The 71,135-nt window shown below is 36.7% G+C and overlaps 1 protein-coding gene and 1 pseudogene across 1 annotated transcript; one reads left to right on the forward strand and one right to left on the reverse strand.

Annotated features, from left to right (window-relative positions):
- Window positions 1-9,821: 9,821 nt before the first annotated feature.
- LOC105085672 (mitochondrial adenyl nucleotide antiporter SLC25A24) lies at window positions 9,822-58,685 on the reverse strand. The gene is made up of 10 exons (XM_010975936.3): window positions 58,468-58,685; window positions 50,287-50,413; window positions 41,451-41,538; window positions 38,016-38,127; window positions 26,678-26,836; window positions 21,564-21,716; window positions 17,098-17,205; window positions 15,371-15,538; window positions 11,306-11,456; window positions 9,822-10,000 (listed from the first exon to the last, which is right to left on the reverse strand). The coding sequence occupies exons 1-10, from the start codon at window positions 58,648-58,650 to the stop codon at window positions 9,822-9,824; spliced, it is 1,428 nt and encodes a 475-aa protein (XP_010974238.3). The 5' UTR covers window positions 58,651-58,685.
- On the forward strand, window positions 25,214-26,039 carry LOC105085669 (small ribosomal subunit protein eS6-like; annotated as a pseudogene).
- Window positions 58,686-71,135: the final 12,450 nt, after the last annotated feature.

The raw sequence follows: 71,135 nt of genomic DNA on the forward strand, positions 1-71,135 counted from the left end.
TCTCCTTCCAAGAGTGCATGTGTGGGGGTTTTGGAGTGTTGCTTGATTTGGCTGTGTGAACACTTCTTTACTTTCTGGCACTACAAGGTGCTTTAGGCTCATCATAGATATTTACTTCCCCAGTCCTAGAATCAGTTATTTCCCCAAGGAGTCCTGCTTCCTTTACTGGAGAACAGTATTAGAAACCAAGATCTGGGCATTAGGTATGCTCCTTGCTAACTACAAATGTTCCTCATTTGTAAATATCTGTATCTATATTAAGATAAACATGCGTTCTTACTGATGCCTCCAACACTAATCCTTACCACATAGAACTTTCTAGCCTCCTGCCCTTGTTTATCTATAAACTCCCACTCCAACAGTGATAAATGTGGCCCCCCACCATCTGCCATCATTTGCTTAACTGTTACATTTCACTATTTACATACAGTGGTTTCAGAATTGTTAACCAGTGCCCCTGTGGGAAGCAACTTTTATTAACCAGAGTACAGTGAGTACAGTGCTCATGTGCAGTCCCTTTTCCCCCTAGTCTCACAGACTTGTGGGAGCACTTCTGATTGTCATAATGTTTGTAGGGGTGGCTCTGACATTTAGTGGGAAGCGCACAGGAATACTAAATGTCCTGAAATGTGATCCACAATTCTGCACAAAACATTGCATGAGGGCCTTTTAAATGTCCCACTGAACATTTATGCAAGTAAAAATCTGTTTACTATCTATTTTTGCACTGTTAAAATTTTCATCAAACATTTCAAGAATGTAGCTATCTTGTAAATCAAAGGGAAATTATACTTCTTTTGTTCAGAATGTTACCAAGAAATGTTTGCCATTTTGGAAAATAATGTCACTGATGGCAGCACTGCTTGTGGTATTTGAGCTGCCAAAGCAACATCTGTGTTACTCTGCACCTGTTGTTGTCACACGTGCAGTAATTCTATGTATATATACAAATATGCTCATTTATCCTTTATTTCAAGATGTTGACTACAAAGAAAAAGTGTCTGAATATTCCACTGAATCTATTTTGTCTTTCTTGGAGTTCTGGGTTCCATTGGAATGATGTAGGTGCTAAGTTCTGAAATGTCCTACTTCTCCTAGAAACATGAGGAAAAGGAAATAAAATCCTTCAAACTACATTTCAGTGAAAACAGGAGGCAGGGAAAATCTGAAACTCAAAATTGGGCATGAGTGCTGCCAAAAGTAGGGCCCACGAGAAGCTGGCATAGGAGTTGGTGAGGCATGTCCTAGGGAAGAACAGAGGACCAGAAGCAGGAGATCTCAGAAAGCGCAACAAAATGTTGTGTTTCCGGAAGAGGGCCCTACGCGGAGAAGAAACTACTGTGGGCAAGACCGAAGCTGGATAGGACAGCACGGGGAGAGGCCAGCAGAGAATGCTCAGAAAACACTGCTGGGTTGGGGCTCTGAAGGGGCAGACTTCACAAAGGTGTCACACACTAAAACTTCTGAAAGTCAGTGCAGCAGCCTGGAAGGTGATTACTTTGTTTCTTGCTGATGAAAATCTACAAAGAATGTGTGGGAGCCCAGGAGTCCTAAACTAGGCTGGGTTCTGAGAGCAAGAGGGGATATGACTGTGTGAAAGGCAGCTATTTTAAATTGTTCTCCTCAGCTATGAAGCTTGGAAAGCTATACTGGCTTCCCCTACCAACTCCACTGGGACTTCTAATTCCAACACAGAAATTTCCATCTCTTTCAACTATGATTAACAAAAATGAATATGCTCAGCATTTATACTAAGGTATTACAGCCACATCTTGAAGATATTGTAGGTTCAGATCCAGACCACCACAATAAAGTGAATATCGAAATAAAGCAAGTCTGCACCCCAGAGTTCATAGCAGCAATAACCAACACATGAAAGCAACTTAAATGTCCATCGACAGATAACTGGATAAAGAAGTTGTGGTATGTTTATACAATGCCATAAAAAAGAATAAAATAATACCACTTGCAGCAACATGGATGGACCTAGAGATCGTCATTCTAAGTGAAGTAAGCCAGAAAGAGAAAGAAAAATACCATATGATATTCATATGTGGAATCTAAAAAAAAAGAAAAAAGAGGACACTAATGAACTCATCTACAAAACAGAAACAGACTCACAGGCATAGTAAATAGTCATGATTACCAGGGGAAAGCAGGTGGGAAAGGATACATTTGAAAGTTTGAGATTTGCAAATGTTTGCCATATATATAAAAATAGATTTTAAAAAGATTAAAAAACAAATTTCTTCTGTATAGCACAAGGAACTATATTCAATATCTTATAATAACCTTTAATGAAAAAGAATATGAAAATGAATATACATATGTATATGCATGACTGAGACACTGTGCTGTACACCAGAAATTGACACATTGTAACTGACTGTACTTCAATTAAAAAAAAAAAAAAAAGAAAGAAAGAAAGCGAGAATAAAGTTTTTGGTTTTCCAGTGCACATAAAAGCTAATGTTTACACTATACTGTAGTTTATTAAATATGCAATAGCATTATGCCTTAAAAAAGTACAGAGCTTAATTTAAAATACTCCATTGCTAAAAAAATGCCGTCATCTGAACCCTCAGCAAGTCATAATCTCATTGCTGGTGAACGGTCTTACCTTGATGTTGATGGCTGCTGACTGATCACGATTGTGGTTGCTGAAGGTGGAGTGGATGTGGCAATTTCTTAAAATAAGACAGCAATGAAGTTTGCCACATCGTCTCTTCCTTTCACGAACTACTTCTCTGTAGCACACAAAGCTGTTTGATAGCATTTTACCCACACTAGAACTTCTTTCAAAATTGAGGTCAATCCTCTCAAACCTGTTGCTATTTTATCAAATGAGTTTATGTAGCATTCTAAATCCTTTGCTGTCATTTCAACAGTCTTCACAGCATCTTCACCAAGAGTAGAGTCCATCTCAAGAAACCATTCTTTGCTCATTCATAAGAAGCAATCCCTCAGCGGTTCAAGTTTTATCATGAAATTGCAGCAATTCAGTCACATGTGCAAGCTTCACTTATAATTCTAGTTCTCTTGCTTTCCACCATATCTGCAGTTCCTTCCTCCACGGAAGACTTGAACCCCCTAAAGTCATCCATTAGGGCTGAAATCAACTTCTTCCTAACTCCTAGTTAATGTTGATATTTTGACCTCTTCCCATGAATCACAAATGTTTTTAATGGCATCAAGAATAGTGAATCCCTCCAGAAGGTTTTCGATTTCCTTTGCCCAGAGCCATCAGAGGAATCACTATCTACGGCAGCTATAGCCTCACGAAATGTATTTTTTAAAGAATAAAACTTGAAAGTTGAAATTACTCCTAGATCCATGGGCTACATAATGGCTGTTGGGTAAGCAGTCATGAAAACAACATTAACATCCCCATCAGAGCTCTTGGGTGACCAGGTACATTGTCATTGAACAGTAATATATTGAAAGGAATCTTTTTTTTTTTTTTTCTGAACAGTACGTCTCAACAGTGGGCTTAAAATATTCAGTAAACCATACTGTAAACAGATGTGTTATCATCCAGATGTTGCTGTTTCACTGATAGAGCATTGTCAGAGTCAATTTAGCACAATTCTTAAGGGCCCTAGAATTTTTAGAATGGTAAGTGAGCATTGGCTTCAACTTCAGGACACCAGATGCATCAGCCCAGCCCCTAACAAGAGAGTCAGCCTGTCCTCTGAAGCTCTGAAGTCAGGCATTGGCTTCTGCTCTCTAGCTGCCAAAGTCCTGGATGGCATCTTCTTCCAATAAAAGGCTGTTTCATCTACACTGAAACTCTGTTGTTTAGTGTGGCCCCGTTCATAATTATCCTAGCTAGATCTTCTGGATGACTTGCTGCAGCTTCTCCATCAGCACTTGCTGCTTCACTTTGTACTTTCATGTTATGGAGATGGCATCTTTCCTTAAACTTCATGAACCAATTGCCACTTATTTCAAGGTAACATTCCTACATATATTTTTAAAAGAAAAAATATAATGGAGCAATTGAAGAAAGACTATAATAAACAGACAGGAAAAAATGGGAAACAGACGGCCAAACAATGAGAGGTTGTGACTAGATGACACGAAAATGTGAAGTGGGAACTGACATAACTCAAGAAAGGAACAAAAGAAAAAGACTAATTTGGGGTTTTAATTTGAAGGCAGTGGATATCAATGCTGCTGTCCTGAATTTGCCTGTCCTGGTTTCTCAACCTTTTTCCCCTACTCAAGGAGTTTAAGGACATTTTGAAGATCTGTGTGGCCTTCTCTGCCAATGCTGCCTGCTCTGTTCTGTTCTTACCTGTAGTAGTCAGCTCAGGCTGACACAACAAATAGCAGAGACTGGGTGGCTTAAACAACAGAAATTAATTTTCTCACAGTTCTGGAGGCTGGGAAGTCCAAGATGAAGCTTCTGGTTAGTTCAGTTCCTGGTGAGGACTCTTTTTCTGGCTTGCAGACATCTACCTTATTATTGTGCTCTCATATGGTAGAGAGCGAGTGAGAGCTCTTCCTTTTCTTATAAGGCCACAAATCTTATCAGATTAGGGCCCTATCTTGACCACCTAATTTAACCTTAATTACCTCCTAAAAGCCCCATCTCCAAATACAGTCACATTAGGGGTTAAGGCTTCAACATAGGAATGTTGGGGAGGGCACAATTCAGCCCATAGCATTACCCATCCTTGGAAACTCACTAGCCTTCAAAAACAACTTTTTCTAGACTTCCAGACTGGAATTTTTATAAACAAAAATTCTTGGATGAAGCAGAGCAAATGATAAGGTGCCCAGCTTCATTTCTGTCTCAATGTAGTATTGTTCTAAGAGTCTTAAACAATCCCCCAGGACTTACGTTAGATCATTGTACTACTGTATATAATAAGTATATAGAAAGAGCACTAGCGTTGTATCAACAGAACTGAATTTTAATTACTGTGTTACCTTGGATAAATTACTTATCTCTGAGTCTGTCTTATTTGTAATATTTATAAAATAGTGATGACCTATTTTATATACATTTTGAGAGAATTAAATGAGACAAAGTATGTTAAAAAAAAAAAACCTGGTGGGATTGCAATAAATTGCAGTTACCTTTTAGTTTATAAAGAAACAAAGATTAAAAAGAAACAGGTTCACTCTATGCAGAGTCAAAACTTAGTTATTAGTGGTAAGAGAGCTCTAACAGACTAAGTTAGACTAACAATTTATTTCCCTCTATCTTAGGAACATTTTAGGCCAATGTCCAAACTGACTGCTGTCTACCTAACATGAGAAGAAACAGGAAATAAACAGTGCCCCCAAGTCCATGACTTGGACGTCAGATGGAAAGAACCTTGCAGCTGAAAGACAAAAATGTCAGGTATAAATACTCTGCCTGCAGAGTAGTCAGTCATTGTGAAGCCAGGACCCTCAAAGTGATCCAGCTCCAGTACAGTTCTCCCCTGTGCCTGCCAAGTTAAGACCTGGCTCCTTCCCTGCCAATGGCTTACCAGGGGGCGACCACCTTGGTACATAAGTGTACATTACATAAATGATCTAGATCATAACCAGTATTACAGGTGCCTATTTTTGAAGTCTAAGTGTGTCTTACTAACTCCACATGTATTCTCGCCATACTGGATGGATTAATAAAATGAGACTTATATGGCTGTTCATATATTATGAAGCAGTTTCATATTCTTTATCTCATTTGGTTCTGAAAACAATTCTATCAATAAGGTTTATGAAAGGCAATATTACTGTCCTCACTTAAAAAATATGGAATATGAGACTCAAAGATTAACTGAATCTCCAAATAGCAAAGATAAAGAATGATAGAAACAGGACTGGAATTGAGGTCTTTCTGAATCAAAGTATCCTTACTTCCTACCTCAGCACAATACACTATTTCCCCTAAAAGTATAATATTCTTACATAAGGTTTGTAATTTTCAAAAGACTTCCATATTCCTTATCTCATTTGAGCCTCACAAGAGCAGGCATATGTCTACACAGAAAAGGAACATGAGACCTTGGGTCTGGATGAGGTGAAGGTTAGAACTGAGATCTGTGCATAAAGCTGTAAACCTCAAAGGGCTGTATCTGCAGATGAAGAGTCAGGTTCAATTTATAGCTATCTATCTGAGATGAAGTCAGAAATTTCGGAGGAGGAGAAAAGGCTCTCAAGTTCTCCAGTAACAGGGTAGGCGCCAGACAACTGGCTAAAGTACAGGGCAGGTCTCTTCCCAGGTGCCAGAGCAGAGGGGAGCCGGACAGACTGCTCCCCTGTGTCCCACCGTTCCCATGGTGGTGTATGGTGGACAGCTGTCAGTTTAGAGAACTATGAGGCTTCATGCTAAAGCTTCTACTGTTCTTTATACACCTGACTTGGCATAGCACCTGGCACGTATGTGTTGAACTATAAACCGACTGACCCCTGGTGGGAGACTAGTGGTGAGGATGTTCCCGCTGTTCTGCCAGTCTGGACTCCTTTTGTTCTGGGGCACAGCAAGGCTGCTTCCATAAGGCTGATAATCACTAAGAACATCTAAGAAGGGACTCGGACAAGGCAGAGACGGACACCCTCTGAACAGCTTCGAGGGCAATTCATTACTCCAGTTTCATCCATCAGTCTACCATGATCATCCCCAAGGAGATCCATCCCTTTATGAAAAATGGAAGTGGAGAATCATGCAGTGGACTGATTAACCCCCTGTAAAATTACAAAGAACTTGAAAAGTTCTTTATTCAAGATTTTTTCCACATACCTACAACAGATTCACTAATGTCTGAAACTGGATTATTGACAAAATTAGACCCTAATCTAGAAATGAGAGTAATAAAAATAGTCTGTTTCCTGAAATGTTACAGACTTTGAGAACCTTTGGGTGCTTTTGGGTTTTACAAGGGTTTATAACCACCTTTTCAGCATGTTATGATCAACATGCTATAATTTTCTCAACTTCTCTTTCCAAAGTGAATAGAATAATATACTGTCTTTTTAATATGCAGTCTGAGGAGAGTGAGAATACAAAGAAGTTTTGCCTTGCCTTCAGGAACACAGGCTTTGCACAAAGCTAGAGAAGTAGGTGCCCTGCTAGAGGACTCTGGAGCTCTTAAGGCTTACTGCTCTCCTGCGGACTGCGAATAAATTCCTGAACGGCCTCTGTGATTATCTGGGGAGTCCTTTACCTTTCTGTGTGAAGTCCAAGGATTTCTTGGAGTTAAAAATTTCAAAGGACACTTAATCCCAAGCATCTCCAGATCATCATTTCTGCTATGGTCCTTCTATCTTTAATTCATATTACTAAGTCTTTTGTGTAACCACTCCTTAACCTATCCAGTAATCTTAGTTATATCCTATAACATGCTCTTAACCCTCCAGAGACCATGAAACAGAATTTCACTCATCTGCATCACAGCACTGCAAGGTAACCCACGAAGGGGCAGATCTTTAAGCTCTAATGGTATCTGAAAAACTGCAGAAGGGTGCCTCAGTGTTAAATTCAACTTCTGACACCACAGATCCTATAATATTGTCCAGGTATTTTCTTCTGTGTGGCAATCAGGCAAGATCTCTGGTGTTTCTTCAAGATTCACTCCAACTCCCAAGTTTCATTGTTCAAGGTACACTATGATAACAATTTTTACATAACGGTTACCCCTCAAGCATCCTCAGTATCTAAGAGCAGGCCTAGACTCAACCTCAGAGAACTGAGAGGCTGTACCCTAAGGACAATGGGCTAAATCATCACTTCATCACTTCAAGAGATTTTATAAAATATCTAGGCCATAGCTGAGGTCCTGGCTGACAGTAGGCCTTCATGTAAAAAAGAGGCTGGCTCTGAGGGTGTGGGATGAGCGCAATCCTTAAAGAGGGAGGAAATGTTAGGCTATCTGTTCAAGGCACTTGCCTCTATAAACTTAGTTTCCTCATCTGGAAACTAGGATAATCATCTCAACGTTCTACTGTTAGAATTAAGCAAGAGGACCTGTAATAGTGCCTTGAAATAATACCTGGCACATAGTAGGTACTAAATAAAATGCATTTTAATTTTTTTATGTTAAAAAAGACAGCCTTTGACATTGACTTCTGATACAATAATTGGGTCTATTTAACCTAAAGAAAAGCCCTCAGAAGCCAGGATTTTATAACTAGGGCTATGGTAATAACATCCTCGTTGGCCTCACTGGCTCTACTATCCCCTCTTTCAATGGCCTTGTTCTGTTGTCAAAGTTATTTTCTTACACCAGATCACATCGTTATCACACACAATTCAAAGTTCAGGACTTGGCATCAACCTACAGCAGTAGCCTCACATCTCACTGTATCTTTCTATACACCGGATGTTCGAAAATGACCAGGCTTCTTGCAACTTCCCCAGTGCTCCATGAGCCTCCCCTTTCCACGTCACTGCTCAAGCTGTTTTGTCAATTTGGAATGCTTTTAAAAAGCCTATCTGCACAACCGCCACAATCACTCAGGTTCCTTACACACACGCTTCCAGGACTTCATGTGAGATTGGCCTCCCTCCTTTCTGGCAGTCTGTGGCTTGTCTTAACTAAAGTTCCACAATTCTCTCCTCTCCTACATCAGGTCTCAGCTCCTCTCCCTTGTATACATGGTTTCCGACTCTTCCCACCTAAAAAGTGGACTGGTCTGAGGAAAACATTCCTCAAAAACATCTTCCTCGCTAACTCCACATCAGTCTTCTCATTACTTATTTGGTTTTCAGGGTACCTTGATACCAGGAAAAGATGTGCCCGGAGGAGGAGTGAAAGTATTCTGGTTAATGGAAAGCATTAAGCTCCACTATAAATTAATAAGCTTGCATTGTGATATAAATCAAGACTCAGTCTTGTGAGTAATTTCAATTAACCTATCACCAAGAAACTGATCAGGTTGAGAAAATTAGTAAAGCCAGATTTTTGGATCAGCAAGGCTAAGGCTCAAAGCCTGGAATCTAGCCTGTTTAGCTAGGCAGTTCTTCATTTGAGGCCTACTCTGGCCAACCAGCCCATTGCCACACTCTTTTTCAATTTCAACAAAGAATGGGATTTTTTTTTTTTTTATAAAACTAAGGAGAGAGATTTAGAATTTCAGTTGACTCAATGAACTCCTAAGTTGAAGTAAAAATTATTTCAACAAGTATGAAATAATGGATTTAATTTTAAAAACTCTCTCAAATGTTTTCAACCAGAAGATAAAAGAAAATTCATCTAATGCTGATTTGTTCTCAGTGCTGACTTCCTGATAACATCTAAAAATATCAAGAATAAAAATGAACCAACAGTGTTGATATTTACAAATAAAAGTACCCAGAGAAGTAAGCAAAATGTTATCATTATTCCATCCACAATCTGATAGAAGGAATTATGAAATCCATGTTCCATTTTGCTTAAAAAAGGAAAACAGACTTTGATCATTCACTATAACATCATTTTAAATACACTGATTCTGCTTTTAGTGTATAAAACATTTTCAAACTCTGCTTTTAAAATAATTGTTTAAATACAGAAAGGTTAACACACTGCTACAACTGACCAAGTGTTTTATAGTGTTACTATGGTTAAGTTCAAACTCAACAAAAACAAATTTCAAGTTAATATTGAGGGAGAGAGGTGGGAAATGTAAATTGAATTCTGTAGATATGAAGGATTTTGAATTATTAAAGAACTTTACCAAAATGATTATTTACTTTATAAATTTTATAATACATAAAGAGAAAATATTTTAATAATTATCTGATACTTCTTTTCTTTCAGGAAAAGATAAATTTCTCTTTACAACCCAAGTATTATCTTGCAGTCAAGTGATTATAGTAATGACAACAGTTTGATATTTATCTTCTAAATTAATCCCAAATGTCCTTTCACTTTTTCATAAGTCACACAGCTGATGCCTACTGCAGGAAGCACCTTTATGATGTTTGGGGTGAGACCCCTGAAAAATCCCCTTTTTCCTTCTTTGTTATATATATCTTGAATGAGATGAATCATAGAAACTGTTGCTCCTTTTTCCTTCAGTGCTATAAATTGGAAAAAAATTAATATAATTCAATATTTAATCTTTATACATTTAGTCAAATGGTTAATAAGAATTTATAGAGGTTGAAATTATACCTCTCTCCCTACCTACAGAATAGTCCTGTGCAGTCCAAATGGTAGTCGCTAGACACATGTAGCTACATATTTAAACTAAGTTAATTAAAATTAAGTAAAACTAAAAAATCAGTTTCTCAGTTGCACTAGCAACAGTTTAAGTGCTTGACAGCCTGTGTGACTAGTGGCTACCATCCCGGACAGCACAAATACAAAATATTTCCATCACTGCAGGAAGTCCTATTGGACAGCACTTGAAATTCTTTCATAAGGGACCTTAAAGGAGTATCTGGAACTCGGTAATGACATTATAGTTTGATAGGGGGGTGGATGGATAGAGAGATTCTCCACCTGAATTGCAATATAAATAAATCAAAAAATCTTACTAAAAAGGGGAGAAAAAGAATGTAAAAGAATATCACTTACCATATGACCCCTTGCATAGTTTACTTGGGAAGATAAGAAGATTGTGTGGGGTTTTTTTTCTTATTGAAAAGTGACAGCGGGGGGAGGGTGAAGCTCAGTGGTAGAGCACGTGCTTAGCATGTACAAGACCCTGGGTTCAGTCCCCAGTACCTCCATTAAAAAAATAAAAACCCCTAATTCCTCCCTGTCCAAAAAAAAAAAAAAAGTGACAAAGGTGTTCTCTTAACATCTAAATTCCTAACATTTCAATTGAGAGGAACAAAACAGAAAGCCTCCTTTCTGCTTAGTATCTCCTTGCTAAGTAGACTGAATAAAAAAATACTGCATTCAATTCCACAAGTAGTGTATTAAGTTCCCAATGCAGAATATGACAAAAAGAGCAGAACTAGGGGCAAATTGTATGTTCATACTGAGTAAATGCTGATTCAATTTGAAGAAAGCAAAATCTTTTCTGTTGTTCTGCTCGGTACTTCCTAATCATAAATTCTATAGAGATCAATCATCAGTAACTGAAGGAAATGTGTAGAATTCCAAATAGAATTTTGGAGAAGAAATAAAATATAAAATTCACAAAAGACTCCACAATAAAACAATAAATTCAAGATTCATGCTTTAAAATTCAGAGAGCTAGCTTCCGATTTATTAATTTCACAGTTTTTGTTTTTGAAATCATTAATTTCTACTCATTTAAAACAACTTATTTTTAACTGTTTTTTAATTTAGTTTTTATTATCACTTCATTAAACTTACTGTAAATAATTTTTTAAACTTATTATTACTTCACTTAAAAAAAAAAAAAAACTCACCTTGAGCCTGCATGCGAGTTCTAATAAGGTTCAGAGGGAAGCTGGCCATTTGACCACAAGTGTGAGACAATGTACCACATCCCAGCAAAATCATTATCCCAGGGTCTAGAGAGCCTCTTGCATAATTTTCTAGCCAATAATTCTTCAAAAACTGGCAGAGAAGAGTAGTAAATATCCTTTAACTACTATGCAAGTCTAAGTAGAATGAAGTTAATTGCTCTCTCAATTCCAATAAACATTGAATAGCTACTTGATTCAAGAATTATAGAGACCATTTTCATATATGTTACAGAGATACTGTCTATGAAAATGCTCTAAATGTTATCTCCATTTTATAAATTTTATAAATGAGAAAACAAATTCAGAGAGACTAAGTTATCACATCACAAAGCTGATTACTGGCAGTCAAGCTTGGTCACTTGATTTTAATAACTGTTCTTTCCAAAATCTTTACAAAAGATTGTTCCTCTTCTTCCTTGTACAAAGGGGACAATCTCTGCTGCCCAATCAGGCACAGAGTGCACAGATGTTTTCAAATAAACATATTCAAACAATCTCAGTTTGAGTTCTCCTATGTTTGTTCTCTGTGCATGTTTTGTTTATTTTGTTTTGCTTGATTGTTTCAGTTTGTAATAATATTCAAAGACCAAAGCAAAATTCTGGGGATTCTCAGAGAGACTAATAGAACATTGTAGAAAAGACTGCATAATCCACTCTAGGTTAACAAAACCACATTTTCTCAAATTTTAAGAAATATTCATCTTTCCAAATTTGCTTTTCCTTGAATAAAAGTGGCTAGAAGAAATTATATAGAAATAATGGGTTTAAAATATCACTAGGTGCTTTTAGAATTACTCATTTATTAAAGGATACACTTATATACTGAGGAAATTACTAAGAAATGTATAATTTGATGCTTCTTAAAAAAATAAATTTAAAAATGTCCTTACTCAGCGTGCATTTACAACAGTCATGCAACAATAGAGAAATGTGTGATGGCACTCTGTTATGATAGCAAAAAGATATTTAACTGTAGAAATAAAAGAATGGAGGGAGCTCAACATAAACAGGATTGATGAATTTATTTTAATAAGATCACAGAAGCAAGAAAGCGAAAAAGAAAATAAATACATGCTATAATATTCAATACTTTAAAACTTCTACAAAAATGTAAGTATATTTCTTTAAATGCTAAATGAAATTAGCTATTCGCATAATTGTGGTACCACTTGCCAAAAATACCATTGGGCTTGTGCCTAAAGAGCTAGCCTTCCTGTATTGAGAATGAATTTAAGTTAATCTAGTCATACACTCTCACCTCATCCTTATGACCAAAAGATATATGGTTAAGATGGTCTACCTGAAACAGATATATGGCAATAAAAGTGAAATGAATGGCTGAATGGGGAGTAACCTACACTACACTAGGAGATCTGCTATCTCTATGCTGCCTCTCCTCTCACAGTCCCCAGTTACTCTTCTCAATTCTCATTTTCACAACTGTGCAGTAAGACCTCAGTTTTCTCAGTCTTAGCTGTACATCAGATTCTTCTATGGAGCTAAAAAACCTGAATCCCAGGCCTCTTCCAAGTTAAATCAGAATATCTTGGGATATAGTCCAAGAATCTTATTTTTTAAAAGATCCATGTGCAGGTGATTCTGATATGCATCCAGAGTTGAAAACCATTATTTTATCAGCATATAAGTCTTTAATTATTTCTTTCAGACCCCGCCCCCAGAACTATGGCTCCTATTCCTATAGCTTTTAATGTTACTTGTAATTCACAAACATAGATATTTCCTAATTCTTCTTCATGGGGGTGTTTCAAGTTTAAAGTCATTGATGGAGTAGAAAACTGCGAGACAAATTATAAAGAGAATAATATCCTAGGTGAAAAATGAAGTGACAAGTGCAGAGTGAAATGTTTAGTATTTGGGTAATTGCCACAAATAGCTCTGGAGTATGTTCAGCTCAGTTTGAGGGTTTCTTATTTTTCTTTTTTTTTAAATTGAATTATAGTACATTTACAATATTGTGTTAGTTTCAGGTGTATAGCAAAGTGATTTGTTATATATATTCTTTTTCAGGTTCTTTTCCATTATAGGTTATTATAAGATATTGATTACAGTTCCCTGTGCTATACAGTAAATCTTTGTTTTTATATATTTTATGTATAGTGGTGTGTATCTGTTAATTCCATGCTCTTAATTTATCGCTCCCACACCTTTCCCCTTTGGTAACCATAAGTTTGTTTTCTATGTCTGTGAGTCTGTTTCTGTTTTTTAAATAAGTTCATTTGTCTTTTTTTTTTATATATTCCACATATAAGTGATATCATATGGTATTTTTCTTTCTCTTTCTGGCTAACTTCACTTAGAAGGACATTCTCCAGGTCCATCCATGTTGCTGAAAATTGTATTATTTTATTATTTTTATAGCTGAGTAGTATTTCATTGTATAAATATATCACAGCTTCTTTACCCAGTCACCTGTCAATAGACATTTAGGTTGTTTCCTTGTCTTGGTATATTGAAGTATATGTGGCTGTCCAGCTTCCCCGACACTGCTTGCTGAAGAGGCTGTCTTTTCTCAATTGTATATTTTTGCCTCTTTTGTCAAAGATTAACTGTAGGTGTGTGGATTTATTTCTGGGCTCTCTGTTCTGTTCCATTGATCCATAGGTCAGTTTTTGTGCCAATACCACACTGTTTTGGTTACTGTAGCTTTGTAGCATTGTCTGAAGTCTTGGAGGTTTATCTAGCTTTGTTCTTTTTCCCCAACATTGCTTTGGCAATTCTGTTTTGTTTTGTTTTGTGGTTCCATGTAAATTTTATGATTATTTGTTCTAGTTCTGTGAAAAATCTCCTGGGTAGAGTAATAGAGATCACATTAAATCTGTAGATTACTTTGGGTAGTACAGACATTTTAACAATGTTAAGTCTTCCATTTCAAGAGCATAGGCTATCTTTCCATTTCTTTGAATCATCTTCAATTCCCTTTATCAACGTTTTACAGTTTTCAGCATGTAGGTCTTTCACCTCTTGGTTAAGTTTATTCCTAGATGGGGTTTTTTTGGACACAATTTTAAATGGGTTTTTTTTTTCTGTTTCTGATATTTAATTGTTAATTTAAAGAAATGTAACATATTACTGTGTATTAATCTTGTATCCTCCTACTTTGCTAAATTCATTTATTAGTTCTAATAGTTTTGTGTGGAGTCTTCAGGGTTTTCTATTAGAGTATTATGTGCATATAATAACAATTTTACCTCTTCCCTTCCAATTTGGATACCTTTTATTTCTTTTTCTTGCCTGACTGCTGTGGCTAGGACATCTAAGACTATGTTAAGTAGAAGTGTTAAGAGTGGGCATCCTTGTTTTGTTTCAGAATTTAGGGGAATGTATTTTAGCTTTTCACCACTTCAGCATAATACTGGCCATAGGTTTGTCATAAGTGGTTTTTATTATGTTGAGATATTTTCCCTTTATATCCACTTTGGTTAGAGTTTTTATCATGAATGGATGTTGAATTTTATCAAATGATTTTTATGCATCCACTGAAATGATCATGTGTTGCCTGTCTTTTCTTTTGTTGATGTGGTGTATCACACTGATTGATCTGCATATGTTGAACCATCCTTGTGACCCTGGGATGAATCCAACCTGATCATGCTTATGATCCTTTTTCTGTGTTGTTGAATTGTTTGCTAATATTTTGAGGATTTTGGCATCTATTTTCATCAAAGATACTGACCTATAATTTTCTCTTTTTTTTTCTGTAGTGTCTTTGGTTTTGGTATCAGGGTGATGCTGGTTCGTAGAAAGGTCTTTAATTATTATTACCAAAAACTAATTCACACACACAAAAAAACCACCAAACAAAAACTTATTATTAGAACATCAGACAACTAACATATAAAAAAGCCAAATAAAACAATTCAATTTACTTCTTGGTTAGAAGCTACTTCATGAAGTCATTTATAACCAGATTTTTTGAATAAAAACTAGTATTGAACCAAATTTTCAAATCTAACACATAATGTCATATTATGAGAATAAACTCACCTCATAAACAGCAAGATCTACACCTGCATAAGGTATAATGCCTAGAAAGTTAGGAATGTAACCTTTGCAAAAGGCTCTAACACCTTCTTGTTTCAGAAGCTTCTTGCCACAATCAATCATCCCTGAATACTGTCCAGTTTTACCTACAGCCAGTCTGGTTTTCAGAACCTAAATGTGAAATAATATAATAAAAACATATTGATCAGATTCACTCAACCCTTATAGCAGTCTAGTAAATTGCATTACATCACAACACTTACTAATTATCATAGAAATAAAAAAGAGAGCATCTTAAACATAATTTTAACTTTTCACTAAATGACTCAATTATGAACAACTGATACAGTACAGAGTTTTTAAAAAATTATTTAAATATGAAAATATATTTAATTATTGTGGCTTTGATTGATACACCTACTCAAACCCCTTTAATGTGGTGTAAGTCAGCATACTCTGAAACAAATCATTCGAGATAGCATTATAGCTTTAAAATAAAGCAACTATAGCCAAAATCCAAGTTTAAAACTATTTAGTCATCGTAAAATGAAGAACCAATATGGAAAACACATTCTATATATGCTTAAAATACATACTCTGGGAACTATTGTAACAGTGAGGCCTATAAGCTGTAATTTAATATAACTTGGGTTCATTTTGTGCTCATAAAGTAATAATATAACAAGGGTTATGAGGACAACATAGGTTCCAGTAGGCTGTTAGAGATGTAACTCAGACATAACTCTCCTAAACACTTGGCACAGAACCCAGACAGTGCTTTGCCATCTTCCATTCCCTTTCTCCTGTTTTCCACCTCTCAAGTTGTCAGGTCTCAAGGCAGCTCTAATGTGAGTCAATTTCTCCTCATCAATTATCATATTTCAAGCTCTTATTATTACTTCCCTGAATGATAGCAACATCTTGTATCTAACCGTCTCATTTCTCTAGCCTCTCTTGCTCTAAAAAACTTTACCAGGATTATACTTCAAGATCCAATGTCTTTAATACCTTCTCATTTTTTAAGAAATTAAAATTAAATTTCTTGAGTTGCATTCAAGAGTCTTTCTGATCTGGCCCCAACCCATTATTTATGGTATTGCCCTATCCAAACCTAAATACCTACTCTTTTATCTCCGCTCCTTTGCTCAAGTCATTATTTCCACTTAAAATGCATTTTTCCCCTGTCATGTCTGAATATCCAGATTCTAAGCCAAACTCACATACTCTCTTCATGTACTTCATGAAATCCCTAACTGAAATAATTTCCCCCTTCTGAATTTCCATAGCACCTCATATTGATCTTTCTTCTAGAATTTACATTTCATATTTGGATCACCATTATTAATGTACATGTTTTATCTCCCCTCTAAACTATAAACTCCGTGACCAAAGTGCCCAACTGACTCATCTCTGTATCTAGTTTAAGTACCTTAAACTTTGTGGGTACACAATACAAATTTAATTTGATTAATGAATAAGTGATTTTATCAATCAATTAAATAATCAGTCAATGAAATTATTTATCTTCTTGGCATATCTATAAAACTACCTTTATCCTAAAACAAGAAATTAAAAAATCCAAGTCCTACTGACACTTGATATGAGACGCAATCCTGTAGGTATAAAGCTGTTTATTGTACAAGATCCTGATCTGGGATTCATTTATTTTTTATAAATTATAATTCACATTAAAAGCATTACTTTAGTTAAAATTTTATAATAATACATACCTCCATGGGGTAAATACAGGTCTGGGCAGTTACACCAGCCAATGAACCAGCTATAAATCTTTCCATAATTCCTATTTTAGCATCATCAAAACTAAGCCATTTCTTATACTGTATAAATGAAAGTATTGAAATGTATAACATTACTGAGATGGAATATATATATTGTTTCTAAGTTTACAACATTAATGAATAGTAAAAATTATTTTTAAAAGTATTTCAGACACCAAACATTAGCATCTAGTAGAATACTTGATTTTAATTTTTATGCAATTAATTGTCTAAGATAATAAGTAATAAGACAAAAAGATAATAAGTAAGACCCCTCTATTTGGCCTCCTTTTCCGTTTTTTTTTTCCCCAGAATAAGTTAGCAATATTAAATCACTTAAGCCACTCATGAATGTAGTATTTCATAAAGGGCACGCAAGTAACACGAAGGTCAGGCTTCACAGGAACTAAACCAAGTCAAGCTTCTTGGAGACTGAAACTGGAAATTCATTTAGGATCCGAGATAGCTTAGCAAGCAGGTTGTCTTGTCACGTCCTGGGCAAAACGCTTTTCTGTTTGCCTCTTCTGGTGGTCTTCCATCAGTATGATTCAGCTGCTCTCTGTGAACTAACTCCCTGGTTCTCAGATCAGTAACTCCCCATCAGAAGGTGTGACTGGTTCAGTTAATATGTCAGAGACTGCCATCTGTTCCCAGTACCGATTACCTTTTTCTTCCTTTTGGTAACAGAGTTGACACCTACAAACCACATTTTCGTCTTCTCACTCGCAGCTAGGTTGTGTGGCTAAATGACTAACTTTGGCCAATGAGATGTGAGGGAAAGCTGGATATGCAAATCCTGAGACACTCCCTTAAAGATACGTGTCCTGAACTCCTCTTTCCTCCACCTGAGAAATGGCAAAGACGGGTGCAACCTTGGGACATGTGTATTGAAGATGGCAGAGCTGTACTGCTAGCCCTGGACCACTTGCCATTATCTTATTTAAGCTAGTGTATTTTGGACTGTCTTTGCTACAACAGCTTAGACTGAACCCTAACAAGTACAGAAATTGGTCACTAGGTGGAGGGTGATGCCATAACTAAAACCTAAAGTATGTGGCACTGGCTTTATTACTAGGACACAAATACTACAGTCTTAGAAGGTGATCTTCCCATTGCTTTGTGGAAATTCTTAATAAAACTGCCTCCTGTGATAACTGGGAAGGTAGACCATGTGCTTTTTGAGCCTGAAGTTCTAAGAAAACCGACTGTAAAACCTCAGAATGTTGGGCAGTGTTGCCTGCTCCTTGCTGCTTTTAGGAAGATCTGAGAAAGGAGCTAATGCATTTCTCCGCTTGTCTGCCTTGAGGTCTTCTCCAAAGCCAGTTTGCAAGCAGAGGTGGAAGGGAACAGAGCTCTCCAAAAGGAGTTTTCTTTGTCTGGCTTGGTAGTCAAGAAATGAAGAGCTTCCAAGTCAGAAAAGCCACCAGCTTTGGCGCCCCAAGGGAAGGAAACAAGATTGTCCTAAAGAGTCTGCCTATCTGCAAAATTCAGATTGAGGATGTTGTCATATGATATCAGCCTATGTTTTCAGTTGACATCAACGTAGCCTACTATAAAAATGAGAAAAAGAAGGAATGACTGAGCACAGAAGCTGGAAAATAAAATATCAGGAGAGATATTTTGGGATGTGACTACTTCATGTGGTATTGACTGGAAGCAAACAGACAAATATAAGAAGTTTTTGAAAGAAAACCCGTAAGCATAGCCTATACAACCCTGTATTTTATTGATCTCTACACCAACTCTCAGGCCCCTAAACCTAAGCAGGCAGACAGCTGGCCACAGCAGACATACCCAGAGCCCAGCATCACATCTGGACAGCTCTGTGCAGACTCACACTGGCAGAACCCCATCCAAAGCGAAGTCTCTCATCTCTCTACTTTTCTGCCTGAGGGCCTTCTCCAAAGCTATGGTAACCTGTCCAATCAAGAATTCTGGGAGAGTTTACGTCCTAAGAGTATTCCTCAAATAATTTGGGATAGAAACCGGTAGATAAATGTCTCAGCCCCTTCCTGAGACAGAAAATTCTGGATTAGGCCTCAGACAGCCCAATGAAGAAATACAGCCTATGTTCTTGGAATAAATAGCATTCTGGCCAAATTGCTGTAGGACCTGACTAATACGGACTGGAAGGAACCAGTCAAACATGTATAGGAAGTAGATTGTAAGAGTGTTGAGTAGTGGAGGTTTGGGGGTGGAATATATTGCTGGAAAGGTGAGATTTTATTCAGGCTCTAATGACACAAACCTGAAACCTGTCCTAATATGCTGCTGGGCTGGATCTTTAAAGCTTGGACATAATTATGCCTGACAGCAAATGAGGCAGAGATGCCAAAATCTTGGCAAAGTGCTGAAGAAGGGATCAGTAGACTCAGGAAGGTGGAAACATTAGAATGAATTTTTTTTCATTTTTGTTTTGTATTTTGGGGGGAGGAGGTAATTAGGTCTGTTTGTTTTTAATTTAATGGAAGTACTGGGGATCAAACCCATGACCTCGTGCATGCTAAACATGCACTCTACCACTGAGCTATACCTTCCCCACCTAGAAAGAATTTTATTATGAGGCTGGAGAACCTACCAGTCGACAGTGTTTCTAGGATGAAAGGAGAGTCCTTGTTGAGAAGCTCAATGATAGCTATTCTCAGGGTTGACAGCACAGAGGATGTTGCTATGGAACTAGGTTCATTAGTATCAATGAGGATGGTAAATTCCAGAACAGTAGAGGCCAAATGGTGGCACTTAATCATCAGGAGCAAGGTGAGTATAATCATCTTAAGAGATAAGCCCAGGGTTGTAACAAGGGCACCCTGACCCACAGGGATAATCTGGTGGCTAATTGCCCATGGACTTCCTAGGGGCCAGATAATGGGCTATACTCACACAGTACATAAACACAGACCAGAGTACTGTTGGACTTGTATAATCAGACAAAAAGAATTTCACCTGGACCCTTTGCTGCCAGCAATCTTATTTAATTTCCTCTAGCCATTTGCTTTTCCACTCTCCCAGAATACTATTTCATACCTTCTCCTCTTTCCTCACATTTCATCTCCAATGTATCTTTGCTTCCCATTTCACTGAAGAAACTAAAGCACTAGAAGAAAGCTTCCACAAACCTGCCTGCATCTGTGCCCACTTAGTAGAGTGTCTCTAACTACTGAGGAAGTGCCTAACCAAGGCCAGCCCTTCCAGGACAGCCAGTTCCCATCTTCCCTCACCTTCTCAGAGACTCAAGAATAATCTCCTTGCAGTACTCTCTCCTCTTTCCTGTCATCAGTGGTTCCCCCTCCACTGTACCATTCCCCTAAGCATACAAACATGCTGTTGCCTCTTCCATTTTTAGAAAAGTCTCTCTCAATTCCACATCCTCTTCCAGTCACCATTCCATTTCCCTTTTCTCTTCACAGAAAAACTTCTTGAAAGAGTTGTCAATTCTTAAACTATCTCCAATTTCAACCCTCTATTTTCTCCATAGCATTCATCAACATCTGGTGTACCATATACCTTATTTATTTATCGGTCTCCTCCAACCTATATGCTAACATAAATCCTACGAAGGTAGGTAGGCTTTTTCTCTTTTTTCTGTTTTGTTTGCTGCTATATCTCCAGCACCTAGAACAAGGTCTAGAACACATTAACTGCTCAAGAGACATTTGTTAATGCAAGAAATATTTGTTGAATGAGTAAGCAAATCCCTATTTCAGTAAGAGATGTATGTTTTTAAGATATGCATTGCAACTAAGTCTAGTATCTTATTCATCCATTCATTTCCTTTTCAATGATTTAGGTTGAGAAAGGATATTATTTGTATTTTACATTTTCTTAAAATTTTGAGGTCTTCTGACCTTTTTTGTGAACCAAGTTTCTACAAAAACAATCAATTTAATGATATATACTACAAGAATGTTTAAAGAAAAATAATTACTACAAGATTTACAGTGAAAATGGAAAACTTGAGATGCACAGAGAGCATTCAGACTCTTATGTGATGTCAATAACGTACATTGGTTGAAAATAAATACAGCTCATCTCAAAGTAAATTATTTAAGCAAAAGTAAAATCCTAAATCAGATTAACAAATTTTAAATCAAACATTCAAACTGCTCAAAGGAAAAGCAATACTGAAATGTTTTGCGAGGGCCTCTTACACTGTGACACTGAAATTCAAAGAACTATAATAGAAAATATGATAGATTATATTATACTTAGAAAGTAATCCATGGAACACCTCGTGTTAACAAAAATGAAAATGCATATGAAAGTAGCAAAAATGAACAAGAATAAACAAAATCACTTATATTCACATTGACATCTATTGCTTGCACACACCAATTTTCTCTTTCATAAAAACCTACATTTTAAAATTAAATTTAAAATTGGATCTTTATTATAAAATTCCACAGACAATAACATTTTACCTGTTCATAGGCCCCAACCTTGAGTGCTGTCTCAGGTACAATTTTTAAAACATTTATACCATTTCCTCTCCAAAGAGAACGAACTCCTCCTTCTTTTATCATCTGCTCAAACCCAGCTGACAATTTCATTTTCCTTGACTTTAAACTATGAACCTAGAAATAAACAGCAAAATTATCTATTTTTAAATTTATTTTGCTGGTATTATGGCATTGTCATTATTATTGCTATTAAATAATGATACATATGTGTATAAATTCATGATCTTCAATACCACTTTAATTTTCCTTTAGAGACATACAAAGTTGATACTTAATTTTTTGTTGTCCCCAAATATATATGTTAGTTAACCTCACATACCAAAGAAAAGAATAAAGAAAACTGGAGTAACTTAGTTTCCAGATAATTTTTTCATATACAAGATGTGTTATTCCTGCTAAAATATTACAAGATTATTTATTAAACAGTGCACAGAAATATGCGCTGAAATGGATGAAAACACACCATACTTTCAACAGTGGATACTTCTGGGTAGAGAGGTGTTATGGGTTGAATTGTGTCCGCCAAAATTTATATTTTGAAGTCCTAATCCCCAGTACCTCAGAATGTGACCTTACTTGGAGATAAGGTCTTTACTAAGATAATCAAACTGAAGTAAGGTCATAAAGTAGGCCCTAAAATCTAATTTGACTGGTGCCCTTATAAAAAGAGGAAATTTGGACACAGAGGAAACATAAGTGAAAAGACATGGAATATGGCCATCTACAAGCCAAGGAGAGAGGCATGGAACAGATCTTTCCTTCACAGCTCTCCAGAAGAAACCAACCCTACCAACACCTTGATCTCAGACTTCTAGCCTCCAGAACTGTGAGACAATAAATTTCTGTTGTGTAAGCCAGTCAGGTTGTGATATTTTGTTACAGCATCCTTAGGAAACTAATACACAAGGATCACAGGTCATTTTAATATCTTCCTTGATATTTTCTGTATTTTCCCATTTTTCTAACATATTATTTTATAAAAAGAAAAATGTTATTTTTAAGAAAGTGAAAAGAAAATTAAAATATTAATAAAATACCCTCCTGTCTATAACATAAATATTATAGAATAATAATGGGAGAGTGAAATGGGCATTCTTATCTATTGTGGGCAGCAAAAGTCTGGAAAACCATTTAACTATATAAATGTGTATATATATAACATATATATAGCTGTTGAAATGTTCTTAAATTTCTCAGAATTCATTCTAAATAAATAATCCTGAATATGAAAAAGAGATTCATAAACTATTACGAATATTAGGGTTTAAAAAAATTTTTTAAGTACAGTCAGTTACAATGTGTCAATTTCTGGTATACAGCACAATGTCCCAGTCATGCATATACATACATATATTTGTTTTCATGAATATTAGTTTTAAAATAGCTTTAAAAGAGTTTTTAAAACCACCTACATGTCCAAGAATAGAAAAAAATGATAAATAAATTATTACATCCATGTGAATACTACACAGTCATTAAAAACTGTATTTAAAGAATATACAAATATTCAAAATATTTGAAGAATATTTTATGTAGCATGAGAACATGCCCATGTTATACTGTTAATCACAAAAACTATAAACAGGATATAAATTATTTATAAAGTAAGCACTACTATGTAAAAAGTATATAGAAAAAAGGACAAGAAGAAATGCACTAAAGTGTTAATAATGATCATTTTGGGTGGTGAGAAGGTATGTAACTTTTCTACTTTCTACTTTTCTATTTTCCAGATATCTCTTAGTAGGCATATATTCATTTGATTTAAAAAATACAATTTTTAAAAGACCAAATAAGTGACTGCAGGAAGTTTAATGTGGCTTTGATAAAACAGTAATAGTGCTATTTATTCATCTTATTTCTCCACAAAAATGATAGCTCCCACATCTGGAGCGCTGACTACAGACCAGGCATTATGCTAAGTACTTTATAAAATCTTATTTAATCCTTAAAATAACCCTGGTATTATAATCCTCATTTTATAGACCCAAGATCAAATAACTTGCCCAACTATGAATTAAGTAGCTAAGTCAGAATTCAAACCCAGGGCTCTCTGACTTTAAAGAGATCTGCTCTTAGGCTGTGGTAAACTACCTCTAACCACACAACACTTGTCCTTCTCTAGTTCACAGTGCTCTTTCCCACTTGTGTGAAGCTCCCAAAGAAGTACCTTAATCAATAAAGAGGGTAAGTTCCAGTGAACCCATTTCACTGTCAAATACATGTGTAAAGGAACACTACGAGATTCAATCCAGAATGGCACGAAAAGGGCAGGGGCTCTCCTTCTTCTTGCTTCTCATTGCTCTTCCCTCCCATTTCTAACCCATTTTTTCATCTAACATAGTTCCTCTTCTTTTTCATTTAATTTCTTTTCTGCTTTCCTTTTCCATCTTTCAGTCTCCTGTCCTCTTCCTACTCCTGTCTATCCAGTCCTCTTATTCCTTTCTCTTTTTTCACTCTTTCTAGCAGTACTCCCCTATTTGCTCCATACTTTTTCATTCTGTCTAACCCACTGGCCTATTTTCATTCGCTGGCAGAACTGATAATCCCTACTCCATATCCCTACACTACCCACATGCACCTTTCTGCCTGGCACAGAGCAAGTACTCATACGTGACAGTGTCGTCATCATCACACAGGTATGCTGCTTTTGTCTCCGTAAGGTTCTGGGGTATAAGGAATATGTTTTTCACCCAACACCTAGCATATAATAATAGGCATTTAACAAATACATTTTCTTTCTTTATTTTTCCTCTGGGTCCTTTGTCCACTTTTTCATCTCCTTATATGTCTCCATTTCTGTGTAGCTCTGTACTGTGTCCATATATTTTTCCTTCACACCTCATTTCTTAAAAATTTTCTAGCAGGCCCAGTCACTGAGGAAGTTCGCTTTTCTATTTCTACCTGCAAAAGAGGACTTTCAGTTCCTGCTCTTTCCTAACAGCTAACTGAATTTAGTCACCTGACTTAATAAACATAGGTTACATATGGAATCAAACATGCGGAAGAATGGTAGGTTATTTGCCTTACTATCTCATGCCATTCAAAGTGTATTCCCTACACTTACCTCATTAAATTAAAAGGTTTTTATTTCCATTGGATGCATTAACCAAAATATTACCATATATTTATGTGAGAAATAATAGGCAGAGAGGAAATGATATTTACTCCTTCTTGGTGTTCCCTGGTACTACGTGTATTCTATGTCTGGGTATACAGCATTCATTTCACGTTTTATTATTACTTGCCTAATCATCTATTTTCCTTGATAAACTATAAGTTCTGTAAGTATGGAATGTTTACCTTGCTACCGTAACTCCCAATGCCTACTGAGATCCTCCTACATAGTAGGACCTAAGTAAATATTTGTGCAATGTGCAATGTATCTTTCTAACAACCTTTATTTTCCAATAATGACATCTATATAAGTGTATTTCTTTATTAAGATGATTCAAATCTTTTTTAATAAGGCAGAAGTATAAATAAGTTAAATAGTTCTTAATTGTGTAACATAATAGTTTTTACATAACTAATTCACATTGTATTATAATAATAACTATTCAGCTCTTTTTTGTAGTATCTTGGGGGTGATCAGCTGCTTCAAGGTGAAGATGAACATTTCCTTCCCAGCCACTGGCTGCTACAAACTCCTTGAAGTGAATGATGAACACAAATTTCCTATCTCTGAGGGAAGTATACGGCCATAGAAGTTGCTGCCGATGCTCTGGGTGAAGAAGAACGGAAGGGTTACATGGCTCAAATCAGCAGTGGGAATGACAAACAAGGTTTCCCCATGAAGCAGGGTGGCCTGACCCATGGCCATGTCCACCTGCTACTCAGTAAGGGGCATTCCTGTTATAGACCAAGGAGAAAGAGAAATCTGTTCAAGGTTGCATTGTGGATGCCAGTCTGAGTGTCCTCACCTTGGTTATTGTGAAAACGGGGCAGGAGGAAATTACCGAACTAACTGATACTACTGTGCCTCATTGCTTGGGGCCCATAAGAGCTAGCAGAATCTGCAAACTTCTCAGTCTCTCTAAAGAGAATGATGTCCACCAGTGTGCTGTCAGCAAACCCCTGAACGAAAAAAGTGTGAATCCCAGGACCAAAGTGCCCAAGATTCAGCACCTTGTTGCTCCGTGTGTCCTACAACACAAACACTGCCATACTGCTCTGAAGAAACAGCATACTAAGAACAATAGGGAAGAGGTCACAGAATATGCTGAACTTTTGGCCAAGACAATGAAGGAAGCCAAAGAAAAAAAAGCCTGGAGCAGACTGCCAAGAGATGGAAGCTGTCCTCTCTGAGAGCTCCTACCTCGAATTCTGAGTCAGTTGAAAATAAGATTTTCTAAGAGTTACAAATAAATACAATCAGACAGGAACCAAAAAACACTATCCATTATCCATTACCAAATATCACCAATGTTACAAAAAAATAAATAAATAAAACACCAAGGTATGAAAATTTAATTACAAACTTAAATTCACTTCATTGTGAATTACTAATTTTTATATCATCACAAAGAAAGTATTCAGCAAAAATTAAATTTTAACTATGATACTTAACAGATTAAGCCATGCAGTATTTTATAACTACTGTTGACAATCCATTAGTCAGTAAAATAAAGGTAATTAGACAGCATTACATCTAATGAGGTATTAGTCAGTAATACACTCCAAGGAACTTATTTTCCAATTTTTAGAAATATTCTTAGTACTTAGGTAGTAGAGTAGAACTGTGCTATTATGTTAGCATTGGGAGCTAGAGATAACTAATAAATTAGATTAATGGTATCTTACTACTTTGTTAGCAGGTTTAATTATAGTTCTGAAAAAACTTCTAATAGAGTGGTTCTATTATTATTCGAAATAAAATTAGTTTTAAAAGCATACAAGAATCTTTAAGAAAATTAAGAAATATTTCAATATTGAAAATAAGAAGATTCATGTTTTCAGAAAAATTTTAAACTTCAATGAGAAATAATATGAAATGTGCCAAAACACTTCTTCTGAAAATTATCAAGAATTTTTCAAGTTAGTTTCATGCTTAAGGGCTGCAGTGTGCAAAGTACCTGCATCATGACTTTCAAGCGGTCAAAAGGTGCTGTGCATGTCCTTGCAACTCCGCCAGCTATCCCTCCTGCCACCAGACGCTTCCACCAATCTCCAGAACGCTTTTCTTGTTCAGTAAAATCATCTGGAATAGCTATACTCTCCCCTATGTCAACTATCTGATAAAATGTAAAAAAGATTTAGACAATAAAGTGTAAATACATGATAAATTTAAAAGATAACTTTGTACACAGACCAAAAACCCAAAGATTATTTTTCGTATCTCATCTTCTACTAATGAAGATTGACAATTTTCTTAGCACTTGCACTAGACCAAATGATTTCTAACAGCACATTCACATATAGATTTAATGTAAAATCAATTCCCATTAAATTGGAGTTTTTAATTTCAAATTCTCAAACTATTTAGCCTAATCACTTCATGAAAAATGTAAACACTCAGTGTGGGGATGATGTCTTAGTCACACACCATAGTGTCTGCCACACAATAGATAAGGAATAAATCTTAATAAATTTTCCCCATTTTGTTTCAAATCCTCTCAAACTCCACTGTGCACGTCCTTAACCTGAGAATTCAAGAATAGCATATTATATGCTTTGGTTAATTTCTTTCTCTATTATTTACATTGCCTCTTTCTTCAAATGCCAATTTTCTTTTTAAAAATCTGAACTCTAACAAGTTTTGCATTTTAGTTTATTTTCAGTAATCATACATGATTTTGCTAAAACTATGCATTTTTGCTAAATGTTGAGGTAACGTGGCTCAGTAGAAAGAATGCCAAATTGGACTTAGAGGATCTAGGTTCCATTACTTGTCAATCATGGTGGACAAGCCACTTCTCTGCTTCTTAGTTTTCCCACCTTCATTTATTCATTCACTGAGTGTCCCCCTTTCCAAGCACCATCCCACCTCTGGACCTTGGTTCTTGTTTTCCCCCTGACTAGAACATTTCTCGTTGACTCTTTTCATGGTTTCCTCCCTAATACTTAGCACAATCTTAATTAGTTCATTTCACTCTATTGCTTGCTTTCTCCTCTGGAAGGTAAGCCTAATAAGAGCAGCAAACGGGTCTCTCTTGTGCACTGGTAAGCCTAGCACCTTGGTCAGCGGAAATAGTGCTCAATAAGTGTTTGCTGAGTTAACAAATTAAGGTGCAAGGCCCTGGGCTATCAGTAATGCAATGGTGCAGAATTAGTTTCTGCTCTCTAGGAGCTCACAGTGTAATAAGACAGACAGGAAAGGAAACAAGTAATTATAATACAGAGTAATAAGTACAATAACAAAGGCAGCACAAAGAAGTGTCTTAAGAACTTAGTACAATGTTGCCAGGACAGTGGGCACAGGTTGGGTACTTCTGCTGGGGAAGGGGGCCTGAGTGGGACCGTCAGGGAACACTGTCCAGGTGAAGTGTCTTAGAAGTACTAAAGCCGCAATATGAATCCAGGCATTCTGACTTCCGAGGCCACCTTCCTGTCCATTATACTCTACTACGTGTCTAAAGAAGTAGGAATTTAACCAAAGGAATGTTTTAGTCAAAGAAAATAAGTCTGTTTGAAGACATGACATACTCTAAGAACTGCAAGACTGTATGCAGGGGTGGAAGAAGGATAAAGGAAAGCTCAAGATCTCAGAATAATGTCAAGGTTGCTGGCTTGGGCAACTAGGAAGGTGGTGGCACCATTCAGAGAAACAGGAAAAGAAAGCTCTTGGGGACAGATGATGTGTCTGAGGTGTCCAAATCGATGTCCAACAGGTGCCTGTGTATGCTGAAGGGGTAGAGACAAGATTTGAAGCAATTAATTGGCCTATATTTGGTAATTCAATCTGGGAAAATAAGTTGGATTGTCTAGAAAAAATATATAGAGAGTGAAAGATAAAGAAAGCTGAGGATAGAACATAGAAGAAAATTAAGATGTAAGACACAGACTGAGGAAAAGGATCCTCAAGGGAGACAGGAAAGTAATGACAGAGCAGTGGGAAGAAAATCAGGGGAATCCAGTGCCAAGGAAGCCGGCTGAAGAGAACATTTGAAAAAAAAGAGTGGGAAGATCTAGAAAAATATCCATTGAACTTAACAATGGAAAGACTGGCTTGGTGAAAGAATTTTCATCAAGTGGAGAAAGCAAAACCAGATTGCAGTTGGTTGAGAAGTGAATGGTAAACGCAGCTGTGAAGCGAGAAAAAAAGGTTAAGGTAGCTAGAGGGGACATCAATAGGACTGTATTTTTTAAGTGGTACTGACTTAAATATGTTAAACGTGTGACTTTTAAATACAAGAAATAACAGGGATAATGCAGAGAATAAAGCCTCTGAGAAGGAGAGAAAAGGGATTCAAAGTACAGGGAGAGATTTTCATTTTAAAATTGGAGACGTCTATTTGTTACGACAAGAGGGGGAAAAGGAAATCTTAGGGGTAGGTAAGATGCATACCTGAGAAACGAGAAAGCTAAAGCAGCTCTGAAAACCATGTGTTAAAGATTTCACAGCTATCCAAGAGTAAGAGAGAGAAATAAACTTCTGTTCTGGCTGAGCCACTGTGTTGGGAGTGGGGAGTCTCTACTACGGTAGCTTAGCCTTTACCCTAGCCACGACAGCAGAGACAGGTGTTATAGATTGGGCATTCAGGAAGGCCTCTCTGAGTAAGTGGACATTTCATTAGGAAGCTAGTTTAAGTGAAGGGGAGAGACATGTGCAAATCTGGGATAAAAATATTCCAAGTAGAGAGAAAAGGAAATGCAAGTCTCTGAGGCTTCAATGATCATGGGAGATCCAAGAAATGGCAAAATGGCATTGTCACACGCGCAGAAAGAGCTAGCAGAGCAATGTGGTACGAGACGAGGTTGGAGAAGTAGAAGGAAACCTAATCAAGTAGGGCTTTGAAGACTACAGCTAAGGCTTCAGATTTTGTTTTCAGTATCATAGAAAGCTTCTAGAGAGTTTTTACATTTTCATAAGATCACCTGGCCTCTGTGTGGAAAGACTATAAGGGGACAGGAGTGGAAGTGCGGAAACTATTTAGGAAGCTGTTGTAACAGTTACATAAAGAAAAGTCAGTAGCTTTGAAGTGGGATAGCCATACAAGTGGTGAGAAATGATCAGATTCAGGATACACCTTGAAGCAGAGCTGTAGGATTTCCTGATACATGTCAGGAATGAGGGAAAGAAAGGATCAAGGATGATTCCTAGGATTCTGGTCTGCTAACCTGTATGATCACTGAGTTGGGTTAAAAAATAGATTGAGAGGGTGGATTACTGGAATTAATCATTCTGTTGTGGACAAGTTAAGTTTGAATAGTCTATTGGATAGCAAAGTGGAGGTACTCAGTAGGCAGCTGGATATACAAGTCTAGAGCTGAAAAGAGGTCAAGGTTAGAAATATCAATTTGGAAGTCACCAACACAGAAATTGTATTCAATACCCTGGGACTGCAAGAGATTGCCTAGAGAGAGAGTGTAGCTAGAGAATCGAAAAGGTCCAAGGACTGCCCTGGAATGCTAACGTATTTAGAATTCAGGTGCATTCATTTGCCAGGGCTGTTATAACAAAGTACTACAAACTCAGTTGCTTTAAGCAGCAGAAATTTAATTGTCTCACAGTTCTGGAGACTAAAAGTAAAAAATTGAGATGTCAGCAGGGCCATGTTCCCTCTGAAACCAGTAGAGGAATCTTTCCTCACATCTTCCTAGCTTCTGTTGGTCTGTTGGCAGTCATTAGTGTTCCTTGGCTTATAGCTGCATGATTCCAATCTCTGCCTACATCTTCACATGGTGTTCTTCCCTATGTGTCTCTGTCTTCACATGGTTGTCTTCTTACAAAGACACTGGTCATACTAGATTAGAAGCCCATCATACTCCAGTATGACCTCATCTTAACTAATTACGTCTGCAACCACCCTATTTCCAAACAAGATCACATTCTGAGGTACTGGAGGTTAGAACTTCAAAGAATCTTTTTGCAAGGATATAGAATTCAACCCATACCATCACATAGAAGAGAAAGAACAAAGAAGACTGAAAAGGAAAGAACAGAGTGGCAGCAAGAACCAACAGAATGCAGTGTCCTAGAAGTCAAGTAAAACAGGTATTTTAAGGATGGAGTGATCATTCAAATCAAATGCAACTGAGAGATCAAGTAAGTTGAGATGTGAGAATGGACTACTCGAGTTGGAACATGGAGGTCATTGCTGATCTTGACCAGCTTCAGAAGTCACTGAAAAGAAAGCCTGTGAAGTTTCAAGGCAGAATGGGTCCTTTATTTTTTCTTTTTTTAGATTCTGCATATGAGTGATATGATATGGTATTCTTCTTTCTCTTTCTGGCTTATTCACTTAGAATGATGATCTCCAGGTCCATCCATGTTGCTGCAAATGGCATTATTTTATTCTTTTTCATGGCTGAGTAATATTCCACTGTATAAATAAACCACAGCTTCTTTATCCAGTCATCTGTCAATGGACATTTAGCTCGCTTCCATGTCTTGGCTACTGTATATAATGCTGCTATGAACACTGGGGTGCATGCATCTTTTCAAATTAGAGTTCCCTCTGGATATATGCCCAGGAGTAGAATTGCTGGATCATATGGTAAGTCTATTTCCAGTTTTTTGAGGAATCTCCATAGTTTTCCATAATGGCTGCACCAAACTACATTCCCACCAATAGTGTAGGAGGGTTCCCTTTTCTCCACACCCTCTCCAGCATTTATCGTGCATGGACTTTTTACGATGGTCATTCTGACTGGTATGAAGTGATTCTTCATTGTAGTTGATTTGCATTTCTCTGATAATTAGCAATAATACTGAGCATTTTTTCATGTGCCAATTGGCCATTTGTAGGTCTTCATTGGAGAATTGCTTGTTTAGGTCTTCTGCCCATTTTTGGATTGGGTTGTTTGTTTTTTGTTATTAAGTTGTATGAGCTATTTATATATTCTGAAGATTAAACTTTTATGAACTCATCTACAAAACAGAAACAGACTTGCAGACATAGTAAACAATCTTATGGTTACCAGGGGCAGGGGGGTGGGAAGGGATAAATTTGGGAGTTTAAGATTTGCAAATGTTAGCCACTATATATTCAATGTCTTGAACTATATTCAATATCTTGTAATAACCTTTAATGAAAAAGAATATGAAAATGAATATATGTATGTACATGCATGACTGGGACATTGTGCTATATACCACAAATTGACACATTATAACTGACTATACTTCAATTACAAAAAAAAAGATAGGATGGGATCCATCAAATTATTTTCAAAATCATTCAAATTAAAATTACAATGATATTTAATATTCAAAAAATTGTCAAAACCTTTAGTGAGATAATACCAACTATTGGTAAGGAAATAGAGCAGGGGTAATTTTAATCCATCACTGCTGGAAACAAACAAACCATAAAAAATTTTGTAAAATACTTTGATGTTACCTAGTGAAAGTGAACAAACACTCTACAAAACAGCAATTCCATTCCCGGGTATTTGCCCTAAATTCCTAGAAAAAGTCTCATTCATGTACACCAGGAGACATGATAAGAAAGCTTATAGCATCATTACTTATAATGGCAAAAATCTAGAGGACACAAATGTTTAACAACTGTAAAATTGATAAATGAAATACATATATTCATACATTGGTATACTATGAGAGAAAATGGATAAAATACAGTTACATACATCAATATAGTTGAATCTCAATAAACAGAATGCTAAAAAGCCTACATACTTCAAAAATAGGCAAACTCAAATATATTGCTCATACATACACAGGTGCTAAAACTATAAAGAAAAACTAGAAAAATACTGAAAATTCCGTATATTGGTTAACTCTTGGTAAAAGGAGAGGGATATGACTGAGGAGGACACAAAGAACTTCCAAAGAAGAATGCCTATTTCTGAACCTGTTAGTGAGTACACTAGTATTAATGATATAATTTCTAATTGTAATTATGTTATTTATTTTTGTATATGTGCTATTTATGTCACAATAAAAAATAATTTTATTAGAATGAAAAGGAAGTCTACACTGATTTCTGTGCCTTGGCATGTGTTACTGCCAGACCAGCTCTTACTTTCAGATAATAGCACTGAACTATGATAGAAGATAAGACTAAGTTCTGTGCAATAGCAAAAAGAGAAAGAGAGGGAGGATGTGATGACAGTTTAAATAGGCAACTCTTCAGAAAAGAGTTGCAATGAAAGAATGCAGGGACATGGGCAGTCACTAGAGGAGGAGGCATGAGGCACGGTCAAAGGTGTATTTTTTAAGGGGAGAAATTGCAGCATTTTTGTATACTACTGGGAATGACACAACAGAGATGGATAAATTGAGTGTGACTGAGACTGTTGTTCAACAGAATCCATTCTTTTTCTTTGTTTCAGTAGTAGTACAACCCAGTCACATCCACATTCTGAGTTTTGCCTGGCCACTCAAATAGAAACAATATTTCCAAACTTCCTTAGGAGTTTGGTGTAGACATGAGTCTAGATTTTGGCCAGTTGTCAGGAGCAGAATTAATATGTACAACGTCCACTTCACATCCTTAAAAATGAAGCAATGACCAGCTTCAACTATACAGACAAGGATAACACCTTGGGGAATGGAAAGAACCATTGGATTCATCAATAGAAACAGAGGTATCCTACCAACTTAAGGGAGACTTACTATTACCTGAAGAAGAAACATATTTCTATCTTAGTTAAGTCACTGTCTTTTGGGGTGATGTTGCTATAGTTCCCTATCTCATATATTGATGATGCAGGAGAGAATGGACAATAGCAGGGACAAAGTAAATGAGTAGATGATAGGAATCCAATCCAATGCCCAAGAGTTTGACATGGGAAATTTACCATATACCACACCATAAATACGACATCAGTGAGGTAGAAAGAATACTTATGCTATAGAAAGGGTGCCAGGGAGGAACCCTATGTGGATGGGTCCAAAAAAAGAGAAGGACAAAGAATATTTAGAGCAAACAGCACACTCTATCTCACTGGCTTATGGCAGTGTTATAACTTCAAATTTTGAGACACCCGGGAAATTTCAGAAAGCATCTCCTTGACTAAGGCATATATAAAATAAGTAGACACAGTTAAGTTAATTAACTGTTCATCCAACTGTAATATATTAAGGTAATGGTATTATGGTGACAAATAATAACAACACATTTTAGTTGCCACGTCCTTATTTTGTGCCAGGACTATTCTAAATTAGTGGTCTGTTAATTAATTTAATGTATTAACTAAAGAGAAACCTAGTAAATCATGTATTCTTGGAGAAGATGAAGAGATGACCAAGACCTGCGTCCCTAGAACACCAGCTGACTTTCTGCTGAAGCAGAGGTTTTGCAGAGGTGGTATTATAAGCAAACACACATTGTTTATTATAAGGCAAACAGAATTCAACAGAACATTAAAAAGATCACATACCATGATTAAACGGGATTTATCCCTGGGATGCAAGGATGTTTCAACATATACAAATGAATAAATGTAATACACTACATTAACAGAATCAAGGATAAAAATCATGTAATTATCTTAATAGATGCAGAAAAAGCATTTGACAAAATTCAATATCCTTTCATGATAAAAAATTTCAAAAAATGAGGTATAGAATGAATGCACCTCAACACAATAAAGGCCATATATGACAAGCATACAGCTAACATCAAACATACTCAATGGTGAAAGGCTGAAAGTTTTTCCTTTAAGATCAGGAACAAGGTGATGGTGACCACTCTTACCACTCTTATTCAATATAGTAGTGAAAGTTTTAGCCACAGCAATTAAGCAAGCAAAAGAAATAAAGGGCTTCCAAATTGGAAAGGAAGAAGTAAACTGGCTCTTTTGCAAATGACATAGTTTCATATATTAAAAAAAACTAAGGATGCCATAAAAAAAACTGTTAGAACTAGTCAATGAAATCAATAAAGTTGCAGGATACAAAATCAACATTCAAAAATCACTAACAATAAAATATCTGAAAAATAAATACAGAAAATAATCGCTTTCATAATAGCATCAATAAAACACTTAGAAATAAAGTTAACCAAGGAGGTAAAAGATCTATACATTGAAAACTATAAGACACTGATGTAAGAAATTGAAGACATAAAATGAAAAGATATCCCATGCTCATAGATTACAATAATTAATACTGTTAAAATGTCCATACGACCCAAAGCCATCTATAGATTCAATGCAATCCATATCAAAATTCCAATGGCATTCTTCACAGAAATAGGAAAAAATCCTAAAATGTGTATGGAACCACAAAAGACCTCAAACAGCCAAAGCAATCTTGAGACAGAAGTACAAATCTGGAGGCATCACACTCCCGGATCTCAAACTATACTACAAAGCTATAGCAGTCAAAATACACAGTACTAGCATAAAAGTAGACACAACATAATCCAATGTGACAGAATCAAGAGCCCAGAAAGAAATCATTCATAAATCATTCCTACAACCAACTAATATTTGGCAAGAACACTCAATAGGGAAAGTATAGTGTTTTAAATAAATGGTGACAGGAAAACTGGTTAACCACACGCAGCAGAATGAAATTGGACTCATATACCACTCACAAAAATTAACTCAAAATGGATTAAAGAATTAAAATGTAAGATTTGAAACTGAAAACTCCTGGGAGAAAGCATGGGGGAATGTCCTCGACATTGGTCTTAGTGATGATCTTTTGGCTATGACACCAAAAGCATAAGTAACAAAAGCAAAAATTAGTACATGAGGCTACATCAAACTAAAAAGCTTCTGTACAGCAAAAGAAACAATCAGCCATATGAAAGGCAACAAATAGAATGAGGTAAAATATCTACAAATCATGTATCTGATAAGGGGTTAATATCCAAAATATGTAAGGCACTCACACAATTCAATAACAAAAAAAAAATCTGATGAAAAAATGGGCAAAAGAACTAAATCGATATTTCTCCAAAGAAGACATACAGATGGCCAACATGTATATGAAAAGATAGTCCATATCTCTAATTATCAGGGAAATGCAAAAAAAAAAATCACCATGGAATATCACCTGACACTTGTTAGAACAGCTATTACCTAAATTCTGGTGAAGATGTGGAGAAAAAGGGAATCCTTATACACCACTGGTAGGAATTTAAATTAGTACAGCCACTGTGGAAATCAGTATGAACTATTAAAAACAGAACTATCATATGATCCAGCAATTCCACTTCTTGCTATTTAACCAAAGGAAATGAAACCAGGATCTTAAAGAGATATCTGCACCTCCATGTTTGTGCCAGCATTATTTATAATAGCCAAGATATGGAAACACCCTGTATCCGTCTATCGATAAATGAATAAAGAACATTTGGTGTGTATACATATACACAATGGATTATTATTCAGCCATGAGAAAGAAGGAAATTCTGCCATTTGCAACAATATAGATGGCCTTGAGGGCATTATGCTGAGTGAAGTCAGTCAGACAGATAAAGACAAATACTGCATAATATCACATATGTGGAATCTAACAAAGCCAAATTTATAGAAACAGAGTAGAATGATGGTTGCTGGGAAGTGGAGGAAATTAGGAGATGGTGGTCAAAGGGTACAAACTTTCAGTTAGAAGATGAATACATTTTGGAGATCTCACGTGCAGCATGGTGAATATAGTTAATACTCTATTATATACTTGAAAGTTGCTCAGAGAGTAAATCTTACATGTTCTCACCACAAAAAAGAAATGGTAATTATGTGAGGTGATGAAGGTGTTAACTTACCCTACTATGGTGATCATTTCACAGTATATAAGTGTATCAAATATCATATTTTATACCTTAACTTACACAATTTATATGTCAATTATACCTCAATAAATCTGGAAAAAATAGACAAGGATATAAACAGACAAGTCATAGAAAAGAACATGTGAATACCTAATATTTCTATGAAGAGATGTCTGAAATGCATTAGGAATCAAAGAAATACACATTGAAACAATAAGATACCCTTTACACCTAACAGAATGGCAAATATTAGAAAGCTGGACAATACCAAGCAATAATATAAGTAGAGAAATATTCATGCATTGCTGGTGGGAGTGTAAGCTGGTATAGCAAGCCATTCTGAGAAATAACATGGCTATATTTTATAAAATTAAAACTGGATATCCTAGGAAATTTTACAAATGCATTACTCCTTTTGACTCAGAAATTCAGGTGAAATTCTTTAAAGTACACGAGAGGAAGGCATTTTTTTGTGGGTGGAGAGTTGGAGAAAACCTATAAATCTATTACCAGGGGGATGTTAAGTACACACTATGTTGTAGTTAAAAGCAATAAACTAGATGATTGCATAACAACAAAAACAAATCTTAAGATCACAATGTAGAGTAAATAAAACAAGAAATAAAATGTAGCCCGTAGACAATACTATGTATGTAAACTAAAAACACATGCATGAAACAATATTGTATGATTCCTAAGAATATAAACATGGTCAAAAATACAAAAGTGCCTGTTACAATAAGTAACATTTTTGAGCATATATATTACCTGCTCAACCTTTTTCTAAATACATTAACTACTAATTTAATTTTGAAACTCTTACCATTATCATCCTCTAGCATATAATTGAGGAAATTGAGGCACAGAGGGATTATATAGTTAGTGGGTGGTAGACGTGGGATTTAAACCTAGGCAATCTGACTTCAAAGCCTTGCTCTTAGACTGTCCCTACATTGTATATGAAGAGAAGGCAAAAAGTCACAAGGGTGGATGCTAATAGTATGCCATGAAAACTGACTGACAACCTGCTGTACCTGAGATCTAAAAAAAGAAAAAAAAAAAAGCTTTTAATTACAAAATCTCATTTGTTCCTCACAACTCTTGGTCAAGTGCTTATATAAAAAGAGCAGATAGATTATATATTCGATACTCTCCAGTTCTAAAATTTTTACTCTCAATCTTTGCCTTTACATTTCCTATGATAGAAGGACAAACTGAGTAAATCCTGTCTGTGGAAAGAGAGAAGTATTTTCTTTTTCCACTTTTCTAGGACAGTTAACTATATCAGAGAAATTTATTCTCAACACAAATTAGGCCCTGTCAGCAGACTGGTATCTATTTTAAGTTTTAGGCTTTAGTAAACAAACAAATTGTGGTAGCTGTGTTTGTACATTTAATACTAACACTTCTTGCTAAATGAAGTGCACTACTCAGAGCACTATTAGGAGAGATTACTGTTACTTTAGCAACTGAGGCTGGAAGTATTATAGGGATTATATGATCATAATAAATGCTATGACATTTATGGAAAAATTAAATAAAGTAAAACAGAAAGTAATCTTACAGTAGAACGTTTCCAGAAATGAGCAATTTCACTGATACTTGTTGCAGGATGAAGGTAAAAGTAGTACTTCCATTCATCCCAGTCTATTGTCATTGTTCCATCACTATCAATGCTGAAATTTAAAAAACATTTATAACAAAGTTAGCACCATTATAAAAATTACTTAAATGCTCCTTAAGTATTTATTGTAGAAGCCACTACTTTGGGCTTCATGAATATTACTGTATTTTCATGTCTTTAATAGACTTTATTTTTTAGAATAGCTTTAGGGTTGAGATTAACACACATACATTACTATGAATAAATTAGATAAACAACAAGGACCTACTGTATAGCACAGGAAACTATATTCAGTTTCTTATAATAACACATAATGGAAAAGAATCTGAAATATATATGTATGTATATGTATAAGTGAATCACTTTGATGTACACCTGAAACTAGCATTGTAAATCAACTACACTTCAATAAAAAACAAAATTTTAAAAATAATAAAATCTGTATCACAGCTATTAATTCCATTAAAAAAAATTTTCAGAAAGTCTTTTGAGAAGATTTATTGAGATTTATTGTATAATCTTTGAGAAGATAGTATGAAGAATTCTCATATATCCCCACATCCAGTTTCCCCTAATGTGACATCTCACACTATTATGGTACATTTGCTACAATTAGGAAACCAATGTTGATACATTATTATTAACTAAAGTTCACACTTTAATTCCTTTGTTTTCAACTAATCCCTTTTTTTTGGGTTTTAGGATTCCACCTGAGATACCACATTCCATTTAGTCATCATGTCTCCTTAGGCTCCTCTTGGCTATGAAAGTTTCTCAGACTTTCCTTGGTTTTGCTACCTCTAACATTTTAGAGGAGCATTGATCAAATATTTTGTAGAATATCCCTCTAATGGAATTTATTCTGTATTGCTTTTTAATTATTTACTTGTGTGTATTTCTCTCATTCCTGTCTATGATCTTTTAAAAGGGAAGACAATTTCTAAGTCACCTTTATATCTCTAGCACTGAGCACTCAATAAATGTTTGTTGAATGAATGAATAAATGAATAAAACTGACTGAAGTTTAACCTTACACCTTTTGACTCTTCTAGTGGTATTTTCCCCCTGGCTCTCTTCTCCCTACTTATTATACCTTTTAAATCAACCTTAAAATAACCTTTTATTTGTGAATTTAGAGAGAAGATTCACTTTTTACTGTGCAAAATTCAGGATCTACTAAATTTTTAAGCATCTTGAATCAAAAAAACCATCAGATGTTGTTTCTTTAAAATCTGAGTAAACGGTAGAATTAAGTGAAATAGTTTTTTCAATAGCATTTTTCTAAATGGAAATTTTAAAAAGCAAATTCCATTCTGCCAACAGAAAGATTAACACAATTTTCAGTTCCAGCCAACGCCAAATAAGAACTTATATTCCCACTATAAGCAGTTACGAAACTGGATACAATATATGAAGCAACTCTTTTCAAGCACTGGACTACAAACAGGACATGGTTAAGATACTTGAGAGAAGGAAAACACATGAGCTGAGCACCTCATTCACTCTGGTTCCTCTCTGGGGACACTCTCCAAACTGTAGCATAGAGAAGTAGGAGCTAAGACAGAGAACCAGTGGATAGAATTAACAGAGACTGGAGCTGAGGGCTGTTAGGGGGGTAGGAATTTACACAGCAATTTTGGAGGGTATTCTAGAAACCATATATGTATCTCTTTGCATCTTTGGCCAAATAGTAAACTGAATGACTCCATCAGTCTCACAAAAATAACTACCAGAGGGCTGTGAGCTTAATGGAAATTCTACAGCTGAGCAATGTCAGAGTCGAAGGAAGGAAGGGTTATTACATACAAAGAGAAATGAAAAAAAAAGCCATTGACTTTTCATCAGAAACAATGCATCATAGCAGACTTCACTAATGGTAACTTTAAAGTGTTGAAAGAAAAAAAAAACCTGTCATCCTAGAATTCTGTATAAAACAAAATATCTGAAAAAAAATGAAAGTAAAAGAAACATTCCCAAATAAAATAATCACAAAAATCATCAGCGGCCAGTAAGCCCCCATCTCAATCTGCTTTCATTTATTACACTGTACTGTGATCACCTGGTATTATCTCCCCTGTTAGTCTGAAACCCTAACACAGGAACTTTGGATTGTTCACAACTGCATCCTTTCCACCTAGAGCTATAACTAATGTTTATAGAAGTTATGTAAATACTTTCTGGATAAACCATTGCTATTGGATATCCATAATTTATTTTAGATTATGATTTAGCAGCATTCCAAACAGGGTAGTAACATGCAATTTTGTGTGTAATGGCTTTTGTATCTTTTGTCACATATATACAATGAAATATTATTTAGCCATAAAAGATAAGAAAATCTTGCCACTTGAAACAACATGTATGGACCTTGAGGACATTATGCTAAGTGAAATAAATCAGACAGAGAAAGACAAATACCATTTGACATCACTTATTTGTGGAATCTTGAAATAAGAAAGAGAGAGAGCTCATAGATAGAGAAAACAGACTGGTGATTGCCAGAGGTGGGGGGTTGGGAGGTGGGTGAAATGGGTAAAGGGGGTCAAAGTCACAAAAATTTAAAAGTCGAGAATATAATATACAGCATGGTAACTACAGTTAATAATACTATATGGCATACTTGAAAGTTGCTAAGAGGGTAAATCTTAAATATTCTCATCATAGAAAAAAATTTTATAATTACGTATGGTGATGGATGTTACCTAGACCTATTGTGGTGATCATTATGTTGTACCCCTGAAATTAATATAATGTTATGTTTCAGTTATCCTCCAGTTTAAAAATAGGTAAATTTAAGTGTTAATTGTAAGAAAGTGTTCCTATCGTGAATAATAATAGTAATAATAATAATAATAATAATAATAATAATAATAATAATAATAATAATAATAATAAAAAATAAAATAAGAAAGTGGGAAAAAACCTTCATAAGTAATGATATGTTTACAGCATGAATTGTGGTTATGGTTTCCTGGGTGTATTATACCTCCAAACATAAAGTTGTGTACATAAATTAGGTACTTTCTGTATGTCAAAAAAATTAAAATTAAAAAAATTTTAAATCAATTGCTTAAGAGAATTACAACTATTCTTTGAACTAGAAGTAGGCAGAATCTTATCTCGCAGAGTTTATAAGAGAACGTTTTGCGATTCAGTCAATAGCATTCACAATTCAACAAATTTCTTAGATATCTTTCTTATAAGAGTGTCAATAAAACCTGATGTTATCAAACCTAAAAAGAAAGGAAGTGAGAGAGGGAGGAAGGAGAGAAGAAAGGAAGGGTAGAAGAAAGAAACTACATTTATAGCAACCAGTTTCTAACGTGGAATATTAAACAACAATTAAAACTACTAAAAATAAGGCTAAGGGCTGACCTTTGTAGAATCTTTTCTGCCTGAGCTTCAGAAATATGTATACCCAATGATTTCAAAGCATCAATTATTTCTGAAGTTTCTATTACTCCTTTAAAAAGTGAAAAAAAGTCAAGTTAAAATATCTGAAAATATAACAAGGCAAAATATACTTAGAATGCAATAGTCTTAAAAAGCCCACGAGCTTTATAGGCCTATAATCCCATATTCACAACCCAAAGCCTAAAAAGCTCTAAAAACTAAAAGACTTTTTGTAAATTTGGCACCAAAATTCATTTGATGGCAAAACCTGCCTTAAGCTGTTATGAAGTTAATTTTAGTCAATTATTTATCTAATTTATCGTGGTTATTCATTTGTTTCACTGAAGAAAAAGTCATGTATACGATTGCACAGTGGTGCTCCAGACCTCACTTGGAGTATGAAGTAATACATCATATATGCACAATTTTACTTTTCTAAAATTCTAATTCTAAATTTCAAAACATATCTGGCCCCAAAGGTTTCCAATAAGAGATTATTAGACCTATAACAGATATTGATTATACTTACTTGGAAAAAAATTAAAAAGCTAATTCTGAAGATCTGATTCACTGACATAAAAATAAGGCTACTCAATATTTTATAAGGTTACCTTTAGAGGAAACAACATTCTTAAAATACAGCACAAAACTCTTTTTTAACACAAGCATATCCTATGTTAAATAACTCAAATCAACTAATATATTTAATACAAGCCTACCATGTATTTCAATCTCACATTGCTAGATGTTCTGAAGGAAAAATTAAGTATTCCATATTGTCCTCAAACCTTAAACTACATATCTAATCATGTCACTCCCCAAGTCCAAATATCTTTGATTCTTCCCTTGTGTAAAATAAATCATTGAAGATACCTAGTCTTTTAAAATATGAAAACAACTTTTCAAATAAACAACCTAACCTACTTCCTGAAAGAATTATAAAAAGAACAAACAAAACCTAAAGTCAGCAGAAGGAAAGAAATAATAAAGATCAAGGAGGAAATAAATAAAATAGAGATAAAAAATAGAAAAAAATCAATCAAACCAAGAGCTGGTTCTTTGAAAGAATAAACAAAATTGACAAACCTCTGGCCAGACTCACGAAGAAGAAAAGAGAGAGGACACAAATAAAAAAAATAAGAAGAAGAAAGGTAAATGGAAAAATTACAACCAATACTACAGAAATACAAAAAAAAAAAAAAACCTGTAAGAAAATACTATGAACAATTATATGGAAATAAATTGGACAACCTGGAAGAAATGGACATACTTCTACAAGCATACAGTTCACCAAGACTGAATCAAGAAGAAATAGACCATATGAACAGACTGATCATTAGATGTGAAATAGAAAATTAAAAACAAACAAACAAACAAACAAAACTCCCCTGCAAACAAAAGTTCAGGACCAGTTGGCTTCTGGGGGAATTCTACCAAGCATACAAAGAAAAACTCATACCAATCCTTCTCAAACTCTTCCAAAAGACTGAAAAGGAGGGAATACTCCCAAACTCATTCTGTAAAACCACCACCACCCTGATACCAAAACCAGACAAAGACACTGCCAAAAAAGAAAATTACAGGCTAATATCATTGATGAACATAGATGCAAAATTCCTCAACAAAATATTAGCAAACAGAATCCAACAGTACATAAAAAAGATTATGCACCATGATCAAGATGGATTCATCCCAGGGACACAAGTATGGTTCAACATATGCAAATCAGTGAATGCGATACACTACATCACCAAAAGAAAGGATAAAAATCACATGATCATCTCAATAGATGCAGAAAAAAGCATTTGACAAAATTCAACACCCATTTATAATAAAAACTTTTACCAAAGTGGATATAGAGGAAACATATCTCAACATAATAAAAGCTATTTATGACAAACCCACAACCAGCATAATACTCAATGGTGAAAAGCCGAAAGCCTTCCCACTAAAATCTGAATCAAGACAAGGATGCCTACTCTCACCACTTCTATTCAACATAGTCTTGGAAGCCCTAGTCACAGTAATAAGGCAAGAAACAGAAATAAAAGGGATCCAAATGGAAGAGAAGAGGTAAAATTGTCGCTATATGTGGATGATATGATACTATATATAGAAAACCCTAAAAGCTCCACATAAAAATTACTAGAGCTGATAAAAGAATTCAGCAAGGTAGCAGGATACAAGGTTAACATACAGAAATCAGTTGCAAGTCTTTACACTAACAATGAAATATCAGAAAAAGAGAATAAAGAAACAATCTCTTTTAAAATCGCATCCAAAACAATAAAATACTTATGAATAACTCTGACCAAGGAGGTGAAAGACTTATACACGGAGAACCACAAAACATTGATTAAGGAAATTAAGGACGACTTAAACAAATGGAAAGATATCCCATGCTCTTGGATTGGAAGAGTCAATATTGTTAAAATGACCATACCCAAGGCAACCTACAGCTTTAGTGCAATCCCTATCAAATTACCCATCACATTTTTCACAGAACTAGGACAAATAATCCTCCAATTTATACGGAATCACAAAAGACCCAGAATTGCCAAAGCAATATTGAAGGAAAAAAATGAAGCTGGAGGAATAACCCCCCCAGACTTCAGACAATGCTATAGAGCTACAGTAATCAAACAGTGTGGTATTAGCACAAAAACAGACATATGGATCAATGGAACAGCATAGAGAGCCCAGAAATAAACCCACAGACCTATGGTTAATTAATCTTTGACAAAGGAGGCAAGAATATACCAGTCTCTTCAGCAAGTGATGTTGGGAAAACTGGACAGCAGCCTGTAAATCAATGAAGTTATAACACTCCCACACAACATTCACAAAAATAAACTCAAAATGGCTTAAAGACTAAAATACAAGAAAAGACATGATAAACCTCCTAGAAGAAAACATAGGCAAAACATTCTCTGACATAAATCTTAGCAATGTTCTCCTAGGGCAGTCTACCCAGGCAATAGAAATGAAAGCAAACAAACAAATGGGCCCTAATTAAACTTATAAGCTTTTGCACAGCAAAGGAAACCATAAGTAAAAGAAAAAGATAACCTATGGAATGGGAGAAAATATTTGCAAATAATACATCTGATAAAGGTTTAATTTCCAGAATATATAAACAGCTCATACAACTTGGTAACAAAAAACAAACAACCCAATTCAAAAATAGGCAGAAGACCTAAACAAGCAATTCTCCAATGCAGACCTACAAATGGCCAATAGGCAAGTGAAAAAATGCTCAATATCGCTAATTATCAGGGAAATGCAAATCAAAACTACAATGAGGTATCACCTCACACTAGTCAGAATGGCCATCATACAAAAGTCCACAAATGACAAATGCTGGAAAGGGTGTGGAGAAAAGGGAACTCTCCTACACTGCTGGTAAGAATGTATTTTGATGCAACCATATGGAAAACAGTATGGAGATTCCTCAAAAAACTAAAAATAGACTTAATATATGATCCAGCAATTCAATTCCTGGGCATATATCTGGAAGGCACAATTCGAAAAGACACATGCACCCCCATGTTCATAGCAGCACTATATACAATAGCCAGGACATGGAAACAACGTCCAAAATGTCCATCGAAAGAGGACTGAATAAAGAAGCTGTGGTTTATTCATACAATGGAATATGACTCAGCCATAAAAAAGAATAAAATAATTCCATTTGCAGCAACATGGACAGGCTTGGAGATAGTTATTCTAAGTGAAGTAAGCCAGAAAGAGAAAGAAAAATATCCTATGATATTAATCATATGTGTAATCTAAAAAAAGAAAAAAGAAGACACTAATGAACTCATCTACAAAGCAGAAACAGACTTGCAGACATAGTAATATGGTTACCAGGGGGAAAGGGGGTGGGAAGGGATAAATTTGGGAGTTTGAGATTTGCAAATATTAACTATTATATATCTAAAGATTAAAAAATAAATTTCTTTTTATAGCACAGAGAACTATATTTGAAATCTTATAATAATCTTTAGTGAAAAAATATGAAAACAAATATATGTATGTATATGTATGACTGGGATATTATGCTATACACCAGACTGACACATTGTAACTGACTATATTTCAATTAAAAAAAAGAAAAAAACTTTATATTTAAAAAAATCAACTTTAGTGTCACCTAGTTGAAAAATATGTAATGTCAAAAACCTAGTATAAATTCAGTCACACTTTTTAAATTATATTTTATGAACATAGCTACATATGCATACATTTATAAATAGCACACATGTGTATGAGACATATTATTTACTTAGCCTATAGGCAAAGCCCAGTACTCATATATAGAGTCTCAGAACCTTTGCAGTGACTCCAAGGCCTCTTTCCAAGCTCCACTGGGTGGAGTTTACTGGTGTATTCTTCAGCCTAGAAATCAAAATTTTCTTCAACCAAAGGAGCTGAATCATCTGCCTTATCCCATTATATCTCATTATAATCTTCAAACACTATACTCATCAATTAAATAATTAAAAATGTTTTTGAAAGTCTACTATTCAAATCACTATGCTAAATGGGATAGAAGCCAAGATTAATAAAACAACCCCACAAGAAGTTTACTAGCTTATATGCATGCACTAATTATTTTAAAATATATCACTCTGTGCTAAATGTATATTACAGAAGAGTTATAAATAAAGTGCAATGGAAGGATAAACAAACAAGTGAAAAACAAGAGTCACAAATGAAGTACTACAAAAGGATAAACAAGAGACCACCAAAGAAACAAAGGCATTTCAACAAAAGGTACAGTATGAGCAAGGTAAGCTTATTTAACAAAGATAGAGTGAGAACTTACATATAGTATTAGAAAGCAGGATAGTAGGTACTTTGGAAGGTGGTGGTGATTTGAAGGGGATAAAAAAGGGATGCTTCTGAGATGCTAGTAATATTCTTCTTAATCTGGATTCTGTTTTCATGTTGTCTTTTTGCCTTGGGAAAACTCATGAAGATTTTACTTATAATTTATGCACTTTGTTATATATATTATACGTCAATGAAATCTTTCCCCCAAAATAGTAAGTTAAGGCCAAATTTGAAACGCCGTATTAACTAGCTCTGACCTTGTCTGACAGTTCTCCAATTCTGCCACTGTTCGAGCTATTTTCTGCTCAGAAAATCCTTTCTTCAGGATAGAAAGCCCAAAATATAAAACTACGCATTTTACTAAACCTATGACAAATAAGGCAAGAATATACAATGGAGAAAAGACAGTCTCTTCAATAAGTGGTGCTGGGAAAACTGGACAGAGACATTTAAAAGAATGAAATTAGAACATTCACTAATACCATATACAAAAAAACTCAGAATGAATTAAAGATCTAAATGTAAGACCAGCTACTATAAAACTCCTAGAGGAAAACATAGGCAGAACAGCCTTTGACATAAATTGCAGCAATATTTTTTGGATCCGTCTTCTACAGTAATGGGAACAAAAGCAAAAATAAACAAATGGTACCTATATAAACTTCAAAGCTTTTACACTGCAAAGGAAACCATGAACAAAACAAAAAGAAAACCCACGGACTGGGAGAAAATATTTCCAAATGATGTGACCGACAAGGGATTAATTTCCAAAATATACAAACAGCTCATACAGCTCAATATCAAAAACAAACAAACAAACAACCCAATCAAAAAATGGGCAGAAGACCTAAATAAACATTTCTCCAAAGAAAACATACATATGGCCAACAGGCGCAGGAGAAGACACTCAACATTGCTAATCATTAGAGAAATGCAAATCAAAACCACAATGAGGTATCACCTCACATCAGAATGGCCATCATTAAAAAAAAAAAAGTCCACAAATAATAGATGCTGGAGAGGGTGTGGAGAAAAAGTAACCCTCCTACACTGCTGGTGGGAATGTATACTGGTGCAGCCACTATGGAGAACAGTATGGAGATTCCCTAAGAAACTAAAAATAGACTTACCATATGGTCCAGCAATCTCACTTCTAGGTATATAACTGGAAAAGACAAAAAACTCTTAATTCGAAAAGCTACATGCACCCCATTGTTCACAACAGCACTATTTACCATAGCTAAGATATGTACTGGGCCTTGAAAGTTTCCAGCTAGTGAGTTTGATAGTACATCAGCGCACATGCATTCTCTTGTCTCCATTGATCGGCCCAAGGCCTGGAAAGCCTCCTGGGGCACAGAAAGGGGTGGAAAAAACTGAATCCTAGTATCAATGTTTAACACACATTAAGTGTGCGATGAACTGAGAGAATCCCAAGAGGAACAATGATGTCAGGAAGGACAGGAAGGGAAAAGATGTGATGTAGTGAGTCAGATCCAATAATAGGATTTGGGGGAAATGTTGGCTCCAGGGTCAGTGGTGCACACAAGATACCAGAAATTACCCCATCCCAGCCAGTCTGGAAGCACCTCTACACTTTAGGGGAAAGTGGCAGTATATTCATATGAACTGAAAAAGCGGTACTATGAGGCCCAAAATATTCTGATATCGGACATCTTCTGATGAGGCATAGTAAGAGGGAGGAGTGTATTAGTTTCCTAGGGCTGCTGTAACAAAGTACCACAACCTGGGTAGCTAGAACCACAGGAATTATTGTCTCACAGTTACGGAGGCCAGAAGTCTGAAACGAAGGCATTGACAGGGCCATGGTCCTTCTGGAGATGCTCGGGGAGGATCTGCTCTATACTTCTCTCCTAGCTTCCAGTAGTCTCAGCTATTCCTTGCCTTGTAGACGTATCACTCCAAGCCTGACTCCATCATCAAATGGCCACTTCACATCAGCTCCCTCTGTGCACATCTGTCCCTGTGTCCAGATTCCCCCTTTACATGACACCTGTCCTGTTATTTATTGGGCATACCCTAATGACCTCATTTTAACTTGATTACTTCTGTAAAGACCAATTTCCAATTAAGGTCACAGTCTGAGGTACTGGGGACAGGACTTCAACATATCTTTTGGGGGGAAACACAATTCAATCCATAACAGAGGAGATATTCCCTTTCCCACCCACAAAGAGCATCGTGGCCAAAGAAAACTGGCTGAGCTCTACACAAATGTGGTCACTGAGGCAGCAGCCAGGAGGTCCCTGACAGCAGGCAGCTCAAGCAGAGCAGCACCTCTGCAGGGCGGCTGGAGCCTGAGCTCGGCAGTCCACATGGGCGGCAGCCCTGGTGTCCACGGTACAGTGTCATACCTGCTATCATAGCTCAGGTGCTCAAGACATAGGAAGCCAGTGGGAATTTGGACAGCAGCTCTAATAGAATGGTACCACTGCAGGACTTTGGGGGCTGAGCTATGATGTTCCAGTTTGACTAGTCAAGATAGAAATTAAAAGATCTGTATTCCTAATCACTGTATTACTTTGGATTGCCCTATTGCCTCAGAAAGAGTATTCTCTATTATTACCAAGAGCTAAAAAAAAAAAAAAAAAAGGCACTGATTTTCAGGGACAATAGCAGTAGTTTTTACTAATGGCATTCTCATTTCACTGATTATCTGACACAGTGGATTTTCAGCTTACAAATATGATCATGGTGGTAACCAGCAATAAAAGAGTGAAATTCCAGAACAGCACAAGAATAGAACTATCAGTCTTAGATCAACAGCAAATGATGACCTGATTTACAGACATGAATAAGCAGTACTTCTTAAGCTTCTGGGTACTATTTTAGTAGGAGGGCCCAGAAAGCCCTCAACTTCCTTCTGGAAAGTGAATGGAAGCCTGTAGCACTGCAATTTGGGTATTAAGGTAAATGCAGCCACTTTTGAGCTCACAGGTCACTAAAGCCTGTGACATTCAGGTTATACTTTGTCTTACCCAAGAACTTATCAGTAGAATCCTTAAAATATCTTTTCTGGTTCACTTAGAATTTTTCAATTAACAAAAATCAGATTTCACAAAACTTAAAAATTAACATATATGTTTCTTAAATAGGGTATAATTAGTTTCTAATTCCCCATGGTGAATTAGCCACATGAGGATGCAGAAATGGTATTATATTTTTACATTTAGTCTCTCTGATTTAAGGGTCTATAACAACATAGTAGAGTATTCCTTTTCTATGCAAATCAGCGTGAATACTGATCACATGTATAAGAGTAAAATACTGGAAACATCCTAAATGTCTAACAATATGGGAGTCATTAAATAAACCTCCTCACCAACTGAGTATTTCAGTCATTGAAAATTATCTTTGTGAAGACTATTAAAAGAAGCGGAATGCTTACATTCACATTAAAAGAAAAAAGTAGAACACCAAACTATACATACAGCATGACTACTATTTCATTTAAAAAGAGAGAAACCAAGAAAGACATAGAGACAAAAAGTCTAGAAGAAAATATTAAAAATATATTAAAATGCTGAGTCTGATCTCTAGACAGCAGGGTTACAAGTAACTTTGACTTTCCTTTAGGAGCTTTTCTGTGTTATATAACTTTCCTACAACTGAAATATTTTCAAAATCAACAAGAAAACAAGAAATGTAACTTTTTAAACTACCATGATACTTTCAGCTCATTTATTGCAAAACAGTGAAGAGGTCTACTCACCAAGTCAAGAAGTTTTAAATTCAGAGGACAAAAATTATTTTTAAAAGGTTAACAATACAGAAATGTTAATACTAATAAATACAGTTTATATATTATTCTTAGAAATTAAAAAATTACTGCTAGACAAGTGATAGACACAATAGAACCTCTGATATTAGGAGTGGAGTAAGTTAAAGGCCAATAAAAATATACTTATTACTGATAGTGGTTATTCATGTTAAGCTAATTGTGGATAAAACACACACACACCATCATTATTTCTGTCCAGACTATTAAATGCCAGCCTCATTTTTTTCTCATGTTCTTTAAGGTACTGCATAAATTCTTCAAAGTCCAATTTCAAATCATCATTGGTATCTCCAGCTTTAAAAATATCCTACAAGAAAAAAGAAACTCATTACAGAGATGTATTGCAGGTAAAGCTACTATACCATGCTAACATTGGCACGTTTCACTCATACCTATTATGACTTCTATCAGCATCCACTGTCCTAGTTTTTCAGTCACCACTACAGAGCTAAATACATCAGGTGATTTTTAATTTGCACAATACTAAAGTCAATAGCCACCATCTCATTCCAAATAATTATAAATCTTACATGTAAGTATTTACCTGAGGCAAACAATGAATGCCAAATATCTTGAGAGAATAAAGATACTAAGATACATATAGTCTTTGCCATCAGAGAGTTTACCCTCTATTAACTAAATGGGATAAAATATGTGGAATTTTAGAATGATCCACAGATTAATGATTTGAGATCAAGCCTTAGGAAGCAAGAGTGTATGTTCAGATCTCACCGGGGTATTCTGTTTTTCTAAATAAAAAATTAATAATCATAATTTCAAAATGTACATCATATATATTTCCAGAAGACTCCTACCTCAAAGGCACAAACCATTTCTTGTTCATTTTTGTACCATCAATGTCTGGCATAAAGTATGACATTCAAAGGCCCTTAATCAACCTCCATGGAGTTAATAAATACTGTGAACTGGGCAATGGACTAGGTTCTAGAGATTAAAAGACAAGAAGACACAGTCCCTGCCCTGAAGGAAGTGACAGACAAGCAGAGACCATTCACATAACAAAAGAGAATTTGTTAGGTGACATAATAGGAATGTATTCAAGGTACAGTAAAGTTTGGGGGGATTCAGGAGAGCCTTCACAGTGGAAGAGGGCTTGAGCTGAGGCCCGCAGAGAAAAATTGGCATCAGCTGGGCAGACAAATGGGAAAGGGCACTCCAAGAATGTGTGACAGTATTTGATTAGAAAAAACACAACATTAATGATATGGATAATAATAATAGCTAATATTTATTGAGCACTTACTTCTCAGCACTTTATATGTACAAACTCATTTAGTCATAACAATCCTAAATAGCTGCAATTTGCTAAGGACAAAAATGCAAGGGAGAAAAAGGAGGAGATAAGGTAGGCAGGGGAGAGATCATGAGAGGACTTACATGCCACAAAAAGGATTTCAAATTAATTCTGTAGGTAGTGTTTCCCAATGAGTGGAATACATACGGTGCTTACATGGAAATAGTATTAAGTAACACTAAATCACAATGAGAAAATTATTCCTGTTTAATTATCTATAAATCATTCTGATTACATCATGGAGAACATCTCAGTTTGGGGAACATGCCTCCATAGTTACCAACTTTAAAAAAAAAAATCATAGTAGAGTGGCCCCTCTCCCTGCCCATCTAAGGTTTCACCTTCTGCAGTTTCAGTACCCATAGTCAACCATGGAAAATAAATGGAAAATTCCAGAAATAAACAATACATAAGTTTTAAATTGTGTGCCGTTCTGAGTAGTATGACGAAATCTCACTCCACCAGGCTCCATCCCACCCAGGACATGAATCATCCCTTTGTCCAGGTATCCTGGCTGCCAGTCACTTACTGGTTGTCTAGGTTATGAGGTTGCCTGTCAAGGTATCACAGTGCTTATGTTCAGGTAACACTTATTTTACTTAGTAATGGCCCCAAAGCACAAGAGCAGCGACGTTGGCAATTTGGATTTGGCAAAGAAGCCATAAAGTGCTTCCTTTAAGTGAAAAAGTGAAAGTTCTTGACTTAGTAAGGAAAAATAAATTGTACACTGAGGTTGCTAAGGTCTACGGGATGAACGAATTTTCTACCAGTGAAATTGTGAAGAAGGAAAAAGAAATTCATGCTAGTTTTGCTATAGCACCTCAAACTGCAAAAGTTACACCCACAGTACATAGCAAGTGCTTGGTTAAGATGGAAAAGGCATTAAACTGTACAATAAGATATTTTGAGAGAGAAACCATATTCAAATAACTTTTTCTTACAGTATATTGTTATAATTATTCTATTTTATTGTTAGTTATTGTTAATATCTTACTGTGCCTAACTTATAAAGTAAACTTTATCACAGGTATGTTTTTGTAGGAAAAAAATAAAGTATATGTAGGGTTCAGTTCTATCTGCAGTTTCAGGCATCCACTGAGGGTCTTGGAATGTATACCCCAAAGATAACGGTGGACTACTGTACATTGTTTGTTTCCATTTGTATGAAACTTCCAAAAAAAGGAAAATTTACACAGACAAAAAGCAAATCAATTGTTGCCTAGGGGTAGAGATGGGAGTTGAAGCTGCAAAGAATGGGCACAAGGGATCTTTGTTTTTGAACTGACAGAAATATTCCAAAAGCATATGGTGGTAATGTTACACAACTGTATAATTTTTTACTAAAAATCACTGACTGTACACTTAACAATAGGTGAATTTCATAGTATGTAAATTATACCTAAATAAATATATTCAAAAAAATTAATGCATAGATCTTAAATGTTCTCACCACACACACACACACACACACACACACACACACAAAGGTAATTACATGAGGTAATGATGTGTTAACTAACCTTACTGTAGTAATCATTTTACAACGTATACATGTACAAACCATCACGTTGTACACCTTTAACTTGCACAATGTTATATGTCAATTATACCTCAATAAAGCTGGAAAAATTAATGCAGTAAAAGCATTTAATTATGCACAGTATTCTTTCTTTATTCATCATTTTCCCTTTATCCCATGTTTTCCTCTTTCTTAGATTTATTTTTCATTTTATTAGAACTCCATTCTCAAGAAGTCTCTCCAACCTTTGAGGGTAACAAACTTGATATATCCCAAATTGGGTTTACTTTAAATGATAGTTTGGCTAGATTTCAGCTTTTAGTTTCCAAATAATTTTCCCCACACTCGGGGATCTCATCCAATATCCAAGCTCTGCATGTATAACGCCAACGATGTTCATCTCTAACCCTGACGTCTCCTCTGAGGTTTAGACTCAAATACAAAACTATTACTTGATATAGCCACTTGGATTTTTTAAAGGAATATCAAATGTCCAAACCAAGAAAGATTTATTAATCACTTGCCCCACCTCACTCCTCTGCAATTCTGCCTAATTTTAGCAAATGGCACCACTATCCGTCCAGTTGTTCAAACCAAAAATCCTGGAGTCATTCTTGAATTTTTCCTTTACCTCACACTCCATATCCAATTAACCAACCAATCCTGTCAGCATTACTTGCAGAATACATCACTATGGTAAATTCTCTGGTACACTGCCCACATCCCCCCAAGGAATGAGAGTAGCTGAGAGTATTGGTGACTGAAAACTCTCAGTTGAGCCCCTCCCTTCATATTGTCCAGGGCTGAAAAGACTCACCGTGCCTAAAGTCACTCCCTGGAGCAGCCCACATTCACTAAATGGGGGAGGGGGTGAAGGAAGCAGGGACAGGCAATAAAGGCCTGGCCCTCTTGCCTCAAGACAAGACAACTCTGAAAGGCTATCCCAGATTCAGAGTTCCTCTTGAATTGTCTAAAGCTTCTGCTGCAACTCCATCACAGTTCAATTTCTCCCTCTGTCCAATCCTGCTTCCTCTAGCTCTCACAGGTATTATCCCTAATAGCACTCCCCAATAAACTTCCTGAGTATGAATCTGAGTATTAGAGGCAGTTCTCATGGAATACAACCTTTAACAGCTGGTACCAGAAATGTTCCTAGGAAGCAGACCCCACATGATACACCATCACTGGGGCTAGATGGTGACCTGGGATGGAAAGACAATGTGCTAGCTGATGCAGTATCTCAGCTTTTGAGGAATTCAGGAGAAATACTAATCATAAGAACTATGGAATTGGATGGATGTTGCTGGAAGCATCAATGCACTGAACAAAAGGCTGAGAATGACACAGCACCAAAAATATGGTAGGTAGGTAGGTAGGTAGGTAGGTAGGTAGGTAGGTAGATAGATAGATAGATAGATAGATAGATAGATAGATAGATAGATATGTGATGGAATATTATTCAGCCCTTAAAAGGATTTTGGCACATGCTACAACGTGGATGGACTCAGAAGACATTATGCTAAGTGAAATAAGCCAACCACAAAATGACAAATACTGTATGAGTCCACTCATATGAAGTACATACAGTAGAAAAGTCATAGAGTCAAAAAATAGAATGATAATTGCCAGAGGCTGGAGGGAGGGAGCAATGGGGAGTTATTGCTTAATGGATATAGATATTCCATTTTAAAGATGAAAAGAGTTACTGAGATAGATGGTGGTGATGGTTGCACATTATGAATGTATTTAATACCACTGAACTGTACCTTTAAAAATGGTTAAGATGGTACATTTTATGTTACATGAATTTTATCACAATTTTCCCACCCTCTGTCATAAAGCGACCTGATCCATCTCCATATTCACAGAGCATCATGCTGGTCCACTATATTGATGGCATCATGTTAACTGGACTAGATGAACAAGAAGTAGCAATATGTTAGAAGCCTTGGTAAGATACATGCCCTCCAGAGGATGGGAAATAATAGTCGATGAAGATTCAGGGGTCTACCACATCAATTAAGTATTTCCAGAACCAGTGGTCTAGGGCATGTCAGGATATGCCCCATCATCACTACCACCAAAATAAAGGGCAAATGCTTGCATCTCACACCTCTCTAAGAAGGAAATACAGCATCTGAGGCCTCTTTGAGTTCTGGGGGTATATTTCAAAACTGAGAAAGCTGCTCTGATCCATTTCTGAGAAACAAGAAAGGCTGACAGATTTTAATGGGGTTCATAGTGAGAAAGAGTTCTTCAACAGGTCCTAGTCATAGAGCAAGCAGCCCTGCCTCTTGGGCTACCTGACCCAGCAGACTCTATGGTATTCAAAGTGTCAGAGGCAGGAAAAGATATTGCGTGGAGTTTATAACAAGCTCTAAATGGAGACCCTACAGCAGAAAACTGTAATAGTTCCTGGCATGCTATGGGGCCCTGGGAGAACAGAGTGCTTATAGCCAGGATGGATTATCATGAGTTGAGTTCTATCAGAACCACCAGGTGAGAAGTCTTGGTAAGCCAAGTAGCAATCCATATGATGGAACAGTACATTGAGATCAAGCACAAGTAGAATCAAAGAGCATAAGCAAGTTACACAAAGACTGGTCCAGATCTCCATGCCCCACCCCTGTTATACCATCACCTCTCCTTAAACTCATTCCTATAACTACAGGAAGGTTCATTATGATGGGCCGACAGAGGAGGAAAAAAGATGAGCTTGGTTGGATGGGTTTCTGATTATGTGAGTGAAAATTGAAAACAGCCTGATATACACTATAGCACCACTCAAGAATAGTCCAGAAAGACAGCAATGGGGAAATCTGCCCAGTGAGAAGAATTTCAAGTAGGGTCTAATCATTCACTTCACAAAAAGAAGTAGCCAGAGATAACAATATATAGAAACTCACGAACAGTGGTGAGTACCTTGGTTGGGTATCAGTGGCCTAGAAGGGAAAAAATTGGAAAATCAGAGACAAAGAGGTCTGGGGAATTTGCATGAGGATAGATCTACGGGAGTGAAGATAAAGTAAAAATATTCTCACATTGTATGCTTGTGGGAGCCCATGATTGGGTTAACAAATTGTAACAGAACCCAGCCACTTATCTCCTTAAAGAAGAGCAAACGTGCTTAGTAACCTACTTGCTTGCATGGTTGAGGTTTTAGCAACAACCCAGGCCCTCGGCTATAAATGCTGGGCACGCCTGCTGTTAGATAGTCTTCTATCCCCAAAACAGCCTTGGGCTGGAATGGTAAACAAGTTATAAAAAGCTGCAGACTCAGAGGTGAGAAGGCTGGTTAGCCAATGACGGGTAAGATCCCCTGAGAGGGGCAACTTAAGACAGGCACAGCCACCTGAGTCCAAGAAAAATGTTGTTAAGCAGCTGATTCTCATACGTTCCGCCCTGATAAGCTGAAAGGCTCAACACGAATATGATTTACCAATAAGGTTCTCCTGACCTTGAGCCAAACACCAACAATAAACAAAGCCTTGTACTCATTGTGATCCCACCCTGTACTCCCTAAATACCTGCATTCCTCCTTTGACTGTACACAATAAATACGGGAGCATTTGAGAGGCTCCTGGAGTTGGCTCCCGACTCCCTCTCTCTCTCTTGACTTTTTTCCACAAAGTCTCAAGTAATTCATTCCGTCTCGGTGGGACTTCTGGCTGGCCAGAACCCACAACTGGTGACAAACCCACATACGGTTACTACCATAGAAGAGGTTAAAAAAAAAAAAAAACTAAGTAGACAGAATGACCCAACCAGTTGAGGTCAGCCAGACTGTCTCATCAACTGACATAATGAACACCAGTGCTGACACAGTGGGCTCTTGAATGGAGCAGCCATGGTGGTGGAGATATAGGCTATCCACGGTGAGTATGGGTCCTACTCACCAAGTGCCTAATACAGCTAATGCTGCTGCCAAGTGTCTGAACTACTAGAATGAGAAAATAATACTGAGCCACTGACACCACACCATCCTTTCAAGGAACCTTCCAGCCACTGAGCAACACATTGATTACTCTGAAGCTATTCCACCCTGAAAGGTGCAGTGTTTCATCTCGACTGGAATTGACACATATTCTAGGCATGTGTTTGCCTAACACGCCTGCACAGCCTCAACCAGCAGGACAATCAAAAGTTAAAGAGTGTTTGATCTTTCAGTATGTGCTTATGTATCACACTGCACTGGACCAAAGGTCCTATTATACTGCAAAGGGGCCATATAATGACACTAGGACCCACAAGTCGTAGTACATAAAGCACTACACAGAAGCTGCTGGCCTGACATAGCCACAGAACAAAATAAGTGGTTCTCTTCCAAGTGACAGTTTAAAGATGATACCCTTTGTGAGTGGAATACCATTCTCAAAAGCATAGTATATATCCTAAATGAATATTCATTCTAGGGTTCTATATCCCTACCATTCCTCCCTGATTCCTACCTCTCCCTCAAGTTTATTCTCTGATATTCCTTCTCAGGTAAGAAGGAGCCTAAGATGCTTGACAGGCTGAGATGCAGTGTCCTGGAAGTCTGGCCTAAGAAGGAAGTAGAAACAAAGACTATCCTAAGAGATGGGGCCCAGGAACAAAATAAAAATAAAACTATGTAGATGGTTTGATTAAGCTATCAATCTGAAGGAACTAGGCAGAGTGGGAGGACACAGGACTGCGATAATAAGATAAAAATTAAATCAGAGCAATACATTTTGGAGCACAGAACTCTCAAGGAATTTCCTGGGCCATGGGAAGGATTTGGACCTCCAACACACACACACACACACACACACACACACACACAAATGGTAGCTGAAACTAGTGCGGTAGTATCTGAACACTGTTTTGCATTGATAGAAGGGAAACAATAATTGTTTTCTCTTGATATCCTGAAACTTCCTTCTAAACAGGTTTTAAATAATCAAGTCAAGACCGTACAGAGAAGGAAGACATCTCTAATTTACGCAAGGTACTAAAACAATCAGCTGAAGTGTAAACCCATGGACTATGGTCTAACTCCCCCTATGCTTTGGTGGGGATGTCAGAAAGAGAGGGCAGCTCTGGGGACCCGCCTGTGATTGCCGTTTGGAGAAGATCCTGAAGCGTGAACCCTGGGCCGTGAACGTCCCGAAAAAAGGGAAGGTCTTGGGCTCCTGCATTCAAAAAGGCTAACGCGGCCCCTGTAATTCTGTGCAGGTTCAGTAAATGTTGAGCGAGTCACCATAAACCCACTCAGCATCTCCCGAAAAGCCCAGGAGAAGGCTTTGGTCATAGTGGAAAGTGGCTGTTTTAAGTGGAAAGTTGCTATTTTAAGAAGTTACTGTTTTAGTGGAAAGCGGTTGTTTTAAGAAGGTGGAGAAGGTGTTTCACCGGGCTGCGGTACTTACCCTGCGTTAAGGGGCTTAGGGAAGGAAGCCCACCCTCGCTCCAGGGCCCTGGGGAACAGCTCTGGAAAGCGCGAGTCTCGCTTCAGCCTCTGCCCAGTGTCTCTCCAGACGCGCGGGGCCACATTCTTGCGGCCACTCACCTTCTCCGGGTGCAGGCCAAACGAGGAGCTCCAGTTTTTCAGGCCCTCCCGGAGCTCGACGATGTCCAGCACCCCGTTCCCGTCGTGGTCCAGGTCTTGGAAGAGCATCTCGTACTGGAAGTAGTCCTCGTCGCTGTGGCAGGTCGCCGTGGGCAGCACGAAGCCCCGCAGCCAGCGCAGCATGGCGGGGCCCGGCACCACCGGCCGCCTCTCCTCCCAGCCCCAGCGAGGGCGTCCCGCCCGCGGCCGCGCCACCTGCCGCCGCTCGACGCCGCCGCCGCCGCCGCGCCTGCGCAGGGCGGCGGGGCCGCGCGGGCGGCGTGGCTGCTGGCAACGGCCCCGCCGAGCCGCTGAGGTTCCGAGCAGCCTGGGCCGCGGCGGCGCGCGACGGCCGGCCTGCCCGGAAGTCGGAGTGAGGCGCCAGACGCGGCGGCAGCCAGCGCCGCCCCGGCCTGCGGTCGAACGGGGGCCGCGGGGATCTGGGCGAGAGGAGCGCGGCCCCCCGAGGCGGCGTCGAAGGAGCGCTCGGGCGTCGAATCTCCCGCCGCAAGCTAAGCGCCTGCAGCCGCCGCCGAGTTTCTCCGACCTGCACCTCCGGCCGGACCGTCCCGCGCCCCAGGGTAGGGCCCCGCCGCGCAGTCGGGCCCCGCGGACCCCGGCGGGGTGGTTTGAAGAGGGCGGTCCTCCTGAGGGGCCTCCGCCCTCGGTCTCGGTCTCCCTCTTCCCCTCCCTGGGAACCTGGCATTGTTTCCAAGAACCCGCCTCCTCCTCGGCTCCCACTTTCTACTTGATCCACTGCAGTCTCATCTCAGCCACCCCCACCTACCTTACTGGGCTTTCTCCTCACAAAATCCGTAGGACGTTTTTAAATCTTTGCCCTGTTTAATCCCAGTAGTTTCTGGCCACGCCCTCCATCCTGAAACACCTTTTCTTTTATCTTCCGGAACACCAAGCGTTTCTGCCATTCCTCAAGCTCTCTCACAGGCTCCTACAAAGGAGCCTGAGATCTAAAATTGAGGCTCCAGAGAATTGCAGTAGACAGGGTTGAGGGACTGTGTAAAAACCTAGTTCTCTGATTTGTTGCACTGAAGCTTTCTGTCCCCAATCCCTAGTCATGTCCTTTGAAAGTCGGTGGCACAGTCTAATGACAGGCCCAGATAAGTGTTTTAAAAAGTACTTTGGGGGGTCTGGGTATAGCTCGGTGGCAGAGCACATGCTTAGCATGCACGAGGTTCTAGGTTCAATCTCCAGTACCTCCATTAAAATAAATAAGTAAATAAATAAACCTAATTACCTCCCCCAAAATAAACAAAAACAAATAAAAATAATTATTTTTTTTAAAGAACCGAGGTAGAATAGTCAGCCTCAGTAAGAAAGAAAGACACTATCTTGAGATATAACTGATACTAATGATGCTATCTCAGGGTGACATACCACTTTTCATGTGCTAGGGCATATCTAACCATTTAACATATATTAAATTTAATAGTCATAAAAACCCCATGAGGTAGGTCCTACTATTATCTTACAATTCCCTTGTTTATTTTTTCTCCCTTGGTCATATTAGTATGACAGAACCACCCTGCCTAAAACCAACTATGCCTACTTCATGTCTGCTCCCGTGCAGCAAAACGTGAGTGAAAAACTTACACCCATACTGACCTGTCTCATTTTAAAATCATGATCGTAAAATCTTAAATGGGCCTTTCTTTTCCCCCTGGAATGATACCGTATCTCCCTTGTCCATTTACTCTCCCAACATACCAGAGACCATTATTTCATACTTTGTCCACTGTCCTAAAACTTCTAAAACTAGATGATCCTAAAATTCATATGGCAATGCAAGGGACTCAGAATAGCCAAAACAGTGCTGAGAAAAAAAGAAACAAGAGGACTCATATTTTTCTAATTTCATACTTACTTCAGAGCCACAGCAATGAAGACAATTGTGGTACTGGCATAAGGATAGACATACGGATCAACAAATAGAATTTGAATCCAGAAATAAACCTTTAACATGTATAGTCAATTGATTTTCACCAAGTGTGCCAAGACCATCCAGTGGAGAAAATAGTCTTTTCAACAAATGGTATTGAGACAAATGGATATCTACATGCAAAAGAATGAAGTTGGACCCCTGCCTAACACCATATACAAAAATTAATCCAAAATGTATAGTAGACCTAAAATGAGAGCTAAAACTATAAAACCCTTAGAAGGAAGCATAGATGTAAATCTATGTTCTTGGATTAGACAGTGATTTCTTAGATATGACAAAAAATGCAATGGTAACAAAAGAAAACATAAATAAATTGAACTTAATCAAAATTTAAAACTTTTGTGCTTCAAAGGATATTATAAAGAAAGTATAAGACAGCCCATGGAATGGGAGGAAATATTTGCAAATCATATATCTGATAAGGGATTTGTGTCTATTATATACAGAGAACTCCTACAACTCAACAATAAAAAGACAAATAATAATAGACGATAGTACCACTTTTTATTCACAAGGATGGCAAAAGCAAAAAGATGGATAATAACAGGTGTTGACAAGAATGTAGAGAACTGGGACCCTCATTCACTGCTAGTGGAAATAAAATGGTGTAGCCACCTTAGAAAACAGTGGTAGTTCTTCAAAAAAGTTGAACATAGGGTTATCTAATTTCCTGGCACTTCCACTCCTAGATATATTCCAAAGAGAAATAAAACATGTCCATACAAAAACTTGTACTTGATTTCATACTAGCATTATTCAAAACAGTCAAAAGGTGGAAACAGCCCAACTGTCCATTAACTGACGAATGGACAAACAAAAGATGGTATATGCATATAATGGAATAATATTCAGAAAAAAAGAATGAAATATTGATAGATGCTACCACATGGATGAACCTTGAAACCACTTTGCTGAGTGAGAAGAAGCAAGTCATAGAAGACCATATATTGTATAATTGCATTTATATGAAATGTCCTGATTAGACAAATCTGCAGAGACAGAAATTAGTATTTTTCAGGGAATGGGGGAGTTGGGGATGGGGAGTGACTGCTGATGAGTATAGAGTTTATTTTTGGAGTGATGAAATGTTCTTGAATTAGATAGTAGAGATGGTTGCACAGCCCTGTAGATATACTGAACACTTCAAAATGGTGAATTATATGGTATATGAATTATATCTTAATAAAAATTTTATGATTAAAAAAATCTTGTCAGATATGGCATTCCTCTGGTCAGAACCCTCCAGTAGGTTCCCAGTTCACCTAGAGTAAAAATAAAGTCCTTTCTATGATTTGCAAGCCCCTGATAAATCTGGATCCCCACTCACTCTCTGACCTTATCTCCTACTAATCTCTTCTGGCTCAATCCAGCTGTACAAGCATGCTTCCACCCTAAATGTTCTTCCTGTGGATTTATGCATGGCTCAAGCCCTCACTTCCTTAGCGTCTCTGCTCAGAGGTATCTTTTCAGGAAGGCCTTTCAGTCCCTAATACTGTCTACTCTCCTTTCCTACTTTGTTTTTCTCCATAATCCTATCACTAACACACCACGTTTATCAATTGTTTATTTTCTATCTCCCAATGAAAGAATGTTGAGCTCCCCAAAGACCCTCTCTTTTGTTTGTTGTACCTAGAACAGAGCCTGTTACATGCAACTCAATAATTATTTACTGAATGAATAAATCCGCATTTTTAAGGTGAGAGAATTCAGGCACAGAGAGGTTAAGGAAATTGTGAAGCCATAATCTGAACTCAAGCAGTCTGAGCCCATGACCCTAATTGCTATCCTAACCACTGATAAGAATTAAGAAGTCTGGTGGGGTGGAAAGTACTCAGGATTAGCAAGAAGGGAGGGAGTTGGACAAGGAAAGTCATGCTTGATGGTCTATCGGAATCAGCTACAGAAATGACCAAAGTGAAACTGGACACTACTAACATAGAAAATAGGCCATTGTTATTTTGTAATCCTGCCCCAACCCCCCAAAAAACAAGTTAGTTACATTCTTCCTTTTGTTTTTTCTGAATCAAGTAACTATAACTGACTTGGAGTAGCTAATTATTATAACCCAAAATTATTCACAAGGAAACCCAGAACAAAAGTAACATGAGCCAAATCAGACTGCTAACCCTAGTTAAAATGGGAAGCAAAGCAATGTCATTCGATCTCCCCAGTGGTCTGGAGATCAGGAAAGAGGTTAAAAAAAAAAAAAAAAAAAGCAGATCTGCAAGTTAGTAATATACCAACTATATTGTAACCCAGTAACAGATGGAGTCACCAGGAGAGAGTGGTTTGTGTGCAAGAAGTGAAGAGGGAAGATTAAGGTCAACACTTATAGGAAACTAGCTTGCGATCCTGAGAAAGAGAAGCTAGCAAAACAGACTGTAAAAAACATTTTCTATTTAGTCATTTTAAAATGTATTTTTGATTAAAATTTTTTCAATTATATTATATTTTCAGATCTAATAAATCTGTTTTAAGTCCATCGTAGAAACAAACTCACCTCATAAAAAGTAATATCTGCGCCTGCATACAGTACAACAGTCAGAAGACTAAGAATGTAGCTTTTGTTAAAGCTCTTATCCTTTCAGGCTTCCAAATCTTCCTGGCACAATCCAATATCCCAGAGGACTGTCCAGTTCTACTTACAGCCAAATTCATTTTTAAAACCTGAATGTGAAAGAATGTTATAAGGTCATTGATCAGTTATCCAACCCAGGGCAGTCTCATAAATAGTGACCTACAGAGCTTATCCACTGCTACAGAATTAAAAAGAGAAAACAATCGTAGATTACACTGTATTCTCAATGACAGTATATCATACAGTAGGAAATATACAATTTCCTACTGTTCCTTGGAATATTTTAGTTTTGCATACAAGTATTTTACAAATACATTGCTTAAATGCTTTTACCAAATTTCTGAATTTAACTTTTTAGGAAGCTAGAGTATCTGTATCTGGCTCTATCTTCTTTGTGTCCAAATTACATAATAGGATAGCCAGAGCTATTGTACTGTGGCTCAGATAAGGAACCCAAAAGAGAATATAAATTGGTGCAACCACTATGGAAGACAATTTGGAGGTTCCTCAAAAACTTAAAAGTCCATTGACCCAGACATTCCACTTCTGGGTATAACACCCAAAGGAAGTGAAAACAGGATTCCAAAGGGATATGTGCACTTCCGTGTTTACTGTAGCGTTATTCACAATAGCCAAGATACTGAAACAAGCTAAATGCTCATCAACAGATGAATGGACAAAGAATATGTGACACATATAGATATATATACACACACGATATAATGTTACTGAGCCATGAGAAAGGAGGATATCCTGCCATTTGTGACAACACAGATGGACTTTGAGCACATTGTGCCAAGTGAGATAAGTGAGACAGAGAAATACAAGTACAGTATATCATTTACAAGTTGAATCTAAAGAAGCCAAGCTTGCAAAAACAGAGAGAAAAATGGTGGTTACCAGGGGATGGGAGGTGGGGGGATAAAATAGATGCTGTTTAAGGGTACAGACTCGCAACAAGCAGGAAATAAGCTCTCGAGTTCTACCATACCATATAGTGAATACAGACAACAATCTTGCACTATAATCAACCACCTTCCTAAGAGGCTAGAATTTAGTTATTCCAACCATTAAAAAGAAAGGATAATTATGAATGTGATAGAAGTATTGCTATAATGCATAAATTTACCAAATTAACATGTTGTACACCTTAAATTTACACAACATTATATGTCAAATATGTTCAATTAATAAAAGAACCTGAAAGTAAAGCTCCTACAACCTCCTTGCCCAACCTGAGTATCCTAATAAACTGGTATTAAGATTTCACAAACATCTGCACATGTGTATATATACACACACCTCTTGTGAGTAGTAGAGAGTTTTTTAATTAAAAAATGTATATATATGAAAGCACACACACACAAACACATGCTAACATAAAAAAGACACCCCCCCCAAAAAAAAGTAGAGGAAAGACAGACTAAGGAACTTATCCAAATAAAAGGATATTAAAGAGACCTGACACATGATCTTGGATTGGATCCTGAACCACTTAAAAAGAAATTATTATAAATTTGACACAACATTGTAAAATGACTATAACTCAATAAAAAAAAAGTTTTAAAAAAGAAAGAAATTATTATAAAGACCATTATTAGAACAAGTAACAATGCCATTTGAATAAGAACTGTGGATTAGACGGTAGTACTCTATTGTTGTATTTCCTGATTTTGATAACATACAAAAGAAAGTTCTTTGTTCTTAGGAAATTCACAGTGAAGTTTTTAAAAGTAAAAGGGGCACAGTGTTTCCAGCTTTCTCTCTCCACATCTCTACATACACACACATATGTATGGGGAGAGAATGCACAAATGAGGCAAAATGTATATTGGGAATTTGTGTAGGGCATCTAGGATTTCCTTGGACTAATCTAAGTTTAGTTTGAAATTATATTACTAAAAATGTATCCTCCTCGACCACAAAAAAACACAAGCAAAACTCCCCACCGTATACGTATCTTGTACATTTTTGTTCTTAGATTTGTCTTTGCTAAGCCAAAACCTCTCCACTAATCCTGGCAATGCAAAAGCTGATACATTTCTATCAGGTATCTGGAACCCTTGGGGAAATGACAGAATGGACTGAAAAGGCTAAAAGGAGCAGACACTAGGCAAAAAGGAAAACATACCAGAAGATCCTGCCAACATTGAAGATTAGTATGGGAGAAAGAACTGTATCTCTTCACCAAGTGTATGGGTCTCGATTTTATGCTATTTATTCCTTTTACACTGAGAATGCTATAACGGAAATGTTTATGTGGGAATCTCCTTACCTCCTACTAAATCAGTTGCCTTAGATGCCAGTGTGAAGCTATATAATCTGAAGGAAGTACTGCTTATCCTAGATTATATACAAATATGGTCAGATACATACACAGGTCAGTTTAGACCTTGAAGGGAAAATAATCTTAAAATTTAAAAACCGTATGCAAAATCTATGTTATTTTTAAAAATTGAATGTTTCAGCCTTATAATTACGAAGGAGTAAAAAAGTGTCAAATCACAGAAAAACATATTCAAAATATATTTAAATTACTTACAGCTGCTCTGACTCATAGCTCTAAAATTAATCACTTTTGTGTTTAATCCAGGGCCTCTGTGTTTTCCTTGCAGTCATTAATTTTGAATTTAGAAAAAATAAAGAACAACATAACAAACTTAAGACTTGAAAACAAGTATAACTAAATTCCTCAGAGGAATTCAAGAGTGTGTTGCAACTAGGAGGATGGTCCAGTATTCACAAATCAGTCAGTGTGATGCACCACATTAACAAACTGAAGAATAAAAATCATATGATCATCTGAATAGATGCAGAAAAGGCTTTTGACAAAATTCAACGTCCATTTATGGTGAAAACTCTCAACAAAGTGGATATAGAGGGAACATAACTCAACATAATAATGGCTATATATGACTTACAGCCAACATCATACTCAGTGGTGAAAAGCTGAAAGCATTGTATGGTGACAGATGGTAACTAAACTTATTGTGGTGATCATTTTGCAATGTATGAAAATATCAAATCACTATGCTGTACACCTGAAACTGACATAATACTGTAAGACAATTATACTTCAGGGAAAAAAAAGAAAATTAGTAACAAATGTTTTTTAAAAAGGAATATATTGTATCTAGGTTGGGGGAGGAAAGCTAGGCATATTGAAAATTAAAATTTGCATCATTGAAAAAAATTCATCAGACTGGCTGAAGAGCAACATGGAAACAGCTAAGAACTAAATTCATGACTGGCATACCAACTCAGTGAATTCTCTCAGAATATAATTCAGGAGGGTAAAGAAAGGGAAAGTATAAGAAAAAAGACTCATTGGCTTTTGGATGATATCACCAGTAATTCCAATAGACATCAAATGAGAATTCTAGAAGAATTCTAGAGAGAAGTAAAAAAAAAATCCAAAATTTAATACAGAATTTCTCAGGGCTGGGAACATGCAGACATTTTCGTTAAAAAATATCCAAATTAACTGAGTAATATGAAGAAAAACAGTCCAATACCATTTCATGGTAAAATTTCAGAAAAACAAGGATTAAGAGAAAAATCCTAAAAGCTTCCAAATTCTTAGAATTAACAAGAGTGCTGTAGAGTGGTTGGATATAAGCTTAGCTTAAAAACCCACGAGTTTTCACTTATACCAGCAATAAACATTAGCAAACTGTAATAGAACACATTAACAGCAACAAATAGCACAAGGCATAAAGTAAAATAAAAGCCTCAAAATGTGTAATACCTGCATAAGAAAATGACAAACATTATCAAAGAGTATAACGAAAGATCTAAATGGAGAGAGCACATACCTTGCTCCTGGGCAAAAAAAATCAATATTGTAATAGTCATTTCTTCCCCCCAAATTCATTCAGTACAATTAAGAGTCAAAATCCCAATTGGCTTGTTTTGTGTGTGTGTGTGTGTGTGTGTGTGTGTGTGTGTGTGTTTTAAGAAGCTTGGCAAGCCTATTCTAATTTCATATGGAAGGTAAAATGCAAAAAAAAAAAAAAAAAAAAATTAAAAAAACAGCAAGAAACTCCAGCTAAAATATCGTGGCTCTGGTGACACAACTCTGTAACAGATTTTCCCTACTCAATAACTGCTAATAATAAGAGAATTGTGGCTCATTTGAAAAAGATTAGCCTTAATTTTCACTAGGGATAGCAATTACATTTTTTTCAACAGCAATTACCTCTAAGAAGTAGATAAAAGACTATTCAGTAGCACCAGCCAAAGAAGCAGAAGCAAATTTCTCAATAATTCCTAATTTGGTTCCTTCAGAAGAAAGATACTTCTTATACTATATTAACAAGAGTTCAAAAGTATGTTAGTGCTCAAAAATCCCAGAGGGCATGCAACTTATTCAATATCAATGAATACCTGGGCATTTATTTTATAGTTAAAAACTGCAGTGCACAGTACCAAGTACCTAAATATTGCGATGCACATTAGATAGGAGGTCTCAACCTTAACTGTAGAGATTTCATCCTGTGCCTCTTTTTGACTAAAATAAGACCTGCTATACAGCTACATTCAATAAGTGTAGATCATGATAAGGAATAAATATAATGAAAATGGAAAACTGAGATGGAAACAACTGAGAACCTTATGCAACATGTTCTGATGGCGACTATGTCCAATTTTAATGAACCAACATGACATGACAAATCCAGGATCAATCTTGTCCCGGTCATTTACTGAGTGATTCAGGACAGATTATTTAACTTCGCTAATAATTCAGTTTCGTCATCTGGAAAATGAAGGCAAGAGCCTTGCCTATGTTGGTCACCATTATACCTACAGTTCCTTCTTTGCAGGATTGTTATGAAGATTAAACAAACACAGTGATGCACACGTGTAAAGTGTTTGCCACACAGAAACTAAGGATGTAGTCATTATTACTGCATATATTAATGATAATAATTTTTTTCTTACAGAACAGTAAAAGAGTAAATTGTGTCTGAGGTACTAAAAGCTCGGTATGACTAGAGTGGAGATTGTGGTTAAAGATGGGGCTGAAAAGATAGGCAGGGTTAGTTAGCATTAGGGTTAAGTTTAGGATCTCCCTTGATTCGACTGTATTATTCCTGTTAGAATTCAGTGAATTTAGTACACTATTGTGAAGTTTCCACATAGAATCCCAAATGAATGCTCTAAAATAACACTTATGGAGGAAATGTTAAGGCCACAGAGAAAGAATTTCTTCTAAAAACAGCATTAAGATAAAATAACATTACAATTATATAATAATAATATGATTATATAAATTTATAGTTGTGTTCCAATACAGAATTAACAACCATTTCCCTTTGTTTTGTAATAACTTCAAGCACTTTTTAAATAAAATTAAATAACTTTCCCTTCTTAATAAATGTCATAGGCAGTACGGCTTTACCTGTTCACATAACCGGACTTTAACAGCTGTTTCAGGAGCAAGCTTGGGAACATTTGCACCATTTCCTCTCCACAAAGAAAGGACTCTGCCCTCTTTCATCGTCTCTATTAAACGGCTTATTATCTTTACATTCTTTATTTCTAAACTCTGAGCCTTGAAAAGGAAAGGAAGAATTTTGAAAATCACAATATGATTTGAAGACTTTGAGATTCACATATTGTAATTTTCATGTGGTAGGCCAGAGTTAAAGTTCCTAAAATATTAAAAGTCTTTCCTACTGGGGAAACAGCAGGTTTGGGTGATTAAACAGCTTGGGAGGCACGTTTATTTTGATCCCTGCATGATAGCTTAAGAAGGGGACACCTTACACACAAGACACAGATACACGTGCCACAGACATGGTTGCTTTGTTTCCTGCTCCTCAAGGGGATGAACAAATGGCTCTCCCATCATGAAAAGAGTGAATCGGGTGTAAATTTCAACAGAAGAATCAGGGAAGCAACATTCCTGTAAAGTAAAGTCCTCTGAAATTCAGAGAATTTATTACTAAGAAGTGGATATGAGGACTCTAACGAGTATGATCAGTGCGGTCAGTGTGAGCAGAGAGAAAAAAGGTGAAATCCAACCTTAATTCTGTGGCCAAGACCTGAGATCTTTCTCCAGGACATGTATTAGGAAAGAGATGTTCAATTTAGCCTTAAGACAGTATCAGAGAATGTGCCCTCGAGATTGAATGTACTGCATATAGCAAAAGAAAAATTAAACCCAGAACAATGTGACTTAGCGTGGGACTGAAGATAACAGGAGAAATAAAAGACAAATTCAACAAATATAGTCCAGTAAAAGAATATGCAAAAGTAGTATAAAAATAAAAGGTATTAAACAGTTTTTTAAGGGGGGAGGGTATAGCTCAAAGTGGTAGAGCACATGCTTAGCATGCACGGGGTCCTGGGCTCAATCCCCAGTACCACCTCCTAAAAAAAACATAAATAAATAAATAAACCTAATACCTCCCTCTCCCCCCATCCCAGTAAAAAAAAGAAAAAGAAAAGAAAGAAAAAAAGAGCTATTTATTTTTAGGGGACTGGGCAGATAGCCCTTGCAGTATGATGGTTGGATACTAGTAAATGTGAAGGGGATCAGCAGGCTCACTGCAATACATATATGAAGAGAAAAGGAAGGGAAACTGACCAAAAAATGAAAACTCAAACAAACAAAAACCCCCAAGAACCAGAATGAGGATAATCACCAAGTCAGTTGTAGCTAGAAGACAATTACCAACTCTCTGTTGAAGGAAAAAAGACACTTAAACTCAGAATGATACCTGTATTTTACAACCACACTAATAAATATGTTTGCTTTAATTGTGCAATAAATCTGTATAGGAGACCGATATTCTGCCAATACATGAAATAAGGAAATACTTCTGAACTCAGTAGTACATAGTCACTGAGCTAAGCCCTTGCATACCCACCCCCTTCTGTACCAATCACTCTAGCTAAAGGGAGTCCCAGGTGGGCTCCACTTTAAAAGAGTGCCAGCCCAGGTGGCCATTCTTAACATCCCACTGCCCCTTGTGTCATCTCAGGCCTCTGTTCAGAGCAAGTTCAGACCAAGACAGGGAAGACAGCACCCCAGATGGTGACATTTGCACCCTGACAAGCAAATACTAGGTATCCGTTTTATCCTGCAGGCTGTGACAGCCCACCACCAGCCAGTGCACTCCAAAAGTTATCTTCACGTTACCTTCTTATTTATTGGTACTGCAGCCTCTGTGGCATTCTTTACACAGGTTGTTAAATATTTTTAAAACCACTCCTATTGTATGTCAAATCATAATGTAATTTGGTTTTTCTCAAATATTCTCCTTTGAGTGACATAAAAAGATAAACCAGTTAACTATTGGTGTGTAACAAACCACCCTACAAAACTAAGTGGCTTGGAACACCCTTTTGTTTGCTTGTGATTCTGTGGATTAGCAATTTGTACTGGACTCAGCTAGGTGGTTCTTCTGCTATTCTTTCCTATGGTTGCTTATGTGGCTGTAGTCAGTCATCTGGCAGTTTGGCTGGGATTGGATGGTCCAAGATGTCTCCAAGCATATGACTGGTGATTGGTTCTGGCTGTTAACAGCCTCTCTCTCTCCACATGATTTCTTATTGTCAAGTAGTCCAGGCTTCTTTACATGATGGTCTCAGGGCATTAAGAAGGCAAGAGCAAAAGCTGCAAGACTGCTTGAAGCCTAGGCTTGGGAGTCCCACAGTGTCACCGGACAAGGCCAGCCCAGATTCAAGGGATGGAGAAATAAACTCTACCTCTTGATGAGCGGAGTAGCAAAGTCACATTGCAGAGGGGTGTGCTTACAAGGATGGGAAGAATTATGGAGTCTGACTTCGTAAACAATCTACCACAAGGAGGAATAGCACTAGATCCACTGAGAAAGAAATGTAGTTCCAGCACACGACTTGGCTTTACAATAAATAACATTTATAGCGTCATGAGAATGTAAATGTCATTTGATTTTAAACATTTCAAATCATCCTATAGACAAAACATAGAGGATGCAAGTATGATTATAGAACAGAATGTAGTATTAACAAACTTCGTAGTTTTGAAAAGGATATACTGCATCAGAAATGCCATTCGTAAGGTAAAAATGTAAGTGACAAGATTCATTCAACTATTTAGAT

This window comes from Camelus dromedarius, chromosome 9, assembly GCF_036321535.1.
Source record: "Camelus dromedarius isolate mCamDro1 chromosome 9, mCamDro1.pat, whole genome shotgun sequence".
NCBI lineage: Eukaryota > Metazoa > Chordata > Mammalia > Artiodactyla > Camelidae > Camelus > Camelus dromedarius.

Bases quoted from the DNA above. Each gene is read 5' to 3' on its own strand.
- LOC105085672 (XM_010975936.3), bottom strand. From the start codon at position 58,650: ATGCTGCGCTGGCTGCGGGGCTTCGTGCTGCCCACGGCGACCTGCCAC. The intron at 26,837-38,015 runs GTAAGATTACTT...ACATTTTATCAG, and splicing joins ATTTCTGGAAACGTTCTACT to ATAGTTGACATAGGGGAGAG. The intron at 11,457-15,370 runs GTGAGTTTATTC...CTTCTCTGCCAG, and splicing joins TAGATCTTGCTGTTTATGAG to TTTTTGAAGAATTATTGGCT.